At 43.3% G+C, this 72,089-nt stretch overlaps 1 protein-coding gene across 2 annotated transcripts; it reads right to left on the minus strand.

Moving 5' to 3' along the window:
- Positions 1-8,792: 8,792 nt before the first annotated feature.
- map3k14a (mitogen-activated protein kinase kinase kinase 14a) lies at positions 8,793-55,379 on the minus strand. Of its 2 annotated transcripts, none has more exons than XM_078529807.1 (16): positions 55,240-55,379; positions 24,277-24,507; positions 23,395-23,464; positions 22,313-22,535; positions 21,014-21,667; positions 19,855-19,992; positions 18,818-18,947; positions 17,759-17,890; positions 17,387-17,485; positions 16,629-16,792; positions 15,893-16,052; positions 13,871-14,353; positions 12,932-13,038; positions 11,820-11,970; positions 10,070-10,170; positions 8,793-9,467 (listed from the first exon to the last, which is right to left on the minus strand). In XM_078529807.1, exons 2-16 carry the CDS (start codon positions 24,491-24,493, stop codon positions 9,303-9,305), a joined length of 2,994 nt encoding a protein of 997 aa, XP_078385933.1. In that variant the 5' UTR covers positions 24,494-24,507; positions 55,240-55,379; the 3' UTR covers positions 8,793-9,302. The 2 variants fall into 2 exon arrangements, with proteins under 2 accessions (XP_078385933.1, XP_078385935.1); XM_078529809.1 differs by lacking the exon at positions 55,240-55,379 and adding an exon at positions 30,133-30,249.
- Between the last annotated feature and the right edge of the window lie 16,710 nt (positions 55,380-72,089).

The following is a 72,089-nucleotide window of genomic DNA, read 5'->3' on the forward strand; positions in this document are numbered from 1 at the left end:
CAGTTTTTGTAGAACCATTTAGTTGGGTATTAGTAGGTTGTGTAGGGCCATTACCCAAAACAAAACGGAGCATGTAAAGTAGCACGAGAGCAGGCTAATGGAAAAGAGTTGGAGAAACAAGTCAAGTAAAAATCCAGCACACGTGATCCAGAGCAGAGTAACGGTAAAGAGGTGAAATCCAGAAGTAGAGATCATAAACAGAGTAAAAGCAATGAGAGAGCAAAACGGGCCAAATCGAAATCTAAACGGCGAGAACAAATTAAAAACAGAGAGCGAGAAAAAAGGGCCAAGTCAAAATCTAGAAGCTGAGATAGAGAACAGAGTAAAGACAAAGATAGAGGAAAAAGGGACAAATCTAGAAGGAAAGATAGCGTAAAAGAAAAAGTAAAAAAAAAGGGAAAACATGCGAACTCAATACGCAGGGGCAGGGAACAAAAACACATGGAAAGCTGGGTTAAATCCAGTAGTAATGATGCGGAGCCAGGCAAGAGTAAATATCAAGAAAAAAAGGGCAACATCCAAAAGCAAGGAAAGGAAGAGAAGTCGGAGCAAAGAAGGTCAAAGGAACAGAAAAAGAGAACAGTAACAAGGAAACACTAATCAACACTCACCATAATCTGCTGGTGTTCATTGAGAAGTTTAAAACTCTAAATGTGAGACTGTTTAGATGGAGTCTATTGTTTCAACCATTCAATGTAAAGATTGTTCACATTGCCAGCAAAGATAATGTGATTGCAGATGCATTGTTCTGGGTGTAAATTACTGAAGTCAGTTAATACTTAAGATTGTATAAGGGGGAAGGATTGATGAATGAGTGTAAGCCTCATGTTTGTTGTCTATGTATCACATACCCTGTGATGAAATGCATTTTTTAAATGGCATTTCATATGTTTAAGGGTGGAGGCATGTAAAGAACATATTTTTATTTTTTCTTGGGCTGTGACTTTAAGATTGGACTGTGGCTTTAAAAACTACCATGGCTGCAGTTTAAAAGAGATGTTCACTAGAGCAGGAAGAATAAAATCTATAATGTTGCTATCTCCTGGAACATTGTGTAACAGCTTGGACAGAATGGTGCTGGAAAGGAGACCTGGTTTAAGAGAGAACTACCTCATGGCGGCATTTTGATTGGCTTCTGACCAAGTGGCCAGGTTCTGTGTGAGGCTAGTGCTATCAATCAGCTCCTAGCCTGAAAAGAGAAAAGACCTGAAACCTCTCTCTCCTGTGTTTTGTAAGACTCCAATAATCCTGCCATAGGAGCTAGCTGGCTATTCCTCACATCGCTGTCTCCTGCTTTTTTTGAGAAACCCCTGTCAGGAGGAAAAGGGGAAAAATTACCAGTAGAGATATTAAAAGCAAATTTCAACCAGAGAATCTTCATTGTGGAGTACTGAGCTGCAGGTTTGTACAGAATCCATGTTGATCAGAGTTCACAGTCAAAACAGAGATACAATTTGGGTAGCTGGTGGGATGATAGACGTTGGAAAATTAGGAGAATTTACTCCTGAATTTCTGCTGGTTTACCTTAATAGATTCTGTCAAATTGTTAACAGCAGGGTGATTAAAGCCAGTGTTGCCTATTTGGCTATATGTACTGAGATGCCCCAATTATTTCTATAGGAAGTGCTGGGAAACACAACAACCTGCAAAGAATTTGGAAGAAAGCAATCAACTCAACCCATCTAATCCCAAACTCCTGATTGGTGCGATTGAACTGTTATTTCTCACCCTTAAAATCCATGTTTTGTATGTCGTGTTTGTGTGTGTGTTTGCGTATAGGGGTTTTAGAAGGGGTAGAGTTTAAGTTATAGAGTTAAAAGCTAGCAGTTCATATTTCTTTCTTTTGCCACTGGTTACAGACAATTTGTTTAATAAACAATTATTTACTTGTTGGGCAAAATTTTCCCCCCGTCGACAGGGAAGTGCAGGTGCAGGCAGGCGGCCCTCCAATCGGCGCCCCCGATTGGGGAGGGGAGGGGGAGGGCGCCATTTTTAGTGGACGGGCCAATTAAGGCCCGCCCAGCGTGACGTCCGCAGAGAAGACCTATGAGCTTCCTATGCAGGGTGGTGGGGGGATTCCTAAAATCGGAAGTGCGTTCCGATCTCCCTAAGACTAAGTGCTGCCTCAGGGAGGTCAGTTCCTAAAGTCAAAAAGCTACTGCAGTGAAAATTTCATTCACCATCTATGTCCCTTCATGTGACAATGTCACAAGAGTTGGGACATGGACATAACGTTAATTAAAAGTGTCTCTTAATTTTTTGATTCAGCAATGAAACCTCATCCCGCCCGTGGATGAGGTTTCCTGCTTTTTCAGGTGGCCGCCAACGCTCCCGACCTGCCCGCCAACCTTAAGGTTGGACGGGCAGGTCCACTAATGAGCTTAATTGTTTTTTGAATAACCTCAATAGGCTGTTGACAGGTCGGCGGGCAGACAGCTGACTCGACTGCACCCCCGCCAACCTGAAAATGCAAACGATGCGGGATGACATCAGGAGTTCCGCCCAACGTCACTCCGCGTCATTTTACGTGTCGGCGAGTGGGCCCCGCCCCCGCTCGCCGACGGGAAATTTCTTACAGTTAAGTTTACAAACCTGGTGCTCGTTTCCTTTTAACCTAAATTAAACAGTTGGGTAGAGTTGGGGCAATTTGATGGTCTAATCAAACTTTTCACATTTGTCACGGCTCAGGGAGCAGTGGGGCTTGATATTACAGCGCACTATCCCCAGTGAGTCATGACACAGATGTTAGGCTAACCAGCCTATAGTTTCCTGCTTTTTGCCTCCCTCCCTTCCTAAATAAAGGAGTAATATTTGTTCTTCTCCAATCTAATGGAATCTGCCCTGAACCTAGGGAATTTTGGAAAATTAAAACCAGTGCATCAACTATCTCACTAGCCACTTCTTTCAAGACCTTAGGGTGAAGTCCATCCGGACCTGGGGATTTGTCAGCCCGCAGCCCCAACAATTTGCTCACTACCACCTCCCTGGTGATTGTAATTTTCCCTGAGCTCCTCCCTCCCTTCCATTTCCTGATTTACAGCTAATTCCATGATGTTACTGGTGTCCTCTATAGTGAAGATGAAGCAAAATACCTGTTTAATTCATCCACCGTCTCCCTACTTTCCATTATCAATTCTCCAGATGCAATCTCCACAGGACCAATACTCACTTTGTTAACTCTTCTCTCATTTTAATATCTAAAGAAACTCTTACTATCCATCTTTATATTACTCGCTAGCTTTCTCTCATACTCTAATTTTTCCTTCCTTATTAATCATTTTGGTCTGTTTGTCATCCTTTGTAAAATAAACTAGTTTTTTTGATTTATAATCAGACTTGTTTCACTAGGATGCTTGCTAGTCCTTGTTAGCCTTCTTAGGTGATGGCATGTGCACAATTGTGGAATCCAACAACGTATATTTATGTAGCACCTTTTGTATAATAAGGCATTCCAAAGGACTTCACGAGAACATTATAAAACAAAATATGATACCAAGCTACATAAGGAGATATTAAGTCAGATAAGGCTTGCTCAGTGAAACAGGGCATATTTTAACATAAAAACAAAAAGCTAAAAGCTACTGCGGATGCTGGAAATCCAAAACAAAAACAGAATTACCTGGAAAAACTCAGCAGGTCTGGCAGCATCGGTGGAGAAGATAGGTGACTGGGGTTGGAACCGTGGCAGGGAGGCTGTAGAACAGCACAAGAGGCCACGTATCAGAAGACTGATGTTGGGAATGGAGGACCAATTCACATGGGCTGTGGACAGGCAGTGAGGCGGTGATACCACATGCAAGCAGAGGGAAGGTAATTGAGATTGGTGAGAAGGTCGTTAACTCAAATTAACGGATCTCTGAATGGAATTAAATCCTACTCACTCAAGTTAACGAACAGGATCACGGGCCATGATATCCCTGACCAATAAAGCAGGACAGATTCCTGGTGAGCTCTCAGACACTGAGGGGGTAGGTCAGCCATTCTGGAGCTGCATTCATTCATTGGAGTGCAAACTTTCACCGAAGGAGAGAGGCGGCCAGCAAAGGCGTGGAGAGGAGCAACTCTGAGAAGCTTGGTGGGGGCAAGTGGGGGGTGGGGGGAGGTGGTGTTGGTGACAACAGCTGGACATTGCATCCAAGGGTAGCAGCCAGTGAAGAGGTGTCATCCAAAGATGGGACTCCAGTCTTCCTGGACACACAAACAGCGGAAGAGAGGCGCAGAAGAAAAGGTGCACTAGGCTCTTAGCCACAATTACTGGGCAACAGGTGCATCAAGAGGTGCAGGGCATGGCTGCACAGTTTACTGTTATTAGCCAATCTTCTATCCATGGTATTATATCACCCTCAACACCCTGAACTTTTATCCTGTGCAGCAACCTTTCTATGTGATACCTTATCGAATGCCTTTTGGAAACCTAAATACACTACACCTACTGGTTCCCCTTTATCCACACTGCTTGTTACATCCTCCAAGATCTACTCTTTAGTCTGCCTGGCAGTATCATGATTTTCTGAACATCTTTCTACTACTTCCTTAATAATGAATTAAAGCATTTTCCTAATGACATATGTTAAACTGTCTTATAGTTTCCTGCTTTCTCTCTCCCTCCTTGATTAGAGGTGCTATATTTGCAGTTTTCCCAATCTGCTGAGACCTTGCCAGAATCTGGGAATTTTGGAAGATTACAATCAATGTATCCACTATCTCTACAGCTCTTAAGAACCTAGGATGGAGGCCATCAGGTCCAGAGGACTTGTCAGCCTTTAGTCCCATTAGTTTTCCTAGTACTTTTTCAATCTCTTTCATTAACAGTCAGATGAGAAATGAGCCCAAAAACAAACAGAAATAGAGCTTCAGAATTGCTTTATTATTTTAGTTTGGGTATCATTTAAATGTATTGTGCAAATTGCTATTTCAGAAAAAAAGCATAACATTTCAGTGTAAACTTATTTCAAAAAGTATCATTTCTTCAGGTGAATGAAATAAGCTTTTCACAGATTTCCATTGGATAAAAGTACAAACCACTATGCTATTGTGGCCACAATCATCGAAGCAAAGGTTACATTCACCTGTCAGTAGCATAATCATTTTAAGGCATATTCAGTAAAACACAAGGAAGGGCAGAGGACTTGAAATGTAGCACCAAAACCAGTGTGCACAACCAGATTATAGAGTCTCCAATCATGATATCATTGTCACTAGCATTTTAGTAAAGGCTAATAAAGTGAGTGAGAGTCTCTCAAGCTATACATCTACTTCAAATGAAAAAGATCCAACAGTGCAAACTGTCCTCCAAATACACATTTCAAAGTCTTTTAAACTATGCCAACAGGCAAAAGTGCTGATGATTAAAGATTTGTGATCAACAGCGGGAGCAACATTAGGTGATGAACTCAGAACATTACACATTCAAATATTTTAGCTAAATACTATCTTTTTCTATAGCATATTTTAGAATCATCACACAGGAGAATGACATTCAGCCCATAGTGCCTATGCTGACTCTTTGCAAAAGCTATCTAATTAATCCCACTTTCCTGTCCTTCCTTCACAATCTTCAAGTTTTCTTCTCTTCAAGTATTTATTCAATTCCCTTTTGAAAGTTATTGAATCCAGTTCCAACACTCTTTCAGGCAATGTATGCCAGGTCATAAAACACGCTTCGTATAGATAGATACTAAAACCCTGAAAATGACTGGTAACGACATTATACAATATCCTCAACTCTCTTAAGCTGTGTATCAATTGTTGGTAACATGAGTAAAGTTTTATTATGAAGTCAAAAAGTTTCAATTCCCCTTAAATGTACATTACTTCTCATTCCACCCTATCAGGACGCAACAGACAATTTAAGTTTAAACCCAACAGCAATCCTTTGCCACATACCGAGCTAACCCCTATTAATCCAAACCAACCTGCACGGGGAAAATTGGATCTGTTGGAAATGGGGATGGGACTTTAACACCGGTGTTCTGCCCGCCATTTTTAAAGGTCTGCAGAGCCTTCATGGCTCCACTAAAATCTGACCCGCAGTGTAAATTTCCCAAGTTTCTTCAGTACAGCAAAGCCCATGCTTCAAATTAATAGCTATATTAATATTATAACATTAAAGTGATATTTCCATTCAAGAAATACAATTTCAAAAATATATTTATATATATCTATATTTAAAAATAAATGAAAAAATGTCCCATATATCCGACTGGCAGCTCAAACTCAATTGAGGGAAAGAGCATTATGTTTCCAGTGCTAATGGAATATATGGTAGTTTGTACTGATGAGACCACTGTCTGTCTGCCCTTTAATTGTGGGCCACCACCGTTTGGTTTGGGGCATATACACAAGCCATTAGCACTGATTCAAAGCTGCTGAAGCCGCTCTGAATAATGGCTCCACAAATTAAACATTCTAGTTTTAAACAGAAAGTACCAACACCTCAATTTCAGTCCAACCCAGAGACTTATACCAGACCCGTGATGTAACCCCAAAGCTTATAAACTGCCCTGTCTCAGGTATGACAGACTAAAGCACATAAGAACATTCAGCAGTCTTGCAGAATGAAGATGGCTTGCTGACTATTGAAACTGGAAATTTTCTTTCAAGTCCTCATGCTCGGCCCCATGTGCAGTTTCACAATTGCACTTGGTAAAATGAAGCAAGTGATAGAAAAGTTACATACAAATCTCAGGATTGACATAAATCCCAAGAAATAGAAAACACCCTGCACAGTCTCCACACAGGTCACTGTTCGTATTGCTATACAGAATTGTATTCTATATTAACATGCAGAAATATATCACAGCATTTATTTCTTATTAAATATATCTAGGTAGATCTGAGGATATCTTTTCATAGTAAAATGAATTTGGGCAAGTCACTTCAGAGCTTCCCAGCAACCAGAATCGCTTTAAAACATAGATAAAAGCAAAATACTGCAGATGCTGGAAATTGGAAATAAAAACGGGAAATGCTAGAAAAACTCAGCAGATCTGGCAGCATCTGTGAAGCGGGAAACAGAGTTAATGTTTCGAGTCCATATGACTCTTCTTCAGAGCTCTGAAATGTTAACTCTGTTCTCTCCCCCCCACAGATGCTGCTAGACCTGCTGAGCTTTTCCAGCATTCTCTCTTTTATTTCACTTTAAAGCTGATCAGTAACAAAGAGCAGATCATATTCATTATGCTGGACATGTATAGGAAGGATCCTTTGTGACCCTCCCACAATTTACCAAAGCTCCACCTCAGTAGTAATCCTCTGTGATCCACTGTCATTAGAATCTTGAATACATTAGTTCTTTCACAGAACACAAATAAACGCAAAATGGTTGCCTATTAGTTTATTCTCCCAAAAGGAGACACATTTTAGTTTCTCCTTCCCTCTTCCCATTCCATGGCAGCTTCTTGTTTCCTAAAGTTCTGCCTCTTGGAAGGGCAGGTGGTCAGGATGCAGATCCCTATGGCATCGTCACCACCTTGTACCACAGCTGACACAAAGTAATGTTTTTCATGGGGAAAGAGTGCATCACCATGACCCCACATGAGGTGGAATGTCTCACTCCTTGCAACATTCGACAGGATGACAGACTCCGCGTGGCAGCCAATAGTTTTGCTCTTCAGCCTCCACGGCCAGCACTATCTGGTACATCCCCACTGAACACTGCGTTGTGAACAGCTTAAGCAGCCTCAACTGGAGGGGGAGAAAAATGTCAACAGGCAACTGAACCATTACCCGTCAAGGTTGATGGTGGAATCAGTGGCAAAAAAAAAGTAGCCAAAAGGCCAATATTCTCGCTTATCTCAAATATCCAGTGTAATACTTCCTTCTGCCTGCTCATATTTTTGAATCAACCAAAGGTGATTCTGTTTCTCTGTGATACCAAAGGACACTAAATGAAAGAAGCATTGTTCAACACATTGTTACATTCAAAACCTATAATAATGAAACATAACTGTAAGTTATTGTAAAATATATCACTGGAGCAGCAACAGAGAAAAAAAAAGCATTGGCTCAAATCTCCTTTGAAAACCCATTTGCACAAACCGGTTATAGAGGTGATACCTCTTTCGAAAGAGCTTGTGTCTGGGCGCATTGGTGCAATGATTGGTCTTTAAGTAACCAAAGCGTGAAATCTAAACCAAAAGGTAACTGATGCCAAGCATCACACAGGTGCAACTGCAGAGTCTGGTTTCTGAAGGTTATTTCTCCAGTTGCTTGTTAAAGGATTTCACCATTATAACCAACCCTTATGTTATACATTACTCTTTGTTGTTTCATGTTTGTGTGTTTGTCATGCTCAGTTACGGACCCGCTTAATTTGAAGAGGCTGTAAAGTATCAATTTATCTGCCACTTATTTTCATTTAAATACACTGGGCTTGGATTTCTATGGGGACTCTCCTAAAACAATAGGAGAAGATTTGCAGGAATTCTGGAGAAATGAGATGAATGTTCATGAAGCTTTTCCAGTATTTCTGGAAATCCTCTGTTGTTACAGCAGACAAACAGGGAATCATACAGCACAGAAGGAGACCATTTGGACCATCCTGCTCTTTGAAAGAGTTTACCAATTAGTTCCACACTCCCACTATTTCCCATAGCCCTGCAATTCTTTTCCCTTCAAGTGTTCATCCAATACCTCTTTGAAAGTCACTAATGAATCTCCTTCCAATGCCCTTTTAGGCAGAAAAGGCATCCCAGATTATAATGGTTAAAATAATTCTCCTCATCTCCATTCTGGTTCCTAAGACAATTATCTTAAATCTTTGTCTCCTAGTTATCAGCCCTCCCTAGGCACTCTATCAAAACTTCTCATAAAAAGGAGAACTCTCCACAGAGATTCAACCCCAAGGTGCTAAGCGGAATATGGTTATTTGCCTGACAGTAGCAGGTTCTCAGCAATTTAATTTCCCTAATGATGTGGGAGAGATCCCATTCATTTCAATGAAGTTATCTATTTAGTTGTGTAACATTCACCAGTGCTGGCATAATGCAGTTATAAACAGGGAGGTACTGCACTTGCAAACAATTAGATGGTCTGAGTTGCTTAGTAATGTTATTGTTTTTGAAATTATATTCTTAATGCTAAAAAATTCTAATTAACTAACAATCCAAGTGAGGCAATGCAAGCGACGCAACCAATTGGGAATTTACCCGATAAGTCAACATAATGGCAACTTTGAATTAAGAACAGTGGACTCTACTTGTGGTTTGGACTATGTGATTTTGGTATCCAAATGAGTTGAGAGAATCTGAGCCAGGAATGAGAAATTGGGAGTTATAATCCCAAAATGCACAGAAAAAAAATTAATGTTTGAAATTAAGGTTTCCATCCTTAACCCTCCAGGTCCAGGAATTGCTGTAGTTGGAAGCTGGAGTGCACCTCAGGTCAATTCCAGATTCCGGGATTTCAAAGTCAGGAGAAATAGGATGTCCATTTTGCTTCACCAGCGAGAAACTGGGTATCTGGATCTGCCAATAATGAAAGAGTCAGACATTAGTGCTTTCAATCCACAATCAAATCTTATTAATTAAACTTCATCCTAAAAATCTGGATTATATTTTCCTGTATAAACATTTAAATAATTTGCTAACTGTCATTGTATGTCTTCGAGACATAGGAACATGAATAGGCTATTTTGTCTCTATAGCCTGTTCCACCATTCAGTGAGATCAAGGTTGATTTGCAATCTAATTCCATCTATCTGCCTTTTTCCTATATCCCTTAATAAATTTGGTTAACAAAAATCTTTCAATCTCAGTTTTAAAACTGACAATTGACTTAGCATCTACTGCCATTTTGAGAAGAGTCCGAAGCTTCTACCAGCCTTTGCATTTATAAGTATTTCTTAATTTCACTCCACAAAGATGTGGCTTTAGTTTTTAGGTTAGACCTAGACTCCCAACTAGCAGAAATAGTTCCTTGCTATCTACCTTATCAGCTCCCCTTCCTATCTTGAAAACTTTGATCCAATTAGCCCTTAATTTTCTAAATTCCAGAGAACACCAACGTGTCAGATATAGGCAGTGTAGGCTGTGTGAGCTCTCCCTCAAAAAAAATCATGATCACTTACCAGATTACTGATTCCTGTGGCCACCTGGCCAACTGTAGCCCTTCGCTTATCATGTACAATCAAACACTCTCCACTGAATGTGTGAATTCTGGCCTCAACCCCTGAAATAAAAATCGCTGCATTTAGTCACAAAGAACATTGGAACTCAGTTTCAGCTGCCTTAACAAATTGTAGTCAAGCCTCCAAAAAAATTTAAATGCTGCTTTGCCATGTCAATATATAAGAGGATTAAATTTTAACATTTTTGCACTTATGGCTCCTCCAGATCTCGTAGCCTGAGCTTCTGACAGGTGCAGAACAAGGGAGAAAGGGTTTCTGGCCCTCCCACTTTAGTTTCCTTTCAGACCCATGGAATGGAGTCACTCATCCTGAGGACTACTCTAAAAATACTCTAAAATGTCATCATTAAGCTGTGCCCCTGGGACCACCTAAGCTTTGAAGGGGCCAGACAGGAAGGCAATGGAGGCTTAGAAGATTAGTCCTACCTTCTTTTGCAGCCTCCCTCCCTATGAAACTTCAGCCATGTAGCCCATTTTCTAGTGGAAGCTGGAAGGCCCAGAGACCAGGGCCCGGTTCCACAGCTGTGCCGACATTCCTACCCCATTTCCCAGTACAGGCATACTTTGGGAATGTGACTAGGCCATGTAAATGAGAATGGTACCAATTATTAGCATAAGAATTCCTGTAATCTCTTCCGCCAGTACAATTAATACAACATAAGGACTCTAGAATTTAGGCCAGCATTTTCTGGTCCCACGAGGCAGCCAAAAGTCCATTGACTTTCCGATCCCTCCCCTCCTAGCCTTAGTCTTTTTTTAAGCACTGAACATCATTGGGTTAATCTTAACGTCTTGTGGGCATCTTTAGAGACACATCAAATTGTCTGGCTGTATGTTTTAAGACAATGCATCTCAAAATTAGTCTATGTTTATCAACCTGTTTCTGTTAAATTTACTTCTTACTAAATCTGACTTTATTTTCAAGATCACAGGCCCAGAATGGGTTACTGCCTTTGACTATCACACAGTGTGTGTGACTGTACATAGTCGAAAGTTACCTTGCAAGAAACAATTCAGCAAGCTTTCCAGAATCAAATAATGTAATTGTTATCAGAGTTTATTTTGCTGATGATATCAGGGAATATTCAATCCTTCTTTTTATTAATATCCAATATAAAAGAGTATATGAATTTTGAACATTCAACTCTACCATCCTACCTGTAAGGTTATTCCAAATGTTTATCACTGGACATTTTTCTAATAGTCTTAAATTATCTTCACTCATTTAAACCTCTGTTTTTTTATTCTATTGGCCTGGCTTATTATGAAGTGATATCCTGGGTTCATCTATCTGTGTTATTTAATACTTTATGAAGGTGAAATTAGTCTGGACAACAGTGTAAACTGTGATAGCGAACTAGCTACTATTTTACACTTTACCCAATTATTTTCTCAGTTGCAGCCAAGAGTAAAGAAAATCAAGCCAGATGTAAAACAGCTGGTTCGTGATTCACCATATTGCACTTCTGCCCAAGACCAATTTCACCTCCTGTGTATTTTGAGGAGGACTGTCCCACCCTCTTTTACATGGTTCCCTCAAGATTCAGATAAAACTGATCAGCCCACATCCACGATTTATGTCATCTAAACATCAATTCAAGTTACAGCTTGACAATACTGTGGTAGGCCTCCACTTGTTGTCAATACTGTTTTCAAATGGGACTTCTTACTAGGCCAAGTGTTTATTTTACCATTGAAGAGGCTTGGCATGTCCTGCTGGTGATCTAGTCGTTGACTGAGGCTAAAGCTGGCACTAAGTCCATCAGTCTGACTGTTCCATGACATTGAGTGAATTCCAGAACTGTAGTTACCACTTAGGCTGGGCATTCCTTTCTGAGAATCCTGAAAAAAGACAGTACATTCCAGGTTAAATGTCAGATGCAGCATTGCAATTTATTGGTGTGAAACAACACTGCAGTGAAAGAAGTTAAAAAAAAGTCTTTGTTGTGAGCTACTTAGCTCACTATAGTTCAGTCATGGTATATAGTTAAGAAAAAAATACACATTCTTTATTATCAACCCTTCAAAAGTCCTGCTTCTGTACCTAAATTAGCAAAAATAGGCAGGGATTGGTGACAGTAATGCTGAAGAATTGCTACGCAATGAAGTGTCAGGTACAGTCATGCAGACTGGTGGGATTTTGTAGGTAGCACCTTCCAATACTACATTCTTAGCCATCACAGATTATCACATTTATCCATCTATATTGCATAATGTATTAAAAAATGTTCACACTTTTCATTGTAATCTTTTGAGCTAACTTTTCTCATTATAAATTCCTATGCCCATATTTATAATAGCAACTGCCAATGTAAACTTGCTATGTTGTAATGAACCCCTCCCATCACTACTGGCACTGTCTTGTCTCAGTTTGGTGTCTTGTCTTCTCAACCTGTATTACAAGAGGAATTCCTGTGTTCTGACCAACTTCTCTACTTCCCAAGCTGCTACTCATTTCACTCTAAAGAACATAAAATCAAAATATATGTAAGAAAGGATGGATATTAAGATGCCTAATAAGGAACTAGTGGGCTTGGATTGGTTGTCTATTTCGCAACCCACCCATTTAATTTACATTGGGTGGCTAATCTGCTACAATCAATTTCCCACTCGGCAGATTGGGTTAAAATTTCTCCCCTGATCTTCACTTCCCCTTGTGCAACATCATGTGAGATTAACCATTTTTTTTTTAAAATTACACTGGAAAATGACATATTGTATTCTGGCTTGTTGCCCTTGACAAAAAAATTTAGTGAGTGATAATGTCTTAGCTTTGCGCAGCATAGCAATGGGCTAGTTATACCTTGTCATAGTCTTCCATTATACTGTATGCGTCACTGCTTAACACGTCTAATATGTGGTCCTCCAACTTTTCTGGGAACACTTGAGATAAGTTGTAAAGTAGAAATTCTGAAACATCAAGTCAAAAGATTGTGAGGAAAAATATATTCAAGATGCCAAATCAGAGTTTCAACTGCAAGCTACATTCAGGCTAAATAGATCACAGCGTTTGTGTGCAAGCAACAGTGACAACACTATGTTAGTGAACTGAATAATGATTACTACAAATAAGAAAATACTGATAGAAAACAGTGTGCTTGCAATTAAGCAGCAAAAGGCACCTCAATTCTACTGTCTTCTATATTCTTCATTCATTTTTTAAAAAAAAGACTTGCATTTATATAGCATTTTTCAGCAAAGCATTTTGTGGCCAATCGAATATTTTTGAAGTTTAGTCACTGTTGCTCTCAGACTCCTTTCCTCCACACTGGCAGGTGACCAATCCACAGGCTTCTGCCAGTGCCATGCTGTAACTTGGCACGAGACAGTGCACTGCAAGTTCTCCAATTCTGCCGCTCAAAGTTTCTACACTTTATTCTACATCTTTTCTTGTCACTGAGACGAGGAATTCAGCTTGGGGGGGGAATCGTAAGTGGAGACCCACTTCATAGGCTGCACCAGTGAAACACCAGTGACCTGTTCATCAAGGTGAGTATTCTTATGGTGGGTACTGTCCACTAGGAATGGACATTCTTGCAATGAAATTTGCCAGAAATATTCCAAAGGGGTTTTACTCTAACAGTACTGTACACTCAAAATGACAGACCCTGTACCATACAACGTAAAAAGTCAAAAGAATTTATCATTTTAGTTATTCCAAAAACAATTCAATATGTGGGATCTTGACGAAAGAAACATTTTCTCGTCATTATTTCAGAAGGCAGAAAGCAGTATGCGTTACCTTTCTGCAGTTTCCCATATTCCTCCAAGAGTTTCTTGTCTGCTTCAGTGTTCTGGAGGGAAGACAATGACAACAGTGGTGAAGGAGTGGACAGATCGTCCTCATCACTCAAAGACTCTGCCATTTCTTCAGGGAACTGAATCTCCTTATCTTGCAGAAGCAGCTGGCTAAAGTTACAAGCCAGTCTAATTAAGTTCTTTGGCCGTGGCCTTCTTCGACAGGCCTGTGATGAACTTTTCTTGGTCAGCGTTTCCACTGAGCCCATTTTGAGTGGGCCTCCCTTCAGGTAACGGGATCTGTGCTTGTTTGAGTCTAGGGCAGTTGGCACTGGCTCCGATCCTGGAGGAGGCCGGCCTTTCATCGGACAGTGCCCAACATTCTGATCCGTCGACACAGGGTTCACTGGACTATTACAGTTGCCATCATCTGACTTAGCAGCACAAGTCACTTTCTGAACATTAGTCTGACAACTAGTCATAGCTCCTGCAATACAAACAAAGGGAAAATTGAATATCAAAGTTTGCAAAACAAACTAATATTACACACTTACAGCCCCAGTGCCCCTGCCTTAACTGGGACACCACAAGCCCCACCCATTTTTAGATTAATCCTGTTTATCACACCATTGTCTGGACATCACAATGAAAAGGACATCTCTACATATAACCAGGAGATGTATGAAAGTTGCATTAGCTGAATCACCCTTAGATTTCCCTCTCTTTCTAGGAGAATGTGTTTACCTTCACTGAGTAATTACCCTCAATGGTTCGGGGGTCCAGATTAGGGAGCAAAAGCTCAAAGTCTGGTGATGGTTAGCTAATATTCAAAAATCCAAGCTTCTATTCTACATAGTTTCATTTAACAATATGACAAGTTTTTAATGGAAGTACTGAGCAGATGGGTGATGGGTTTACAAAAACTCCCTTATTTAAAATTCATACCTAATTGGAAATAGAGACACTGCAGGTGACATATTTGTACTGCAAAAATAACCTATGAGTTATCTGGCTGATGAACTTCATCTGGTCAATGGCCACGAGGGGACTGATCCCCAGTGATGTTTATGCCAACTGGTGACCCGCAGTGATGCAACGCTAGATGTATTGTATACAAATTGCACTGCAGGATGGAGATAAATTATTGTATTATTGAGGCAAAGTAAGAGTTTTTACAGTGCCCTCACTTTAAAGGGAAAAATATTTATCAATTTATCATGGAGGAGGGCGCAGTTCTAATATAAGGGGTATCCCAAGGCAGAGTTGAGGAGAAATGTCTCCTCTCAGAGGGTTGTTAGTCATGGGAATTCTCTTCTGCAGAGAGCAGTGGAGGCTGGGTCATTGAATATAATCAAGGCTGAGCTAGACAGATTTCCGATCTACAAGGGAGTCAGGGGTTATGGGTGGCAGGCAGGAAAGTAGAGTTAAGGCCACATTCAGATCAGCCACGATTTTCTTGAATGGCAGAACAGGATCGAAGGTCCAAATGGCCTATTCCTGCTCCTATTTCTTATGATTCATATGAAATGTCTGCAGATTTTTGAATGCTCATCACGATGACGGATATTAGTGCTCGAGTATGAGATAGGGGTAAAAATAACTCTACGTTTAACCAACAATGAACCTTAACCCCAGCCTCAGACTGACATTTCTTACTGTACTTGTGCAACAGTATCAGATTTCGCACCCATGTTTCTCATGGTCACTGGAAGTGAGATTGCCAATTCAGTGCTCACCAATAGGCAGCTCAGAGCTGCAGGCTTGAGCCAATGAGAAACTCAGCTGAGACTTTTCAAACTCACTCGCTTAGGAAGTTTACTGACAACAAGAGGAGGAGATTTTCATCCCATTAGCCAGGATCAGGCTCAAACCCAGACATTGACAACTGCTGGTAGAAAGTGCTGTGCATTTTTGGCAGCAATTAAGGATTTTACTGTTTCTTTTGCCTTCCCCAAGCACTATTTGGACACAAGCGTATTCAGCTACAATAAAGGAGGCAGTTCAATAGGCCTCAATCTCTACTTACGTTGTCGCAGTATAGCTAGTGCTCTGTTCACTTCTGCACGAAGTTCAGATACAGTAGCTCTGTGTTTTGGATCCTTCACCAAACCAGCCCTGATCACATTAGCTGTGTGTAGACAGCATGTGGGCGGGATTTCATCCACTGGGGGATCTTCTGTCACAATCTGTTGGGAGACACACCAGGAAATCAGTGGCAATGTGTTAGCGCACTATGACCTCAATAAAATTGTTTACTTACAATGAACAAAACAATTTAACAAAAGCTAGGTTCCTCAGAGGATGACCAACATTCACAAAGTCTATTGTGCCTCAAGGTCTTGTTGTTTAGAATATTATTTGATGTGATGGGAAATACCCACATGGCCTGAATCACTGTTTTCCATGGCTATATGGAATGAATCCAGTTTCAGTGCCAGAGAGTGGGAAAGGGGGGCGGGGGGGGGAGAAGCTTTGGGAGTTTGGTGGTCCTGACCTATTCCTCCAGCTTGCTGCTGTACTACAATGAACAATGGCTCAGTTTGATCTGGACTTTAATCTCTCTTGTGTTGAAAAAAAAATAGGTCTTCACTTAGCATTTCTTCGCCCAAGTCTGGGGTCTCAACCCAGTTCACAGTTCAAGCTTTCATAAGGGTCAGGACAGATGCTTCAATGAATGTAGCATAATGCATCCTCAATCCATTGTACTCATCAGTTACTGCAAAGGTATAACATTGCCACTGCACGATTTTAAACAAACTCACCTTAAGGAGCAGCTGATTCGTTGGTATATTTTTCCAGGGATGGTGGCCAGTTAACATGTGCAACATCATACAAGCAACACTCCAGCTATCTGTATTAACACCAAATTCACGGCCTGCAACTATCTCTGGAGCCATGTGTGTCACTGTACCTAGGCAGTCACTGCCTATAAGGAGAGGGGGGAAATAAAAAAACATCTTATTCGGTAACAATTCCATTGGAAACATGCTTGAAAAACATAAAAGTGGGCAGTGCCCAGTCAGTGCAGAAGGATTTATTGGTTGCATACCACACCTTGGGATAAAATGGACACAACTCTAACTGACTTAATCAAGCTGCTTGCTGATGAAGTATGTGGCTGCTCTCAACTAAGCCTTAGTAAGAGTCTGCGCTCAACTGAATCTACCTAATGGTGCAGTATGAGTTTCAGAAGGAGTGTCCCCCTAACAATAACCCTTGCACAAAATACAGCCACGTTACTCATAATTCAACATTGGTACCCTTTGCAGAGCCGCTGCCCCTGAAGCCTGGTGCTCCAAAGACATTCTGCTCCGGACTTTCCCATCATCGGGTCACCAGCTGGAATCAGTTAACAAGCAAGCACATGGTTACCAAGTTTGTGGCCCATGATAAAATGTTAGTGACTGTGTTTAACCCCAGCCCTGACCCTATCTCCCATGATGGGGATATCTTTTCCAAGCTAAGTTTTTGTAAAGAACTATCCTAACATGCTAAGCATGTCTGTATAATTAACTCTTACCCTGTGATGTGCTCTTTCCCGCTGATGTTAACTGTGTGGAATGTCCAAAGTCACAGAGATAAACCTCCAAGCCTCTCTGTGATATCAGCACATTGTCCGCTGAGAAAAGTATAATACAGAGTTGGTTAATATTGGGTAGAACCTTTTCAGGTCAGCATTTAACTTGCATTGTCTGGTCTAAAAGTAAAGCTTGCTTTCAGCTTTTAAAATGTACAATTACATCAAAGGGATTAGAGTAATAAAGATAGTTTTATGAAGAGACTGAATTTGCACACCAGCCAATGACACACAAAAGCATATCTCCTGATGGAAACCTGAATCAATACTAATGAAGGGAATTGAATATGAAGTACTGGTCAGGCACAGCCTTACCTTTAACATCTCCATGCACAATTCCAAGGGAGTGTAGATGCTCTAGTGCCTCCAGTACGTGGCTCGTGTAATGCAGAGTCAGAGCTTCAGGAAGAGGCCCTTTATTCACTATTAGTTGTGCAACTGATCCACCTAAAACGGGCAAAAAAAATCTCTTAAATGCTATTCCAGGATATGAAGAAAATATCTAAAATGCAATTTGCTACGTGTTGGTGACAGTGTGGGTCTGACACATCCAATGAGTTAATGCTACCAGCTGCTGCATTATCCAGGTATTGGACTGTGCCAACCTGCTGAGGTTTTCCCATTACCCTCAGTTCACCCCGGCCTTACCATGCTGAAATGTGAGCCCAAGAGCTGCTCACACACACTGGACTGTGGATATTATTCATTACAGAATGGATCCAGTCAGAATAAAATCTAGTTTTATAAAACTTAAGCTTGACAGCCTCTAACCACCAAGTGCCAGTTTCTAATAAAAGAAAAAATACCGTGAATGCTGGAGACCTGAGATAAAAACTAAAAGTGCTGAGTTTTTCCAGAATTTTTTGTTTTTCAGTGTTAATTTATCTTGTTTTCCCTCCAACTCTTTTTGACCTTGGTGGCATCCTGTATAAAGTCCTTCTACAAGAACTTGCATTTTTGTCGTGTCTTTAACATGCTAAACTGTCCAGAGGAGTTCCCTGAAGTGTATACAGCTAAATGGAAACAGACACCAAACCAAAGGTGACAAGATCAGGGCACAGGGTCAAAAGTTTGGTCAAAGAGGTAGGTTTTGAGGAGCTTCTAAATGAAGGAAAGAGATGTGAATAGTTTCACAATAAAAAAAAGATGTAATTTAAGAATAATGGTTGTTGCAATGTTGAAATTATGTCAGTTAGTAAAACCTTATTGTCTTATCAAATTTCAAAATATTGCCCCAGTCATTCAAGGTAGACATTTAATCTACTTTATGACTACTTGAATCCAATAATGAGCTTGTTAAAATTGGATGCTGGATGAAGCTGTATCTTCACAATGTGAGAGGGAGGTGCACTTATACCAAGGTTTGCATCTCACCTTGAATCAGCTGCATAAAGAGGGTGATCATCTCCCCTTCCCGTATTCCCCCATACAGTGGAACAATTCGTGGGGAGTTCAACCTGCTCCAGGTCAACAACTCCTGTGGTTGGAAATTACTCACATGAATCTGGAAAAGGAGACCAGTTTTAATGGACGATGCATTCTCAGACAGATTATTTGTATATGTTAAGTTTATACACCATTAGCCTGAAATCTAAGCCAGGATTCAGATCAAATAATGCTGCAAGTACTGTCCTGCAAATGAAGAGCTGCTGAGGGATTAACACTGTTTGGTTGCTAGTTTAATTATGATTTAAACAGGCAACACAAAAGTACATTAATGTTACAGACAGATGAAAAACTGTAAACAGGAAGAGTTGGAGGAGAATTACACTGGGCAAGAATGGTCTTGGTTTGCTAAATATCAGTTATTTTTCTAACTCCACAAGTTTCAGATTCTCAAAAGCTCCTGCATTTTGCCACAAACCTTTTTAAGGATTCAGCCACACAACCTTGTCAAAGGCTCCAATGGATATCGTGTGGCCTCCCCTTCCATTATAAATTTGATGACACCTTGTTGGGCTACAAATGCCTCATCCAATTAGCCACTTTTCATATGTAAGCTTTGACAGTGAGGGTTGGCAAGCTATTTAATTATGAAAGTCATCACAGCTGAACTTGCACATTTCTAAAAGGTATTGCAGCATCATGAGGAGGAGCAGGAACCCTGGCTAATTATCCTTTCCCTCACCTAGGGACATTTAGCAGAAGCACTCTGGCTAGGATTTACATAGCACAGACTGGAAATCGGATGGGGCTCTTTTGACCTACATGACTAAACTGCTCACCACATAAACTGATTGAGCTGGTCCCCATGTGAACTGATGAAGCTATGAGCATTGGATGAATGGTTACTTTCCATGCTGAATTCTAGTAAAATAGCATAGAAACCCAGGTAATACAGTTTGAGCTATTGAGTCAACTGCTGCCTAGATACTCTCCCAAACATAATACTTCCGGTTGTACAAACCTACCCTTTTAGCAGCACAGGTGAAATCAGTTGAGTGATCCTTTGCCATATACACTTCTCCAAAGGTTCCAACACCGAGATGAGTGGAGATGAGTGACCACTGCAGGTTTTCTTTGTACTCATAGTCCACAGGCTTTAATTTCTGGGTAATGAAAGAGAAATCCATTTCATTGCAGCTCTGATTTATCAAAACACAATGTCAGCCAGAGAAAGCTGACCATGTTTATTGCTAGTTCACCCCTTCCCTTACTCTCTTCTCAGAGGCTAAGAGCTTACCAGCTGAGTCAAGTGTTAGCTTGTGAGTTGAACAGTTTATGCCTTTGGTTCATAAGTTTGTAAATTGAATCCCCACTCCAGGACTTGGGCACATAACCCAACCTGACATTCCAACATAGTACTGAGAAATTGTCAGAGGTATCATCTTTAGGATGAGACACTAAACTGAAGCTCCATTTGTTCGGATGGGCATAAACACATCCCATGGATCTTTACTGAACCTGAGTAGGGATCTTGCAAGGTGTCCTGACTTATATTTATCCTCAACCAATGCCACCAAAATAAATTAACTGGTCATTCATTTGACAGCTGGTTGTCAAATCTAGTATGCAAATTGGCTACCACGTTTAACTACAATTCAAAAAAAAAACAAACTAGCTACAAAGCAGTTTGGGGCCTCCAGAGGATGTGAAAGGTGTCATAAAATCCAAGTCTATTTTGCTTCTTTTAGGTCTTCTGAACACCACAATCCAGCCAGAACCCAAGAGAAACAGCGAATAGCTTGCTCTTGCATCACAGCTAAAGCCACTTAATAACCAATGATTAGGAGGCAAGGAGATACTCAGGCTGACAAGTTCAGTTGGCTACTCCCTCAAATGGCTTAGTTGAGATACCACACCCTCCTAAACCAGAACGGAACAGGGATTTTCAAAGGGAGACTTTGATCTATTAAATTGCTCCAATCTCCCTCTCCTCAACCCAATTGAGACCTCAATAGATGTCTAACTGGAGCTGGTTAAGAACCGGAGCAAAACCTGCACAAAATCAGAGATTTGGTTTTCCCTATATGCCGATGCCTTAGTTGATGGCAATGAGTCAGACTAGAGTACCAGCATTATGGTAAACTACAGTGCAATTTAGCACCTTGTATGTATTGTATTACAAACCTCATGTTGAAGGATACCCTCATTGGTTTCTGGCAGCTTTTCCCTCTGTTTCCACCCTTCCGAGTATTTTTTCCACTGTAGTGCATGATCGCTCAAGAGCTTTAAATTGTCAGAGATAACATGGTCCTTCCTACAATCAGTGTGCAAGGCAGAGAACTGTGGTGGAGAAGTCTCTTCTGCACTTATCGAATCGGGAATACGTATCCCAGTGTCTCCTCCCTCATCATTGATGTACAGCATAGCTGCATTATTTTTCAAATAAAGTTCCTGTTTTTTGAGGCAGGTGAGTGTCTCAGCTGGGTCCTGGTTCAATTCAGGCTGTGGCACTTTGTCCGTGTTTAACTTCCACTCTAAATTCTTTGCCAATTTTGGATAGGCCATATCATGCACAAGGCCACCATTTTTCATGGACGGTGAGGGTATGGGCCTGACGTTGGACTTCTTCACCCTGTTCTCCAAGTGCTTGATATTGAAGTACATATTCTCAATCTTCTCATCTTCCCGGAAGCGATTCTGCAGTCCCAATCCACGGAAGGCATGGGAGTCTCTCCCGGCTGTGCTAAGGTGGGCCTGTTCGAGCTCACAACGGCTGCTGCTGCCGCTGTTGGTGGAGCTGCTGCAAAAATCGGACGTGCTGTTTTCAGCATCGTCTTCCTGCAAATGAAAATATTAAACTTCACTTATAGAAGGATCAAGATTCATTATAAACCTGCGGGAGAGTCACACAGCTCAGGGTGGAATTAGCAGAGGCCTCTCCTATGTCAAGCTCGTTTTACAAAACGGTAGGCCATAGTTGTAGCCTTGGAATAAATGAGACAAAAGAAGGGTGAAAGTCTATTTTAAAATAGGCCAGAAATTAGATGCTTTCAGAGGGTTGGTGTTGCCAACCTTCCAGGGCTGTCCTGGAGTCTCCAGGAATTAAAGATAAATTTCCCAGCATGGGTGCCTCACTGCTGCAAGCAACCCCTGATAGGGGTATTTCAAAAACTTTTTTTTTTCTATTTTCTTTGAACATTTTGGCTAATTATTCGTGCAACAAGAGTCTGTCCACTCTTCTGGACAGCACAAGAGCGACAAGTAAAGTAACATTTTCAACCCAAAACGTTAACTCTCTGTTTTTCTCTCTCCACAGATGCTGCCTGACCTGCTGAGTATTTCCAATATTTTCTGTTTGAATGAAACGACAAATTGGAACCCAAGCTCATTTTGTCAATCTGCAATCGCGGCTCAAAAAGGATAATTGAGGGTCTGTCTGAAACTGCAGCATAAAGTGAGGATTAGAGAAAGGGTGCCACATACTTGTACTGGTATTGGAGGGCAGCTCTCCTGCTCAGGGGTTTTTGATCGTTTTTGCAGAGCTTTGGTCCTGCCTTTGACCTTATGTTTGGATTTCCTCTTCCCATGCTTCCTCCTGGGGCGTTTATTGTGTTCTCGGCCCTGCTGCAGGCGAGGCAGTTGCCCTTCAACCACCTTTGCCACATTGTTTGGAACACTTTCCAAGTTCAGCCTTTCTGCGTGGTTGCTGAGGAAACAAAAATATCTGGGTCAAAGAAATAATTACAGGCATGATTATTATTGTGATTTTTCTCCCAGAATTCATTTTTAATTTGCTCTACAGTACAGCCCCACAAACTTAAAGCTGCAACTTTCCCAATCTAATACTGCTTATGTTTTCACACAAGTTTTTAAACATAATTTTGTTATTTGGACAAGTTTCATAAATTGGCTTGCATTCTCAAGTTTGAAAGATGAGCAGTGATCTAACTGAGGTATTTAAAATGACAAAATAACTTGATAAGTTAGTTACAGAGAAACTACTTCATTGGATGGGGAAATCCAGAACAAGGGGAATTAGAACTAAGCCATTCAGAAATGAAATCCAGAAGCACCATTTTATACAAAGTAGTGGAAATCTGGAATACTCTCTCCCAACTCTCCCCACACTCTCTCCCTGAGATGCTGGGGTCAACTGGAGCTTCCAAGACTGAGACTGATAGATTTTTGCGAGGCAAAGGTACAAATGGATACCATTCAAAAAGCGCGTGGATGCATTTGAAGCAATGATCTGATCGAATGGTGAAACAGGCTCGAGGAGCTGAAAGGCCCACTCTTGTACCTATGTTCCTTCCCAGCCTCCGTTACAAGGCTCTTTTCTCAACCTTCTACCCTCCAATAACTCACTGGTCTTATAACATGTGTTACTTTCTGAATTTCTCTTTCACTGTTACCAGACTAATCCCTCATTAGTCGTGTGTCCCTGAGCCAATGTGATATCCCATGACACTAGCTTTTATCCTGTTCCAGGCCAGCCCTCCTCCTTTAATTCAGGAACAATTGTATTGCTAATGCACTTAGTTGCAGAATATTTGAAAGTTCCTTACCTGTAACTGTTGGGTGTTGCTATAAACTGCGGCTTCTCACAACTGGGAATGAGCTTCTGGTTCCCCACACCTATAGAGACCAATAACTTGTTACACTTTGCACAAAAGGCACCCTGCAGCCAGTAGCAATATGGAGTGCCATACTAGTCCAAACAGAGGCAGGTGCCCAAACTAAGTTACGAAAATCATGCTGTGCAGGCATCAACTTCATTTTGATTTTTTTGGGAAGAGAAAGGGAAGCAATTCCTGAGCTGGTGACATTTAACTCACTGGCAATCTAGGGGATGATAAGTCCTCAATGACCAAAATACCTGGTGGTCAAAGGAGCGAGCAGTCTGTAATTTGTACGTGTCAGATAAATTTCTGGGCTTATATTTCCAATTCCCTTGTCAACTTTTTTTTTGGTTATTCAGGAAGTTTTTGTTCCTATATTCTTTTAAAAATGACTTTGGTTTTGCATTGAGATAATTCAACAACACAAAACCGGAATGAATCTGAATGCTTCCTCTATAACACAGTGTTTCTGTCATAAAGGGAAGCAGTGGGTGATGCCCTTTAACATCAACAGCCCACTCATCAGTTGGTGCTGTTGACATAATGACAATGATAGGTTTGGATTAGTTTCCATTTCTGTTTCAGAGTGGGTTCCTACTGTTAAACAGTTAACAATCTTTAACCTTTTGGAAAGAAGCAAAATCGTTCATGAACAAAGGCACATCTGTTGACATTTTTAGTATCTGGCATCAAAGGGCATCATTGCAGCAGAATGAAAGAATGCTGACCTGTCACACCAGTGACTTCAGTAGACTTCCAACAACCCTCTGCTCAGTGACTGTTGTAACTTAAGCCCAACACAATACTACAATAGGACTCTCTCTTTACCTGTCGCTTGTGCAATGTATGAATATTTGCTTCCATTTTCATCAGTTTCTTGTTTTGCCGTTCCCTCGGTTAAAACTTTCTCTGGGAGGCACAGCTTTGTACAGCGTTTGTATTCACTGATCTCGGACCTCTTGGTCTCCATCTGGCTAATCGGGAGTTCTTGTTGGTCCCTGATGTCTGACTCAGCTGTGTGTCGAGATGAGCGTTTGACTGCCATGTCTTTGATTTTACCTAGAATGCAGGCAAAAAAAAATGGACCTTACAAAGGGAAAATAAGACAAGTAGGAGTTCACTATGACCTCTTGGCCACTCAAAATAACCGTCCAGGTAATACCTTATAGTCTTAGGATATGGGGTGGAATCTTCTGCCCCTACAGGAGGCAAAAGAGGCAGCGGGAGGGCCTGAAAATTAGGCGGATTGACATCGGGACCAATAGCCAACACTTTCCCAACTCCACTGGTAGTAAGTTTTGGACAGGAAGACTCATGCTTGACCTTCCCTCCCTGCCTGCGCTGGGCACCCTTAAGTGGTCAGTTAACTGAAGGGCCCCTTCCTGCCTCCATTTGTAATGTTCGTAGCTCCAGGCAGGCCTACCACCATGCGGCCTGCATGACTGGTTAAACTGTGTGGGCTGCATGTCAGCTGAGATGGGGGGTGGGTGGTCCCTCGATCAACACTAATCTCTGCATGATCATGGGCATGGTGGTGGCCACTGACAGCCACCCTCACTGCCCTTGCTGCTGACCATAAGTGGCCCCCTCTCCCCACCCCACGAGACCTCCCAGCCCCACTTACCTTTTTCCTGGTCGCTCCTTAGTCCTGGGACTCTGGGGGCAGTGGGGGGGGGTGGGGGGGTTGCTGTTGTGTTGTTCTAACCACAGCCACGGCCTCCTCTGTGGCGCCGCTAAGCACAAGGGCTGCTGGTCTCTGATCAGCCAGCAGCTCTAGACAGGCGGGGCACTGTACCCCAGGTTCCTCAGCTGGGAGGAAGGCCCGGCGCTGTCCTCTTAAGTGCCTGATGGACTGAAGACACGACGGGTCTTTTTCCTAAGAGTCAGCATGGGTGCCTCACTGCTTTTTCAGGCAGCACGTGAGACACCCACCAGAAACAGAAGATTCCGCCAACAGAGTCATACAACACAGGAGTTCATTTGGCCCATCATGTCCATGCTAGTTCTTTGAAGGAGCTATCCAATAAATTCCACTCCCCCACTCTTACCCCATAGTCCTGAAATTTTTTCTCCATCAAACATACTTCAAATTCTCTTTTGAAAGTTATGACCATATCTATTCCCGCCATCCTTTCCACCAATGTATTCCAGATCATAACAACTGTTTCTCCTTACACACACCAATCTAACCCCCTCATAATTTTGAACACCTTAGTTATACCCCTCTTTAGCCTCTCTGCTTAAAGGAGAACAATCCCAGTTTCTCTAATTTCTCCAAATAACTGATGTTTTTGATTGTAAAATAATGATACAAAAATGTGAACAGATAGCGTGAGGAGTATGTATTTGAGAGATCTACTCTCTGCAGACAGTTATTTGACTTGGTTGTGACAGTTGCCATCATGGATCTACTGCAAAGCCAGGCCCCAGTACAGAGTGGACAAGTCTGGCTACAATTCTATACCATTCCGTTTGATAACACAAAAACAATACACTTAAAAAAAAATACAACTTTTTTTGTGACCTCCCTAAGTGCTCCACAGCAAATTAAGTATTTTTGAAGTGTAATCGCCATTATAATGTAGGAAACACATTTGCACACAAGATCCCACAAACAACAATGTACTAATGACTAGAGAATCTGCTTTTTAATGGCATCGATTGAAGGATAAATATTGGCCAAGGCACTGGGAAGAATGCCCATGCTCTTCTTCAAATAGTCACATGGGATCCCTTACATTTACCTGAGAAGGAAGACTGGGGCTTCAGTTTAACATCGCAAGTGAACGACAACACCTCCAACAGTGTGAAGCTCCCTTGGTGCTATACTGGAGTGTCAGGCTATATTAAGCACTCAAGTCTCTGCAGTGGAACTCAAACAGCCCCCTTAAAGTTGTGAACAGAATTTTGATGGCGCCAAGGTCTCATCCACCGGTGCCACGTGGGATACATGGTACCACACTGATTCATTTAAGGAAGTGCTAGATAAGTGAATGAGGGAGAAAGGAATGGAAGGTATGTTGAGATGAAATAAATAGAGTAAGAAGATGACTGTGTGGAGCATAAGCATCAGCATAGACTGGTTAGGCATAATGCCTCTTTCTATGCTATGAACTCTATGTACTGTAAAAGCAATACCTGCTTCCAATTTGTCTCTATAGCTGGGGTTACAACTATGGTTAACAGTGGAACTGGACAGGAACAATGGTCCCTCCCTCTACACCTGGCGGGTTCCATTGATGCGTATTTAGTGCTGAATTGAATGCAGCCCATCATGGCAGAAAACATGGCGCTGGGCCCATTTCATTCTGGGAGTGCCGGCATCTCAGCTTCCTGGCAGTGGAAAAGCCTCCCGCGCTTAAATTGGAGGCAGGAGCATCCCCCAGGAGAAATGCACTCGCTCATGGCAGGTTGTCAATGAGGCTTATTATTGATCCACTTGACACTAATTATCCCTGAGCCCACTGGAGTTTAGTGGTGGCTCAGGGATTACATGCGAGTGGCACAGCTTTCTCGTGTCTGCCAAAGACTACCTGGCAAACCAGGTCAGGTTTGCCTGTGGCCTTCTAATGAGGCAGGGGGAACAGCGGGGGTTCCGCTTTCAAAGACGCTTAGTGCCCGATGGAGGGAGTTGCAATTGGGCAGGAGGGCGGCTGCTGAAAGCCAACCACATGTCCTTGCCTCCAACCCTCCTGCCCCGCAAACCCCTCCCCACAACCCTTATCCCACCCTCGCTCACTTCAGCACCTGAGGCTTGGGCCCTAACTGATCCAAGGTCTCTCTCCCTAGGTGCATTGCTGGCAGCAACCACCACTCCCAGTGGCGCTGCCCACGATGGCAAGCTGCCAGCCTCCCACTGGCTAGCAGGATTTCCACCCCAGCGTCCTAATTCCTAGGGAAAGCCTGCCAGTTGAGCATTTAATCTGGTCAGGCCTCCCACTCAGAAGCAGCACGGATTTCCCTACCAGTTCTCCAACCAGTGAGCTAAATCTTCGTCAATTAAATTAAATTCTGCCCATAGTTCTTGAAGTGGTTTCAGTTGTCCATGGGGGAAGATGCAGGTTTTCTGCTTTTCAATCTCTTGGTGCTGAGCCATTTTAATCTGCACTGCAATGCCTATTCCGCAAACTAGCAGTTGTGGAATGTGATTGAATTTGAATGTGATTGTTTTGGTGAAGTTACAGGTTAAGCTTGGCAAATTCTCTCACCCTGTCAGTATTTATTATAAAGCAACCTTAAAGATAACAGTGTACAGAATGCTGACGTACGGCAACTTGTTGGAGGCAAATTGCCTAACAATATACATCATTCATGCGCTTCTTATTTTAGGTACTGTAGAAAGCAGGAAGACTCACATTCATTCCACACCTTTCACAATCTCAGGATGTCTGACAACATCTAAATAAGTACATCCAAAGTGTGGTCACTATTGTCATTTAGAAAACTTAGCAGCCAATTTGTGCACAGCCAATTCCCAGGACCAGCAATCAATTATCAAATCATCTGTTTTGTGTGCTGGTGGAAAGATAAATGTGGACCACAGGCTCACATCCAGCATTCAGAGGCAGCTCTACAACATGTGAGAGACAGTAGACTTGAGGTGCCACTGGAGGTTGTTTGCTACGGTTTGCCATTGGTGCAATTTTGGCATTTTTTGAAAGGGTGGATCTTCTTGTCCACAAAGAAGAGGAACTGTGTGTGTACCAATCCTGTCTATGCACAGGTCTTCTGGTGCAGCCAAATCGACCAGTAGTTTGGGCAGGTGTATTTGGCACACCGAGAATTGAATTTTATTCCAAAACGATTTCCACTGGGTAGTATGGTTTTTCCAATGACATGTTGAGTTTAACCCAGTCACACAGGCCAGGAACAGGGAAGTCTCAGGCTGGAATCTTAGCCTACACAGAATTTGCTATTCTCAGCCAGGGTTGGCCTCAGTGCTGTTTGTTATGGAAAGGAAAAAGTATTAGCTATGGTTCCTGTTCTGGACTGCTATCCAATGGCCCTGTTATATTCTGGGGGGGGTGGGGGGAAGTGGGTGGGTTTGGATTTGGTTGTGATGCCCCTGCCGTAATGCCCTGGTGGCACTCACCGTTCTGGCTCATACAAATAATGACCATTTGAACGACATACTGGGGAGTGGTGCATAGCCAAAAATCATGGAAATGTTTGATTATACTCTAGCAAAACAGCAGTTCCTTCGGGAGATGAGGGGAAAGGGTGGGGGAAGGGGGCGGGGGAATCAACAAATTAATGGGGTAGTATTTAGAGTCTTTACAGCACAGACACAGGTCCGATAGGTTCACACTGGTGTTTACAGTCCACACAAGTCACTACTGTCCAACAGCATCAGCCATGCAAAACATTTGCACAACTCAAACTGCTACTTTCATAAAGATGTCACAATATAATCGCATTCACTCCCCACAAGTTGCATCTGCTCAGAAAAAAAACTATTGTCTAAACTTCTATTTTTATTTTGGGTAAACCTAAGCAACATCCATTCTGGAAGCAGGATATTTTGACATCCACTGTTGGTGTCGGTTGCTCCCAGGATTGGCGAAGCGTAAACCAGATGGCGAGTGAAGAGCCATTTACCCAAAAACAATCTTTCAACTGATGCACGACAAGAGAAGTCTATACAGCCAGTGTGAATTGCTTCACTTCCCTCACCTTCAGCCAGCCCCTGTGGTTTCTCTAAATGAAACTGCATCTTAGTATTAATTTACTCCAGGTTGCTGTTGGTTGCTTGTGCCAACTTGGAAATGGGCTGAGACTACCTGCACACATTCTACTTAGGAGCCTTTGAGTGGCAGAGAGAGGAGTCTTTTATATCATGTCTGGGCTGGGTACAAAACCAGGTCCCAGAAATAAATAACTTTAACAGCAGTCTGCCTGCACCATCTGAACTTAAGACTGTTTTCACTGGATTCAACCCAAGTACCTAAAAGGCATACTGAAGAACTTTAAGACAACTAGCCACAGTGCAGAAACAGTCACCTCTGACAATAGTGGCACTGGAATATTAACCATCAGGGCAAAGTGATACTGCAGCAAATCTACCATGGTACAGCTTTTCCTCAGGAAAACCCATTCTAATTTAAAATTGAGTAGCAGCCAACTCGATGATACTGCTGTCTGTCATTGTGTGCATGTGTGTGTGTGTGTGTGTGCGTGTGCCTCTCTCTATCTAAACTAGAATCAGTATATTCTAAGACAACACCTGGCTTTTTCCGGAAAGCAGAATGGAGAAGGTTACGAGATCTGAGTGTTTATCCGAAACAAACTCACTGCTAACCAACATTGCACTTCACCAAAATGCCCACAAAGACGGAAAGTATGCAGTGTTTCAGCCCCACAGATACAACAATACCAAACTGTATCTATAGTGAGGTGCAGCCCATGAGGTTCAAACACCTTGAACAACCAATTTGCCTCCAAATAATTTCCAGTCTATTTTTTTTTAAGAGGAGGAACAGAAAGAAATGTGTGTTCCTGATCTGAAAACAATGATACAGTTAACTTATTATTTCAATGACTGCTTCAATGATTTACCCTTTTTCTTCAGAGCAGTTTCCTGGTTTCATTTCTAGCTCTGTATCTGCTGCTTTTCCTCGAACCAGTCAAAACACACTCTCAGGTGGAGTTTTTAACAAAACCAATGTAAACCTATAGCATACGTACCCAAAGGCTGGAACAGAGGGGATGGGGCTACATGAGTCTCCACTGGTGTTGAGGAGCGACTTCAGCAGATTCTAAGAAAAAACAGCCTCAAAACTGTTCAGTCTCAATCTCCTCCTCTCTCTTGCTGGAAAGCAGCCAGAATCTGAGCCAATAACACAGAAACGGAATGACCTCATCTTCAAAACCTCTTGTCAACCATTGGCTGCTGCTGCTCCTGATTTACAGGAATAGTAATATCTCATTCCAGGAAGTTTCCTTAACTGAAAACAGGCCTGGCTGGTATGAGCATGTCCCAGTTTGTGCAGCAGATCCGGTTTGGAAAAGTGTATAACAGTGTGAGTACGTTTCCAGGCTCATTTGCTAGTCCATTGTTTTCAGCTGAGCACAGTTCTAAGGAGTGCAAGACTTGGCAGAAAGGTTTTGATGTAAACAGATTACTACAGTCGCAATGGGATGTTAAACTGAAGCCCCCTTTACTCTCTCAGATGGATGTTAATGCCCCAGGACCAACTTTTAAAAAGGGCAAGGGAGTTCTTGCCCACTGTTCTGCTGAACATTTATTCCTCAACCACTATCACTAAAACAGATTATCAAATTGATGCTTGTGGAAGCTGTCTGTGTGTGTGTGTGTGTGCAAATTTGTTTCCGTGTTTTTTCATCATAAGTGACTATACTTCAAAAGCATTTTAATAGCTGTGAAGTGCTCCTGGATTTCCTGAGGCTGTGAAAACTATTATATAAATGCAAGCTCTTTCTTTCAATGTACAGAGTCTGAATCCCTTCCCCAGCCCCTGAAAGGATTAGTTATATGGCACTTCATTATCACATCTTTCAGCACTTCACATATGATTTTTCTTTTGACAGCAAGGCCCCACAACAATTTGACAATGAGCAGATATTCTGTTTTAGTGATGGTGGTTGAAGCAATCCAAAACGAATCTCACAGCCTCATCAAATTGACTGGTGAATTTACACTGTACAGACTCTGTGGCTTCAATCTCCTTGCCCAAAACTGCATACACAACTCCAATTATGGCCTAACCAATGGTTCTTACAAATTTACCATCGCTTCATTCCTCTGTGCTCAATTTCCAAGATTGCCTACTTTCAACTCCATAATATCGCCCATCTCCCTCCCTGCCTCAGCCCATCAGCTTCAGAAAGCCACAGGCCAAACATGGTCACCTATATATTCGACTATCCCCGGCTAGCCTTCCATCTTTTCCACCCTCCATAAACTTCAGCTCACCAGACCAGTCACACTGCCTTCTTTGTCTGATTATCTAATCTTCATTTTCACTGAGCAAGGCTCCACGCTAACCGATAAGATAGGCCTCATACCTGCGTAAGAATAATCTGAATCAGTCTTCGTCAGACATGGTTTAAGTAAGTTCAAGCTCCACCCCCTCAATCGACCCAAGTTTGAATACTGCCTTTAATTTGACTTTTTAATGCTAATATGGAAATTTCAATGTCATTTGCCAACAACATAGAAATTGTTTCACCAACAAAGCATTATTTAAACCAACAGAGAAAAAAAAAATCACACTTTGTTAACTGTCACATCTGACTAATTGTAAATAAATGAGTTGTGCTTTCCCCTCCAGTTAAGTAACAGTAACAGCACAACAATTTACAGTTTATTCCTGCATACAGTTTTGGTCTCTCTACCTAAGGAAGGATATACTTGCCATAGAGGGAGTGCAGCGAAGATTCACTAGGCTGATACCGGGGATGGCAGGACTGTCATTTGAGGAGAGATTGGTTCGGCTGGGCCTGTATTCACTAGAGTTTAGAAGAATGAGAGGGATATGATTGAAACGTATAAAATTCTAACAGGGCTAGACAGGCTGGATGTAGGGAGGATGTTTCCTCTGGCTGGGGAGTCTAGAACCAGGGACCACAGTCCCAGGGTACACAGTCCTAGGACTGAGATAAGGAAAAATTTCTTCACTCAGAGGGTGGTCAACCTGTGTGATTCTCTACCACAGAGGCTGTGGAGGCCGGGTCACTGAGTATATTCAAGAAAGAAATTGATCATTTTTTGGATATTAGGGGCATCAAGGGGTATGGAGAGAAAGCGGGAATATGGCATTGAGATAGAGGATCAGCCATGATCATATTGAATGGCGGAGTAGGCTTGAAGGGCTGAATAGCCTACCCCTGCTTACTAGTTTCTATGTTGCTATATTCTATGTAAAGCTGTTTTTTTAATTACCAATGACTTAAATTGCACTTAAAAGGCGGCTGTGTCCTGTTAATGCAATTGATTCATTCGCATTTTTTAGGGACAAAGAATAGGTTTGAATTGTGGAGACTAGTGTACACACACGTGCAATATCAAGTTCAGGTTGTACGGTAGATTGTTTGTAGTGGACTGCAGTGAAGCAGAAACCAGAATGCAGAGAACTCAGTACAGAACGCAGCTCAGACAATAATGTCTTGCATTCATATCAGGAAACAAAGAACCAGAGTCAACAAAGTACTTCAGAAGCGTTGCCACTGTCGTGGTGTAGGGAAACATGGTGAGCAGTATTGCATACAGCAAGATACCACAAACAACAATGAGGTAAATTAACACATAATCTGTTTTTAGTGGTATTGGTTGAGAGATGAATATTAGCTAGGACGCCGAGAGAACTGCCTCCTTCGTCATCAAATAGTGTCATGTGTGAGTGTCATGGCACCTTTTACACGCACCAGACAAGGTAGACAACATCTCAGTTTAACCTCATTCAGAAGACAACACCTCCAACAGTACAACACCCCACTGAACAGTCAGTCCAAATAACGTTATCAGTTCACTGGTCTTCGGATTTATGTGTATGCAGTTGGGGACATTGTGAGGGAGAGGGGACAGTGTGAAAGGGTGGGGGAGGGGACAGTGTGAGAGGGTGGGGAAGGGTCAGTGTGAGGGGGTGGGGGAGGGGTCAGTGTGAGAGGGTGGGGAAGGGTCAGTGTGAGGGGGTGGGGGAGGGGTCAGTGTGAGAGGGTGGGGAAGGGTCAGTGTGAGGGGGTGGGGAAGGGGTCAGTGTGAGGGGGTGGGGGAGGGGTCAGTGTGAGTGGGTGGGGAAGGGGTCAGTGTGAGTGTGTGGGGGAGGAGACAGTGTGAGGGGGTGGGGGAGGGGTCAGTGTGAGGGGGTGGGGGAGGGGTCAGTGTGAGGGGGTGGGGGAAGGGTCATGTGAGAGGGTGGGGAAGGGGTCAGTGTGAGTGGGTGGGGGAGGGGTCAGTGTGAGGGTGGGGGAGGGGTCAGTGTGAGTGGGTGGGGGAGGGGTCAGTATGAGAGGGTGGGGGAGGGGTCAGTGTGAGTGGGTGGGGGAGAGGTCAGTGTGAGTGGGTGGGGAAGGGGTCAGTGTGAGTGTGTGGGGGAGGAGACAGTGTGAGGGGGTGGGGGAGGGGTCAGTGTGAGTGGGTGGGGGAGGGGTCAGTGTGAGTGGGTGGGGGAGGAGACAGTGTGAGGGGGTGGGGGAGGGGTCAGTGTGAGTGGGTGGGGAAGAGGTCAGTGTGAGTGGGTGGGGGAGGGGTCAGTGTGAGTGGGTGGGGAGGAGACAGTGTGAGTGGGTGGGGGAGGGGTCAGTGTGAGTGGGTGGGGGAGGGGTCAGTGTGAGTGGGTGGGGAGGAGACAGTGTGAGTGGGTGGGGGAGGGGTCAGTGTGAGTGGGTGGGGGAGGGGTCAGTGTGAGTGGGTGGGGGAGGGGTCAGTGTGAGTGGGTGTGGAAGAGGTCAGAGTGAGTGGGTGGGGGAGAAGACAGTGTTTTTTCAGGTATTGAGGGAAAATCTCATTTGTACATAAGGTTGCCAACTGTGATTAAATGTACCCCTGGAAGTTTTATCACATGACTTGCCCCCATGCTGCACCCATCACTTTGGCCAATAGATCCATCTTTGTGACCTACTGCCTTCCCACACCAGTTGGAAAGCAAAAAGACTCATTACCCAATCAGATGATGTTTGACTGTCAGCCAAACAGCCTTCCCCATTCAGCCCTCCTAATTTTCAATATTTTCAATATTTTCATATCTGGTGAAGAGATATGTTCAAAGAAGATTACAAAAAAAAATCTTTTTTTTCTATCCTGATGATTTTTCTCCAGGGTTGCACACAGCAATGTCCTAGACATTGATCTTCAATTCCTGGAGACCCCAGGCCAATCCTGGAGGGTTTCAGCTCTACATTGTATGTGATGGATGAGAACTGAATCAAGTATGTCACAAAGTTGAAAGTTTGATCTATAATTTGGATGGCAATCATGCAGGGTGGGGGATGGGTGAAGTTTCACGTCAAAAAAGAATAAGGGTAATATTATATTTTTGGCAAAAATATACTGTAATTATATTGCACATGGTAACTTTTATCAGTTACACAACCTAGAATAAACAGGGTCATGGTTAAGTCAATCCAACAGTGGCTAAATTAAAAACAGATATTTCAGACAGGAGATTGCATCACGCAAAGTGCTAAAAAGCCTCTAAACGTCCTGTGTTCAGCAGTGTGATTGTGTAATCCATGTCACTCTGCTGGTGATTGAATACTCATGATTCTTAAGAGGCCAAAGTAGGGGGAGCAACACCGAGTACTCAGAGACAGGAACTCAGAGGCATTTGAAATTTGGATGAGGGGCAATATGTTTGTATGTTACTGTCTGAAACTGGGTTTACCTAAACAGAACGGAACTCACCAGGAATGTTTGCTAGTCTAGTCTGCTAGTTGCTGAAAATGTAGTTTCTCTTTGGCAAAGAAAATAAAAACTGGAGGTTTGAGAAGCACTTAGACGGCCTAGCTATGCCAGGCAAACATTATGAACCACATTCCAAGAAAAGCAGATTTAGTGGCAATACAACTTGACATATCATAGAAGGGAAATTTTCACCAAGAGTCTAAACTACAGGGAGTTTGGCAGGTTTGTTATCATTACCCATGTCTGGCTTAGTAAAACTGAACTTTATTTCAGGGCAGAAAAAAAGTACTTGCATTTATATAGCACCTTCACAACCTCAGGACATCCCAAAGAACTTCTCACCCAATTAAGTACTTTTGAAGTGTAGTCACCTTTGCAATGTACAAAAAATAGTCACCAATTTACACACATAAAGCTCTCACAGATAGCAATGTGACAATGACTAGATAGTCTGTTATATTGATGTTGTCTGAACTCTCTTTATCTTCTCCCAAATAGTGCCGGGGATCTTCTACATCCACCTAAGAGGGCAGACAGGGCCTCAGGTTTAATGTCTCATCTGTGAGACACTCCCTCAGTACTGCGATGGAGCATCTTCCTTCAACCCATTGCCCTCGGATTTCCACATGGGTGATTTTGTTGATAGCCTATTCCCATTCCATGTAGAGCAGAAACGGAATGCTTTACTTTAATTAAAGGGGGCAGTGACATTGATATAGTATGTATCACTCCAAGATTAGCAAAGCACATTGCTTCCCTGGGTCTACAATAGCATTTTACATCATACAGTACCTCCCTAACATTGTGTAAACATCCATTCAGAAAGCAGCAATGTATAAATCATGCTGAGGTGATGACTGGCATCAAGACATAGGAACTTAGGGACAGGAGTAGGCCATTCAACCACACAAGCCTGTTCTGTCTTTCAGTTAAATCATGGCTGTTCTGTAGCTTAACTCTGTTTATCTACCTTGGTTCTATATCCTTTACCTAACTAAAATCTCAGTTTTGATATTTTCAATTGCCCCCCCCATCCTCAATAGATTTTTTGAGGAAGAGAGTTTCAGATCTCCACCAGCCTTTGTGTGAAGAATTCCTGACATTCCCCTGAATAGCCTAGCTCTAATTTTAACTTCTTGGCCCTTTGTTCTCAACTGTCCCACAAGAGGAAATAGTTTCTTTCCATCATCCTTTAATTCTCTGCCCCAGGGCAGGTCCGACCCACAGACCTCCACCACAGGTAGAGCAAGGAGACAGGTCCCAAAATCCCACCCTGAATGCAGATCGAACGCCATGCTGTTGGCACCAATCTGTGATCCACACCACCTGTCCAGTCAATCAGCCCCTCAAGGAGTCCAAATTGTTGTGGCAACATAAGCTTTTACATGCATGTTGTAGTTCGGACTATGAATAGTGATGGTGGAGGCTCCAATTTTCTTTCCATCACATTATTGACCAGAAACCTCTCCCACTCTTAACACCTGCCACTGGCATGTGTTTAGACAGATTTGCAAGTTGGTACTCAACCTGTTTAGCCACATTATGGACTCATCTTCCTTGGCCATCAAGTCCTGGAGTGGGACTTGACCCCAGAGCTTCTAGCTCAGAGGCAATGATGCTAGTATGCCATAAAACCTTCCCCATCTATCCTATTAACCATAATAGTCATTTTAAACACTTCAGTTAGATCACCTCTTCACATTCTATACTCAGCAAATATGAGCCAAGTTTGTGTAACCCATCCTCATAATTTAACCATTTTAGCTCTTGTAAACATTCTGGTAAATCTGTGCTGCGCTCCTTTCAAGGCCAATATATCCTTCCTAAGACGCGACGCGCAGATCAAACTCTGTACTCTAGTAAGGTCTATCAAGGACTTTATATAGCTGTAGCATAACTTCAGCCCTTCTGTATTCCGACATTCTTGACGAGCATTCCTTCCAGAAAATGCAAAAAGACAATTTAAACGATACCTCTGAGCTGATAGAGCTATCACTTTTTCGGGATGACATTATTCCTAACCCGAGCTGGCAGAATCAGCATCTTTCCTTTTTGCCGGTAACCAAACATTAGAAGCGTGGGCCAGGATGTTACCAGCACCCCGCTGGGAAGCAGGCTGGGAGGTCGAGTGCTGCATTGGGTCGGGCAGGCGATTACCACAACTAAAGACCCAATTAGGGACCATTTCATAGTGCCATTGGCATCTTGCTAACAGCAGCTGTGGGTTCAGGGCCTGCTGTTCACCCCAACGTCAGGGCCATGACACCCCTCGCAAAATTGAGGCCATGAGTTCAAATCCAACTACAGGAGCTGCAGGATTTAAATTCAGTTAATTAAATAATCTGGAATCAAAAGCCAGCTTCAGCAATAGTGATCATATAACTACTGGATTGTCATAAGATGATCCCCTGCCGCCTGGGGAGGTTGTCAGCTAAATGGCAGTGGCCTCCCTGCGGCAGCCAGTGACCTCCCTGGCGAAGCATCCTGTTCGACCCTCAGCCCCATGATATTTTAAATATACTTTTTTACTTTCCTGTTCAAGCTCCTGAGGTCTCCTGCCTGCCTCAGCAGCACCTGCCTCTCCTGCTGACACCACTGAGGATTCAGACCTGCCAGCCCTCTGACTGTATATGGCCTGCCCGCCATCATTAAATGGACAGCAGGTCCACAGGCAGCCAATTGGGAGTCCACCTGTTCATCAAGTTGCCAAGGTGGTCCTGCTGTCAGCAAGTGCGGTCTCGGGACCTGCTTTTCACCCCGACAGCCCTCGCAAAATTAAGACCATGGGTGGAATTTCACTGCCGGCTGGATTTTCTGGTCCCTTTGAATTCAATGGACTTTTGAACGGCTCGCCGCATTTTAAAGCCCCGCCCTCACCTTGACGGGGCGGCAAAATTCTGCCCCATGAATCCAAATCCCGCCACAGTATCTATGGACACTCACTGCATTGAGGATGACAGGGCAACCTGCAGGGAGAATGTACTCCACTGCTCTAGAGGCCCTAGGCCCTGCCTGTCTCAAGTAATCCGGAAATTACTGGAGGAGAGACATTGCATGTACATGTCAATACTGTGCACAGAAAAAACCCAAATTCTTGAAAGATGGGCAGGGCACTTTGACCACATCCTCAATTGGCCTTCATCCACGAAAGAAGAAGCAATCAACAGACTGCCACAGTTACCCACCAACTGCTTTCTTGATGTCCCTCCTATGCTGCTATAAATGACAAAAGCAATCAAACCCCTGTCTAGAGGCAAAGCTCCAGGAGCTGATGCTATTCCAGGTGAGGTCTATAAGGCTGAAGGTCAATGCCTGGTCATGGAGCTTAATGAACTCTTCAGTCTATGTGAGACCAACGGACCACCCTGCAAGAATACAAAGATGCCTCCATGGTCCATCTGTACAAGTAGAAAGGAACTAGCCAATCTTACGACAATCATGGAGGAATGGCACTCCTCTCCATTGCTGCCAAAATCTCCATCAGAATCTTTCTGAACTGCTTAGTGCAACATCTCAACCAGAATCTTCTGTCAGGGAGTCAGTGTGGTTTCAGAAAAGGTGGAGGAATCACTGATTTGGTATTTGCAGTTAGAAAATCCCAGGAGAAATGCCAAGGACAGAACCTTAACATCTACACCACGTTTGTTGACCTGACCAAGGCCTTGGACACAGTCAGCCATCAGAACCTCTGGAAGGTAATGGAGAAATTCAGCTGTCCTGAGAAATTCATCACAATGGTTCACCAGTTCCTTACAGCATGCAAGCACATCCTGGATGATGGCAAGTCTTTTGACCCATTCCCAGTCACTAATGGAGTTAACCAGGGCTGTGTGCTAGTGCCGCCAACAGCCTTCAACATATTTTTCTCTGCATGCTTTCCAGTGCCTTCCATGATGGTGATCCTGGCATCAAAATCAGATATTGCCTGGACGGGAAGCTGCTCAGCCTGAGTTGACTCCAGGCAAAGCAAAGTCTCCAGGGATATACTTCACCACATCCTGCTTGCTGATGACTGTGCACTAGAGCTGGTTATGCAACATAACATGGAGCACTGCCCTCCAAAGCATGTGACAAGTTTGGCCTTACAATCAGCATGAATGAAACCGAAGTAATGTACCAGCTAGCTCCAGGAAAGCCTTATCTCGAGCCCAAGGTTTCAGTCTATGACCAGAACCTGTCAGCAGTGGTTAAGTTCACTTATCTCAGCAGCACACTCTCTCAATGTGTCGTTATTGACGATGAGACATATGTAAGAATTTCCAAAGCAAGTATAGCCTTTGACAGACTTCAGACATTAGTCTGGGAGCAAAGAAGAATACGTCTGCCTGTCAAAGTGAAAGGGTACAGGGGTAGGCAGGAAAGTGGCGTTGAGGCTATATCAGATGAGCCAAGATCTTATTAAATGGCGGAGCAGGCTCAAGGGGCCAAATGGCTTACTCCTGCTCCCAATTCATATGTCATATAATAGTCCTGCCCTCTCTGCTCTACACATTCAAGGCTTGGACTGTGTACTAGCATCATGCCAAGAAGCTCAACCACTTGAGCTGCCTTTAGAAGCTTCTGAAGGTCAGACGGCCGGACAAAATACCAGACACTGAGGTGCTCACCCGAGCTCGTATGCCAAGCACCCACACCATATTCAGACTGTCGCAACTGAGTTAGGTTGGTCATGCAGCCAGAACGCCTACCACTCGCTTACCAAAGCAAATCATCTATAGAGATCTTGAGACTGGGGTGCGCTCTCATGGCTGTCAAAGAAAGCGCTATAAGGACACTCTGAAGGCTTCGCTTAGAAATTTTGACATCAGCTTCGAGTCCTGAGCAAAGTTCACCCTTGGCCGCTGCACTTGACGCAACCAAATAAAAAAGGATGCCGCTTCCTTCAAAAGCAAGTGCGTATCAGGAGCAAAGAGAAAATGCAAGGCAAGGAAATCCCAAGTCAGCAGATCATCCAAAAAATCTGAGGTGTCCTGTCCTATTTGCAGCAGAACCTTCAGGGTTCAGATCCGCCTTAGCAGTCAACTACATACCCACCCTACCCTATCAAGCAGCCTCAGGTGATGGACGTGGTCATTGCCGCCTCAAAATATGAACAGCAAAATGGGCGATAGAAATTCGGCAGTCACTTTATATCTCTCCTGATTTTATTTTCTATTGAAGTCAACGGATGCTCAAGGGCCCAGATAGAGGAGCTTAGTACAGGCAACAAGTTCAGAAGGTGGGTGGGAAATTTTGCTTTGGAGACTAGGGGCTTTCTGGTTGATATTCCCCAGTACCAATCTGAAGGCCCAAAGACCAATGATCAGGTCTGTATCTGTCCTCCAGGCCCATTTTGCCATACATGGCCTTCCTTGGGGTAGGCCTGGGTGAGCCATTTTAATAGAATGTTCCCACCAAACTGGGTGCAACTCAGCTTGGGCAGGTGCCACATGCTGTAGTCCCACTGTGCAGGGCCTGACTATTGCCCTCCAGGGAGGGAAGCAAGTTGGCCCTTTTATTTATTCATGTGCAATGACATGGTTACCAGGTCTATTTTAAACTCTTATTCCTGAACTCCATTCTGTTAGTTCAATTTATGCAAGGCCTTTATATCAGGTAGTATTAGCATCTAGAATGGTCCTGCCTTTACTGACCAGCTACCTTGGAACACTAACCGAGATAGAGCTCTGAGGTGCAGAGGGATCTGGGTGTCCTAGTGCATGAATCACAAAAGGCTAGTATGCAAGTAAGCAAGTAATTAGGAAAGCTAATAGAATATTATCATTTATTGCAAGGGGAATTGAATATAAAAGTACAGAGGTTATGCTTCAGTTGTATAGGGCACTAGTAAGACCACATTTGGAGTACTGTGTACAATATTGGTCACCTTATTTAAGGAAGGATGTAAATGCATTGGAAGCAGTTCAGAGAAGGTTAACGAGTCTAATACCTGGAATGGGTGGGTTGTCTTATGAGGAAAGGTTGGACAGACTACGCTTGTATCCACTGGAGTTCAGAAGAGTAAGAGGCAACCTGATTTAAACATCTAAGATCTTGAGGGGTCTTTACAGGGTGGATGTGGAGAGGATGTTTCCTCTTGTGGAAGAATCTAGAACTAGGGGTTGCTGTTTAAAAATAAGGGGTTGCCCATTTAAAACCAAGATGAGCCCAAAATTTTTTCACTGAGAGGGTCGTGAGCCTTTGGAACTCTCTTCCTGAATAGGTGGTGGAAACAGAGTCTTTGAATATTTTTAAGGCAGAGGTGGATAGATTCTTGGTAAGCAAGGGGGTGATAGGTTATCGGCAGTAGGTAGGATGCAGATTTCAGATCAGGGGTTACTATCAGATCAGTCATGAACTTGTTAATGGCAGAGCAGGCTCAAAGGGCTGAATGGCCAACTCCTGCTCTTTGTTCATAGGTTCGAGACAAATGGCTGCTCTGTATGCGTTTCCTTTACTTACTACATGACAATAGTGGCTACGCTTCAAAAGTAGTTAATTGACCATGAAGCGTTTGGGGATGTCCTGAGGTTCAGCAAGGCGCTCTTCACATGCAAATGTTTTCCTTAATTATTTATCTCCAAACTCCATTGCAACGATGTTACAAATACAGAGGATAGAAGGCGAAAGAAACATGCAGCGCAGCATACGGAGGGCCACGGGTGAAGGGGAGGTAGACTACAAGAGGCCCTTCTCCCCAACTACGTTAATGAATTACTAATCCCACTGCAACAATGGCAAATGGTCTGGGCAAGCTGCCATTATAGATGCCCTTCTACTGGCATTGCAGTTCCATTTCCCATGTAGCACATTGACAGATATGACAGACTGACCTGGAGACAGAATGGAGGAAGGGATTTAGCGCAGTGCAAATCATGCAGTACCTGCTGGCTAGGGTACTGACAAAAATTACAATGGGTATTGTCCGCTTACCAGCATTTTGAATCAGTTCAAACATCTTGCCCCTCTCTCCCTTGCTCTCTCTCGCCCTACCCGTGCGCCCCAACCAACTGCCCGGCAAAGGATGTTGCCAGCTCATTGTGACAGCTGCTGTTACAGTCAACACACAGATCGCTTTCGGGGTCTACTTTTGGGTGGTGCTGGAGTTGGGTACGTGCCAACTACAAGAGCAGCGGTTATAGTAAGCAGCTGCAAACTTCTAGCCCCCTGTTGTAACCATTTACATTGTGCCTGGACCTATCTTTTGTTTCTCTACCACCATCTTCCCATTTGTCATTTAATCACTCCTACCCTCAACAAATCACAGCCTTTTCTTTGTTCCTTGCCAACATCCCCCATTGCCCCCCCACCACCACCTTTTCCATGTTCCGTACTTGTTTATAAACTCTAATATTTCTAACATCTTCTAGTTCTGATAAAAAGTCACCAACCTGAAAAACTGGGTGGAATTTAATCCAGCGAAGGGGTGGTGCCCGCCACCGGGAGAGCTGGCGAGAGCCCCTCATCACCTTCTCTGGGGAAGGTCTGCCATGTTAAGTGCCAGTCAGGCATTTAAGTGGCCAGCGGTTGGTATTCCCCAGGATAAAGGACCCCAGTTCCCCCTCCCCCACCCTTCCCTTCCATTGCAGGCAGCGCCCACCAGATGCCAGCTGCCGGCAATGCACCCACCAGAAGCCCGTGATCGCCAAGGAACCCGGGTCACCAGTGTGTGAGGGCAGGATGTGGTCGCAGGGAGGGAGTTGCTGGCTAGAGGAGGACAGTGGAGGCTTCAGAAGAAAGGGCAGGGAGGGTGACTCTCAGCAGGCTCCCCCTTCCCGATGCTGGGACTCTTGATCAGGTATATAGTGCCTTACAACGAGGACGCCTCTCCACCCGGGAGCCTTTAAGCAAAACCAACAAGGGTTTGCTTTTCAGGCTCCCTACATGGCAAGCCCCCTGCTGCCCCCACCCCACCCCACCCCTCCCCCTCCAACCCCCCTCCTCCCCCTCCCCACCCAACCCCCCTCCCCCCTCCCCCCAAGTGAATACTGCGGTGCGGGATAAAGCCTTTAAGTGGGCATTAATTGCCCACTTAAGGGCTTCAATTGCCAGTGGAGCAGGAAGACTGTCCATGAGCCTTCCAACCTGAGACTTTTAAGGTGCGAAAGCAGGAAGGTGGCGAGGTCCCCACCCCCCCACACCAGCTAACCTGAGTAAGTGCCCCCCCGACTTTCCAACTCGTCTCTGGGGAGGGCATTAAATTCCACCCATTAACACTGTTTCTCTTTCCACTATTGCTGCCTTATCTGCTTGAGTTTTTCCAGTGTTTTTTTTTGTTTTTATTTTGGAAACTTCTGCTCATTGTTAGGCAGGCAGAGAGAGGCAGCACATCAGTACTGGAGGAGAATCACCTCACTGCTAAAAAGCTTATATTTAAAAATAAAGTTTACATTTCCTTTAGTAACCACTGCTGTGAAAGATCAGCTTCTAGTTCAATTTGCAAACCATCATTGCATTTGCCTGCCCCACCCAAATAGCTAGAATCTCAATGTACAGTACTGAAATGAATGTTATTGCTCTGAGTAAGTACAGTCACAATTTTCTCCTGTTTCCCTGGCCTACTATACCTCTGTTCGTGTAATCCTAAGAATTCTCATTGTCAAATATCTTCGGCAGTCCTGTTGGTGATGTTGGGCCGATCATAACATGATGTGTTTCCACCTCTTTGTAGCATGTGTGGTTTTTTTTACTGTGTCACAATACAGCAGAACCAGTAGTTTGACTACCTTGTGTTTAAACAATGCAAATTGCACTAGTATCAAACACACACAAAACAAGTCAGGCTGAGAGATGAGATGATCTGCTGTAATATATTCGATATAGAATATATTATACTGAAACATGAATAAAGATTTCCCTTCTTAATAGACACTGGGCTTCCTAAAAACTTTTCAGAAATCCCTGAACTAAGGTTAAGGCTAACTAAGCGTTTAAGATGCTTTTTGAGACATTCTGGGGTCGTGAATGGCGTTAACTTAAAGACCAGTTCTTTCTTCTAACTGAGCCAACATCATCGCTGCAAGGACAGGGAGCATTCTCATCCCTGCTGTTGATGAACGGGTTAATGACCTGACTTGGAAATGAAATACACTGGTGACTCTCATTCCAAGCAACCTTAACCTGTAATGTAACTATGCATGTAAGACAAGAAGGAAGTTGGGTTTGCTCCAACTATTCTGGGAGGGTTCCAAATACATCCTGGAAATGAAGAAAACAGATATAAACATACCACACAACAGAAAGACTTGCATTTTCTTAGCGCCTGTCATGACCTCGGGATATTTCAAATGCTTTCTCGTCTACTAAGCACTATGTGAAGCTGTTTTACTGTAGGCAACATTGGGGCCAAATTATGCACAACAAGCTTCCCCAAACAGCAGGGTGATAGATAATGGCCAGGTAATCTGTTTCTTATACAATTCAGCTAGGACACCAGAGATAACTCTTGTGACCTTCTTCAGTCCCTGCAGAGGGGACTTGAGCCCACAGCCTGCTGGCCGGAGGTGTGGGTGGGAGCTGCAGTCGGTGCAGCTGAGCCCGGAAAGCAGGGGAGGCGGGGGGGGAAGGTAGCCACAGGGGCTGTTTCAAAAGGCCTGCCTCGGCGCTGTGGGGCTTTCTCCCGGTTAAAATAAGGGCACCGTGGCCCCTCCAGGCCCAGGAGCCAGCCCACGCTGTTTCAAGGCGCTGCTGAAAAGCAGACGGGCCTGGGAATGGGGGGGTTGGGAATCCCGGAAGCGGAACTCGCCATTTTTAAAGGGCTCCTGAGTCTTCCTGAGTTGGTGAAAGTTCAGCCCGATGTCACAGCTGACACCATGGAGGCCTGAGGTGCAGTCTGCACATTGGACAACTGTAAAAGTTAGACTAGAGATTAAAATATAATGATACAGAAATTGAAAATGTTCTGCTGAAAAGTAAAGTTGCTTATATGAAATGTATTCTCTCAATGTATTTAGCAGCTGCTGTATTACTGAGCACACCGCCCCTATTATTCACACTTCAAATCCCATTCCAGGTTGGCTATGAACGAACCCAGCTCAAAAACAGAATTACCTGGAAAAACTCAGCAGGTCCGGCAGCATCGGCGGAGAAGAAAAGAGTTGACGTTTCGAATCCTCATGACCCTTCAGCAGAACTGAGTATAGTGAGGAGAGGGGTGAAACTCTTTCGAGTAATCAACAGTCAAAGATTGCAACTCTTTCGAGTACAATCACAGTTCTTGGTTTCCGGGAGTGGGACATGAACCCACAACCCTCTGATTCAAAGGCGAGGGTGCTATGAACTGAGCCACAGCTGACACCTCTAGGAGAGGGGTGAAATAGAAGCTGGTCCCCAGCCTGGATAAATAGGGAGGGTTTAGCAGCGCGAACCAGCTGTAAACCCCCACCCCCCAAATTCAAAAATGATGGTTGATACGAAGGTGATTGACCAGCATTGTGGCAACCCATTGTAACACGGGAAAAGCCAAAAGTAGAACCAACCAACCAACCTCTCACAGTATTCACACGGCCCTCAATTCTAAAGAGATATAAAAAAAATCCCAGCCAGTGCATAAAATAGACAAACCATTGTTTCTCACTGTTTTACTCACTGTCCCCTTGAGCTATTAACTTTCCTGGCGGTTATCTTATCTAAACGGCGATCAAATTGAAACTGATAAAACAATAAGCTCAGAAATAATGAGCGCAGTAAATGGAACTATAAAGTGCTGAGCTGATGTGTCCCTACATGACCTCGCTCTCCCAGGTCGCCACTGTGTTTGGAGGCGCTCAGGCTGTCCAAGTGGATCCTGATCTGCGTGTTTTGGGGTCAGTGCTTGGCTTTGCAAGGAAGTCCCGAAAGTTGCAGCTTCCACCTGTATCGCCAGGGTCCTTAAATTAGGACAGGAGCCTGGTTACCTGGATAATCAAAGCAGCAGCAATGTTGTGTTGTGAGTGTGGATGGAGTGCGCTGGCTGCCCAGTCATTCTGGTACTTTATTTCAGGGCTACTGGGAAATCGTCACTCCCAAAATGTGGTTCAATGCGGTTTTCAGTGGCAGTTGTTGGAATACAAAATAAATGGGGTCACCCGCAAGTTGTGTCATCAGCACCATTGACACTATACTAACTTTGCTATTCATGTCACAAACTTCTTATTTGGGCTTCACCATTCAGTGCATGTCACTGCCCGTGGCTGATAAATCCCCAGATCTACACTGAGAGCAGCACGGATGCCCTTTGGGGGGGTGGGGGATTCACTTTGGGGCAGATTTTAATGCAGAATCACTTTGCAACGAACGGATCCAGCGAGTCAATGGCTCAGCCGGTGGAGGCAGCAGGAGGCCACACCAATTTTTAGCTGCCAGGCTTCAATTTAAGTGCCACCAGTCCACTGGATGCCCAAGTGAGTATGAAGACGGTGCAGAGCAGCTGCTTGCAGTTGAAGATTGGGGTGGGTGGGTGAGGGGAGCGGCCTCTCAGCCCACCAGCTCCTAGGTAAGTGGCAGGTTGGGATTGTAGGAGAGGTTCAGGGGAGGGAAGAGGTTGAATGGAAGTCTAGGGTAGGTAAGGCGGTGACTTCCCCCTTTTGAGGCTTGTAGGAGCACTCCTGCTTCTCCTGACCCCATAAAGGTAACACATTAGACTTTTAACAACAGCCGAAGATTACTTTTGCCCAGTTGCAAAGCGAACTCCCTCGATTCGAGTGCATTCATCCACTGAGCTAGTCGGGAAGGCCCATTTTCTGATCTCTTTTGAAACTGCGTTTCTATTTTCATGGTTTTTTTTTCCCCAATTGGCCTGGGCTTTTACTTGGTTTCAACAATGCCATCTTTCAATGAGAAGATAAACTGAGGCTCCAACTACCCTCTCGAGTGGATGTGAGAGACTCAAACTGGCAAATATCTATCCCTCAGTCAACATCACTAAAACATATTTTCTGGGTTTTTTTAAATTATATTGTTGTTTGAGGGATCTCGCTTTACCCAATTTGACTCCATATTCTCTGCATTACAATGGTGACTACACTTCAAAAGTACTTCATTAAAGTACAGTGGGATATGCTAAGTTCATGAATGATGTCTTTCTTTCATTTTGGTTTCTAAATTTAGTCAATGCCAGGGAAGCATTAAGAACCTCCATGAAAAGCAATGTAACAGGTTGGTGTGGATTAGGGATAACCATGTGCTTTGTAGTTAAACCAACTTACTGCAGGGCAATACAGTCAAAGAGAAAACAGGGCCAAGGCTTTTTGCATCTATAACCATGTACAAGTACAAAAATAATGAGCTGCTTCAAAACAGTATGATGCACCTCAAGGACGATTAGCTTTACAGTAATGTAAGAGGGATGTGGCTGATCACAGAAAATGGTCAATTTCCAACAGTCTCTGAATGAGGTGAGGCACAGAAAAGAAAATGCATTTTTCAAAACGTTATTGCAAAGGTGGGATGTTTTCAAGAGGTGAAATCAAATATGTGTGAAAAAAATGACCAGCCATGGAAAATCCAGACATGTGCACAGTCAAGTACCAGGGCTTGTACTGTAAAAGGCAATAATGATAGAGCCACAAGTGCAATATATACAATGCCCTGGGTTGACCCACTGTTTCTTCTGGCTCACCACCCCCTTCCACTCACACACACATCTATAGTGAGTTGCTGGACTATGTGATACTATGTAAAGTATATCAATTTTCCCTCTTTTTTTTAAGAAGTCTGTCTCAGTTCACCTGCTGATGGAACCTTTGTTACCTCTAGACTCAACCATTCCACTACACTCCTGGCTGGACTCCAACTTTCCACCTTCCGTAAACCTAAAGTCATCCAAAACACTGCTTCCCACGCCTTAGCTCACAGCAAATCCCATTCCCTTATACCCACTGTGTTCGCTGACATACATTGACTCCCAGTCAACCAACTTCATAACATTAAAATTCCCATACTTCAGGTTTTCAAATACTACCATGGCCCATCTCCTCCAGCCCCACAATCCTCCAAGATATCTGCAATCGTCTAATTCTGGCCTCTTGTGCGTCCTCAGTTTTAATTGCTCTACCATTGGTGGCCGTGCCTTCAGTTGCCTAGGCCCCATGCTCTGGAATTCCCTCCCTATGCTTCTCTGCCTCCTTAACTCAAATTCCTCCTTTAAGGCACTGCTTAAAAGCTAGCCCATTGATCAAGCTTTTGGCCACCTGACCTGATATCTCCTTGCATAGCTTGGTTTCATAGTTTGTTTTCTAATGCTCCTGTGGAGCATCTTGGGACATTTCGTAATGTTAAAGGTGCTATATAAATATAAGTTGTTGTTGAAGTGTTTCTTTTTTACCTTTTTGTGTAAGATGGCCATTATTACATTAGTGTGAGTTGAATGCACAGCTGAGGAAGCAACTCATAACACACAGGCAGTGGGCGTGCGACACCACAGAATTAGAAAACAGCATTGGGTGAGCATTAGTGCAGGTGCAAATTTACAGGAATATAGCTATGACATGCTCTGAAGCGGAGACGTGCAGATTACTGGAAAAGTTTTAAAGGACACCACGTTATCCTGGTATTTCATAATTTCATTTAAAGGGGCAGTATTTTTACAAAGGACAGAAGGACAGTGTTCCTTTTAAAGGAATAGTATTCTTTAGAGGGGCGGTAAATCCAATTCCCTTTTGAAAGTTACTATTGAATCTGTTCCACCACCACTTCAGGCGGTGCCCTTGAGATGATGACAACTGGCTGTACAGAAGATTATCCTTATCTCCCACTGGCTATTTTGCTAATTATCTTAAAGCCATGTCCCTAGTTGCTTATCAGATTTCCTGCCAATGGAAATAGTCTCTCCCTTTAAAGCCTTGAACAAGGTTATTTTCCTAGTATTGATCTAACTATGCTAAAATGACAAAGAAGATGCTTTTACTCAAAATAATTCATTTTGTATATTGTCCAGGTTGGTAGGAAGCCATCTTTCCCTAGTGCTGCCTCATCCAGTTATCAAGAAATGTCCTGTTCCTGGTTCAGAAAATCAAACAGATAAAAAACATTCTAACCCACTGGTGCTGGGGCTCATTAGTCCTAAACTAATCCTTTTCTTCTTTCTTGTTGCTCTGGTCTCCTCCTCCTCCTTATACTCCAGTACAATCCATTGTAAAAGTAAAACAATTTTTTAAAAAAACCCTGCGCATGCCATAAATCTGAAACAAATATGGAAAATAAAACTGATCTTAAAATCTGAAACTGATTAGAAAAGTCAGTCTTTAATTCTGATTATAGAATGATAGGACAGAAGGATATAAAAGCATAGTTCAGGACTGTTCTAGTCACTATGCTACTTTCTGGACATAACGGGATGAGGGATGTTTGTGATGTGGAACACACTGAGGAGTTCAGTGTGCATCAAGCGTGGTCAGTTCAGAGAGGGAGCAAGTAGATGGAGAATGAAGCTCCCTCTACACCAATTTGCTTCAGCCACACCTTAGAAAATACCCTCCTATTCCATCAAGGTGATATTTCTCCTCACAAACTAAGTATGATATTGTCAATTATTGCTGAATTAGGGCCTATTTTGTGTTGTAGCTTCTTGCCTAAAGGAGGGTTGAACCTTCCTCAAACTGATTTCACTTAGGTACCCCATCAGTCTGGCCTGGATTGGAACACATGGAAATGAGTTGAAAGGCCAGTGTCAGACCTAATTTATCATGCAGTTCACCATGTGTTCTATCCGAGCACATTCATGATGTAATGCCCATGCAATAGCTTTTCCATTGCTATTTTTAGGAATAAACTCAGGAAATCCAATCTAGCTATTAAAAATGCTGAGCCAGTCCTTAAAAGTTAAACTGGGGCAGCTAATGTGTGATTCTATGAAATAACCAAATTACGTTACAGTTAAACATGCTCCGAGACACCAGCAATTGTCACAAGTTCCAGATACAGAGCAGAAAGTAATATAATGATATCAAACAGTCATTTATAGATTGCTGTTTCTTTTCATTGTCCTACATATTGTTTGCAAGCATATACAAAATGAGAAATCTGCCCAATATAACTGTCACTCTAACGGCTCAATCTTCTCATAATGTTGGAGGGGTAGAATGTTTGCCTACTGTAAATTTACAGTAAGCAGTTTCATTACGTTTGTGAGATCTAGGGAAGTGGACCTTGGTCAACATAGCCAAGAATCTGCTTATTTTTCAGTTTATCTACACGCACAGCCTTTAATGGAGCCACCATTTTGGTAACTGCCTTCTTGACTGTCAGTAGCCTATGACATTGATATAAAGCTTCCATTGTGCTCCAGCCAGTGCAACATATTAAGAGACAATAATTCCACTGCTAAGAGAGAAGCAAACTTTCAATGCAAAGCTTTTCCTTCAATAAAAACAGAAAAAGTGTAGCTTTTGAGGTCTCAAACTCAAACTTCTTACAGTGAGAATATGGCATACTGGAGGGACTATATAACGTTTCTTGGTTGAAAAGGTTTTCTTGGGTTGGCTTGAATCCCTCTTCAGCCTAGTTGCCGATGATAGCATCCCATCACACTTGGAGTTCAGCAGAGAAAACTTGCAATTTAGATAATAAACTGCTCAAGCTTTATTCTTGTGGTCTCATCTGAGCCCCACGTGATTATTGGAATTACTCTCTTCCTATTCAGCATTCTCTTTCCATTGCATTTCAAAAATTACTCATCTTAGCATGGTTACACAGCGTACTATAACTCCTTCCGCCCTACAGGAATGTACAGGACACCCACATACATGACCAGTTGCACATAGGGCCCAAAAAATTAGCACAACAAAACACTAGTCATCCATTTTTCTTGTTATTTTCAGAGCACCGGGCTTTGAGCAGATGTGACAGAACTATGGGGCAAGGCACTATTAAGCCATCACTATTCCAAGGACAGGAGGACTGCTGCCTTAATGTCACCCGTGAATTAATGCTGCATGTCAGATCTCTCAGCTACACATCTGACAAAGGCCAGTGTGTTCTGCTTTGCCAAAACTGTAATATATCATAGGCAAAAGGTGTTTCATTGAGAACAAAACATCCTCCAATAGAAGATAGGATTTTTTTTCTCCTGCCTTTTAGATTTTAGATTTTAGAACTTGACTGTGTGCACACAACTCACCAAACTCAAAAGCACAGCACCCTTAAGCAGGTCACTTTGCCATTTTTTTCTGAGCTTGGTAAAGGAAGGCTGAATTCAACAAATCTCTCTTCTAGAAATTTAAACCTGTCATCACAGTTGTGCTGCTTTTAAAAACTCCCTTGTGTGATTCAAATTTGAACTTTTACAGCAACATTTAAGCAACAGCTGCTTTTGAAATGAGCATAGATCCCTATGAACTGCAGATTGACATGAGTTGGACATTCTGTAAATCTACGTGTGTGCTGCATGAGATGTGCATACTCTCAAGTTACACTGTAAACCCGGATTCTGAGACTGCCCTAGATATTCTTATTCCATATTCACACTGCAAGTTCTTAGCTTTGCACTGGGCATTGCTGTTGTAGTGTCAATGCAGCTTCAAAGTTCTTACAACTACATACTCTGTATAAAAACACAGCTGTGATACTTTAATGCAAATAAAGGGTGCCAACCTACACTAGTACAGTCATCAATCAATGATTACCTCATTAACAGTCAATCAGTATTAAATAATTTTTTTAAAATTAACTGCAAAAAATAGTCTTCAAACCCTACCAGAGGCCCTATTTTGAAAGCTGAGGGCCTGAGAAGGCTCAGACTTGAGGGTGTGCCAAACCTCCAGAATTATGTTGGGGTCTCCAGGAATTAAAGATTAATCTCCAGTATACTGTTGCGAGCAACATAGAGGAGAAACATCATAGGGGAGCTTTGAAAAGTAATTTTTTTCTCATTCTTTTTGAACACATTTTTGTTTAAAAGCATTGCAGATGGGTAAGAAACGATGTTTCACTGGGTGGTGCAGCTGCAGGCAAAAAGTCCTGTGATAAAACCTCCAGGTAAATGTCCAGAGTTGGCAAACATTCTAAGGCAGCAAACTCTGTCAGTGCGCCTCCCCCACCCCAGAGACTCATGAATTCCCTGGCCTGAGTAAGATGTCAATCACATGTCACGCCAGCTGATCCAGAGTCTGGTCAGAAGGAAGTATGGTCAGCTGATTCCTTAATAATTATTCAGCCTAAAAAATAAAGCAAAACTTAAATATATTCAGAAAAAAATTTTCCTATGAATGCAACTTAAATTAAAATTTTATCAATAAAATAATGTTGCCTTGACCAATCAGAGTCGACCTGCCTAGTTTGAATTTGAACAAAAGCTTGGCAGTTAACTGCTCCCTGGTGCATTCTGCATGGCATTCTGCATCTCTACCAATCAGGGTCCACTTGCCAATCAGTGCTCTTTTCTCAAGCCGTATAAACTGTTGTTCCCTTTACTATTGGTAATCATGTGAATTGTCCTGATGAGTGCAAGACAAAAAGCTTCAACAATGTGTCTCTTTTTTCAGTAGCACCCAACGTTGGACTTCTTTACCGTGTAAAAGTATTTACAACTGTAAATTTATATTGTGAAGTATCACCAGCCAAAAATATGTCAAATGGTATACAGAATATGTATATTCACCATCAAAATAATTCTGAACTCCACGCCATATAGTAAATAAATATGTAAGCAGAGCTACGTGCTTTAAGTTGGCTCAAACACTGGAACTAGAATGGTTCAGTCATTTAAATGTAACTTAGGCCTGAATTTTTGCAGGGAAGGAAGGGGTCTCTGATTCACCAAAATAGCACTGGAGCCCCGATTGCAGAAGTCCTGCCCCCAAACCCAGCAGCCACCATTTTTGCCGGGGATGGGATGGACGAGGGCAGGCTGTAGTTTTCACGGATGCAGCTACAGATTGAAAAGTGCAGCTGCCTTCAAACAGATACAATTTTGGTTAGTGGGGTGTCCAAAACACCACTCGTGGGCTTTAGGCCTCTGAGAAAAATCAGAATATTTTCTAAATGGCAAGAGGCTAGAAATTATGGAGGAGCAAAGAGATTTGGGCGTTCAGGAACACAATCACAAAAGCTAGTTTGCAGATGCAAAAAGCATTCAAAAGGCTAATGGTGAGTTGGCCTTTACCTCAAGAAGATTGGAATAAAAAGGAGAGAAAGTTATGCTTCAATTATACAGAGCCTTGGTCAGGCCTCATCTAGGTTACTAGATTCAGTTCTGGGCACCAACTTCAGGAACGATACACAGTATTAGCCTTGGAGGAGAATAGAGCAGACTTACTAAAATTATACCAGAAATTTCGGTTTGAATTATGAGCACAGGTTGCACGAATTTGGTTTGTAGCCCCTTGAGTTTGAAAGATTGAGCAGTGATCTAATTGAGTTGCTTAAAGTTATAAAATAATTTGATAGAGTAGATACAGAGAAATTATTGCTTCAGGTGGGGAACCGCAGAACGACAGGGTACAGTCTTGAAACTAGTGCTTTGCCATTCAGATTGAATTCAGGAAACCCTTTTTTACACAAAGTGGGGTGGAAATGTGAAATTCTCTCCCTCTAAAGACTAGTTTCTGGGTCAATTGGAATTTTCAAGACTGAAATCGATAGATTTTTATTAGGTGAGGGTATCAAGGTATATGGGTAAATGGATTTGAGATACAGATTAGCGATGTTCTAATTAAATGGTGGAATGGGTTCAAGCGGCTGAATGACAGCTCAAACATTCAATAAGAATCTTGCAACAATTTCTGAACCATGAGCGGCTGCTCAGGAAATCTTACAGTCACAGATTGAGCAGCTTTTGACCATTCAATAAGACAACATTCAACCATCAGTCAAAGAGCCTTAAGTAACTTCAAGTTGTTGACCCACAAAGTAAATTGAGGTAAGTACAGTGTAATATATCCGCAGAGTTTTAAGCCTTCCTGCGGAAAGCTTGAACAGTTGATTGGGGGAAACTTAATTGGGGAAAGTGTCTTGCCAATCTCAACTTCTCAAGGAATCAGGGTGTAAGGCCTTAAGTGGCCAAACAATTATCCAGTGAGAAGTTGGAGGAGGCTTGAGTGTTCACTTAGTATTTTGGGGCCAGGGGACTTTTTCATCTGTTCAGTTTATTTATCGAACACTACCCAAACTGTAACAAGGAATATTCTTTTCAATTCCAAAAGCAAAATACTGCAGGCGCTGGAAACCTGAGACCAAAACAGAAAATGCTGAAATGCTCAGCAGATCAGGCAGCGCCCTTGAAGAGAAACGGAGTTCAGGTTTCAGGTCAATGTTGCCCCTTCATCTGATGAAGGGTTATCGTCGACCTGAAACATTAACTCGGTTTCTCTCCACAGACGCTGCCTGACCTGCTGCATTTTCTGTTTTTATGTCTTTTTTAATTCCACTACCCCATATGGCTGGATTTTTACTGCCAGCAAACCGGGAAATTAAACTGGCTTAAGATGGTCACCAGTAGGGGCCTCTACTACAAGGTGCTAACACGGCCAGGAATTTTCTAAGTTACTCTATGCACCACTTTTGCAACAATGTGCACTCAAAACTACTTTGCATCAATGCAAGAGTGGTTGCATAAATATATCTTATATGAACAATTATGGTAGTACTGTACACCTAATACAAGGTATACCAGTAAAACTGCACACCACACCACATTTATCCATGGTTTCTACTTTATGCTGCTGTTTAAAGTTATATATCTTTAATACACTTCATATTATTTGAACTAAATTAACTTTATTGCACACATTTTGACTATGTTTTATTCTTGAACACTATAAAATGGCAGTTGAAAATACAATTACAGGTGCAGAACAGCTCCACATCCGAATCCACTGTCTATTCGCCTCCTCCCCTCACCCAACCCCCTTCAAGCCCATGCGCTAGACTCTGGGGTAGGTGCCAACAGCTGCTGACCATGCCCCAGGTGGCATCCAAACTGAGAAATCTACACCAAGACCAGAACACAACTACAACCATTCAAAGCATACATACGAATTCTGTTCGCAAAATAATTCATCAACTTCCACTACAACTAAATCAAATGATCTAATTAAACAGATGTAAAGGTTCACAGCCCTGCAAACTCTGCATATCCTCCCAGCTAAAACACTGCAATTTAAAGCTATAGTGTACAATGCACATTTAGTAAGATTCAATTGAGGAACTTAAAGCGTTCTTCAAATATCTGGCAAAACAGGAATGTATTGATGTTACTGTGCCAACTGGTGAAAATAAGAAATGTTGGTGACAAAATTTACCGTAAAACCAAATTAAATACTGCACCAAAACCAAATGAAGAGACCTGTACAGTTAAAAAATATATCATAAAATGTCCTCGGCGTTGTTTAACAAGCTTCCTCTTTTTTAAAAGTAAAGCAGCCATTTTATACTTCATATATTTTCAAACTCACCAAGGACGGCACAAAACCCCTTTCCCAAATCAACAATAATACAACCATTCCCACCGAAGCCTCCACATCCTGACAACCCACCTGGGATCTCGGGGCAGGTGAGACCCAGCCGAGTAGATGGTCTCTGTCTCTCTCTCTCTCTCTCTGTATTTTCCTCTCTTTTGACCCAAATGAGATGGTGAGAATCGGTGACACTTCTAATCCGCGGCAGCAGCTTCGAGCTGATTAAATGCAAAACTGAAACTGAGCCTTTTATTGGGGCTAAAAATACACCTTACAGCATCAGCCCTCAAAAACCCAAGGGTGACACACACACACACTAGTAGCAAGTGACGGGTGCTTAAAGGTGTCACTGGCTTCTGAGAAGATGTCTCTGATTATTTTTTTCCCTGCAGACAAATGCCAATTTATTACAATATCATTGTGTTTGGGTCCCCGGTGCTTGCAGTTTAATAATAATTAATTGTGACAGTGGGTGTCCTATCTGATCGCTCCCTCTGCTGGGCGGCAACAGCTTTTGCGGAGACCCGTTATCTGTACTCGGAGCCCTTTAAAAAAAAAAGACCTTACGAAGAAAGAACTTGCATTTTATATAGCATCTTTCAGGAGGTCCCAAAAGTAAAGCACTTTACAGCCAATGAATTACTTTTGAAATGTAGTTATCTTTGTAAGGTAGGGTGCAATTTTCCTATCAGCCAGATCCAGCAAACCTCAGCAAGATAAAAACAAAAAGCTAAAAGCTACTGCGGATGCTGGAAATCCAAAACAAAAACAGAATTACCTGGAAAAACTCAGCAGGTCTGGCAGCATCGGTGGAGAAGAAATCAGTTAACGTTTCGAGTCTTCACGACCGTTAGGGTCGTGAAGACTCGAAACGTTAACTGATTTCTTCTCCACCGATGCTGCCAGACCTGCTGAGTTTTTCCAGGTAATTCTGTTTTTGATCAGCAAGATAATGATGGGATCATTTGTTTTTGATGTTAGTTGATAAATAAATATTGGCCAGGACACCTAGAAAATTCCTGAGCTAGTGCCCTTGGAATGATTTAAGTCCCGCCAGAGGAGATAGACAGGGTCTCCAAAGAAAAGGCACCTCTGACAGTGCAGCACTCCCTCAGTACAGCAGTGGAGAGTCAGCCCAGATTTTGCATTTAAGTATCTGACACCATAGCAACAAAATCATCCATGGCATATTACAGAATGCAGCTCCTGTCATTTAACAGGCTGTTTGGGTTTAATGCTGAACTACGAAATTCTGGGATTCTGTAGGATGGTCAGAATAATTCATTAACTCAACCATCGTCTCAAAATACAGAAGCTTGTTAACATCTCGTAAAATCTAGCTGTTAAAGTTAGCAATTAAATTAGTTTAAATCAAATAAACATCCCTGCATATATGATGCAACTTTATGATGACAAAATTATTAGTTCAATGTCAGGAAGGCCGAAGCCACTGTCTTCAGGCCCTGCCACAAATTCCATTCCCTTGTAAATGGTTTCTTCCTCCTCAGCCACTGTCTCAAACAGCTCATTGGAAATCTTCATTCAACTTTGAGCTAAGATTGAGAGCCCATAAACCCATTCCACCACAAGGATTGTTTACTTTCACCACTACAGCATTTCTTACCTCCGCCTCTACTCCAATCCCATCACCGGTGAAACCCTCATGCACAGCTTCTTCATCTCCAGACTCGGTAACTCCAATGATCTTCTTTCCAGCCTCCGTTTCTCCACCGTCCATGAACACCAACATAAACAAACCTCAGCTGCCTCTACTCCAATGTTCTTTGCCTGCTTCATATCTAGCAGATTGTGTTCTGGGTTGTTTCTGTAATGAAGCCTCTGTTTACGTAGTCAGGAGTCAAGTTATTAGCCTGACTCACAGTTCCTTCACTGTTGCCCGGTCAAAACCCTGGATCTCCCTCACTAATACCACACAGACCGCAGCAGTTCAAGAAGGCAGCTCACCACCACCAAGGGCAATCAGGGATGGGCAATAAATGCTGGCCGAGACAATGAAGCCCGCATCCCGTGAATGAATTTTTTAAAAATTCCCCATCAGGAGAGCCGGCTAGCTGTCATGTAGGTTGTCACCCACCCCCATCAGGTACAAGTACCCCAGTATCCCGAGGCTCCTGCTTGCTGAGGTGACCCCATCCCTTATCCTAGCTGAGCAATATTTGTTCCCTATCACCTGGCACATTAAATTGAACATTTTCATAGTCATTTGGTGGTACAGAACTTGAGTATTGTTGAAAAAAGTGACATGTTTAAGCTTTTTGTCTTGCACTCATCAGGACACTCACAAGAATACCAATATAAAGGGAAAACAACAAATGCAATTCTAGAGAGTGTCCTGATGAGTGCAAGGTGAAAAGCTTAGACATGTCTCTTTTTTTCAGCAATGCTCAAATTCTCATACTCATTGATATATCTGACAAGACTGCATGCCTCAACCAACGTCCCAGAAACAGTAATCAGGGAGCGTCTATATGCAGAGGACTGTGTCCTTGCTCCTCCACAACAAGGAAATCATCCAGATAATGGCAAACAAATTTGGAGTACCTCCAACAACTTTGGTTTCCAGATCAGTGCCTCCAGGACCGAGATTATGTTGCAGCCAAGCACCAGATGTAACCATTGATGACACCAGTCTCAAGGCTGTAGAAAAATCCTCATACCTTGGTAGTGTGCTCTCTAGGAATGGCACTGTTGATGAAGATATCCATGCAGATATCCAGAAAACAACTTCTGCCTACAGTCGATGCAATGACCATGTTTGGAAGCAGCATGGCATTAAACTGAAAGGCTAACATCAAACTCTACCACACCCTTGTCCGTACCATTCTGCTGTATAGTGCATAATCCTGGGTCTACTATAAGCTTCCACCAAAGACACATCATAAGAATTGATGGAAGGACAAAGTCACAGACAACACCATGGACCTCCATCATGCTGGGCTCAATAGCATAGAGACCACTTGTTTTTCAAGTATGTCCAAGTTATGTATGAAAATGATTTAATCATCTTCTGTGTGTCCTATCATAACTGAAGAGTCTGATGTGGAATCAGCATGGACGTCTAAAGAACTCGCAGCTCATATTGTCACTGTTGGAGTTTGGGGAAACTCAATTAAAATTCAACTTAGGCAGGCAGGCCACGTCTCCCACAGGGATGATCACAGAATCCCCAGGCAGGTCTTCTCAGGGCAACAGACATCAATGTGGTCAGTAATGTAAGGACACCCTAAAAAAGAGCCTCACAAACTACTGCATTGAAGACCACTTGTGCTGGGAAAACACTGCAGTTACCAGCCCGTGCGGAGGCAGGTAACGAGATTTGGTTCAGTACTTTTCGAGGACCATCAATGCCAAAATCATAACATCTGACATGCCCAGGGGAAGGCCAGAAGTTCCCCAAAACTCCAACAATGCGAGTGAGAGACCCAACAAAGACCGAAAGAAGCTATAGGGGTGGCAAGAAAAGAGAACCTCAAAGGAAGAATAAAAAGAAAAAAATCCCAAGACTTACCAAGACATCGGAGCAGCAGAGGCAAGCTGTGATACAGACCCAGACAGCAGACAAGCAGTGAGCACAGGCCCGCAACAGCAAGTAACAGCCAAGAAGCAGGATCAAATACAGGAACAATTCCAGGGCTCAGCAGAAGTTTGGAATCTACCCAACCACTCCCAGAACCATTTCAGAATCCGAAAGGCCTACAGTAGGCCCAGAAGTGGGACAACTGGAGATAAAGGTTCACAAGGTGCAGAGCTGCTTCAGGATTATATAAAAAGGACCAGATCAGTACCCTACTTTATGCTATAGGAACAATCACTGATGACATGATAGCAAGGCGGAGGTTGTGAGACTTCAGCTTCTTATGAAGAAGTCATGCAAGCTTTCAGCTTTTATTTCAGTACCCATCAGAACTTAATAATTGAGAGGGCTAAATTTAATAGAAGAAAAACAAAGATTTTAATCTAGCTCTTCTGAGTTATCAAGCTTCACCACTACAGAATGGTTTCTCACCATCAGCGTTACTAATGGATCAGAGATTGAGAACACAGCTTCCATCTCTGGCACAAAAAATTAAAACCCAACATCATCATGAACAATCACGAGAGGGTAAAACAACTTGAAGAAAGCAGAGAAACAGCCAGGCTCGAAACCTTAATCCAAGGCTGAGACAGGCCAGGGTATCGTGAAGAGAAACCAGCACCTTAATATCCTTGAAAAGAAAGACAATGGAAACTTGGGCTTACTACTCAGATCCTGAAGAAGAGGAAAGACCTACTACAAGCTCTACAGTTATCCAGGAGAAGAACACACACCGACAGAAGGGAGTACTGAATATCCTCGACCTCAAAAGGAGTTCAAAACAAGATCAGAGAGATTGGTGAAAACACCTTAGAGACTAACCCTGTGAAATCTGAGACTTTGGTTGGAGATGTAGGAGGATATAAATATGACTAGATATGATATAAATATACAAAGACTTGGGGGAAGATGTAGAGTAAAGGGTTAACATCGGAAGCATGCATGATGCTGATGTAATAATGGTGTCAGATCACATGACTGAGAAGTAAGAGAGATATGGAAGAGAACAGAAACTCTTAAACTCATGTGGAAGTCCAAACGTGGAGGTCCAGATGTATAAATACTTGCTGCAAATAAATAGTTCTGGTTAAGAAGACTATGGACTTTTGAGAGACTATACCCAAAGCCCATCTATACCCCTACCCACATTAAAACATCCACTTCTAACCTTATATGGAGGGAAAGTCATTGATGGAGCATTTGAAGATGATTGAGTTATTACCCTGAGTAACTCCTGCAGTGATGTCCTAGGGCTGAGAATAATTGGCTTCCAACAACCATAACCATCTCTGCATTTGAGCTATTTATGATTCCAATCAATGAAGAGTTTTCCCCTGATTGCCATTGAACCTCACTTTTCTAGGGCTCTTTGATGTCCATTCAGTCAAATGCTGTCTTAATGTCGAGGGTAGTCCCTCTTACTTCACCCCTGGAGTTCAGCTCTTTTGATGTTTGGGTGAGGTTGTATTGACGTCTGGAGCTAAGTGGCCCCGGCAGAACCCAAACTGAGCATTGTTGAGCAGCTTGGTGCTGAGCAAGTGCCACTTGATAGTACCGTCAATGACACCTTCCATCACTTTGCTAAGTGATAGTAGACTGATGGCGGAGTAATTGGCCAGATTGGATTTGCCCTACTTTTGGTGAATTGGACATACCTGGACAATTTTCCACATTGTCTGGTAGATGCTAGTGCTGTAGCTGTATTGGAACAATTTGGTGAGGGGCACAGCTACTTCTAGAACATAAGTCTTCAGTACTACAGTCAGGATGTTGTTGGGGCCCATAATCATTGGCATAGTCCAGTGCATTCAGCTGTTTCTTGATATCAAGTGGAATGAATTTATTTAGCTGACATCTGGCATCTGTAATGGTGGAGACATCAGGAGGAGCCCAAGATGAATCATCCACCCATATTCCTATGAGATCCTTCCATTCCTCTGCCTCTAGGCTTTTTTGTCACCCCTCTCCCTTCCTTGCATTAATTGTGGTAGAAACTTCAGTGCCTGGCTCTTACTCTGGGGAATTCTCTCCACCTCCGTCTCCTCCTCTGTTAATCTTCTCAAAACCCATTTCCTGAGAGAAGGCTTTGGCGACCTCCCTAACCTCCCGCATTCTGGCTCAACAACCATTCTTCTTGAAGTGATTTTTACATTAATGGTGTTATAAAAGTGCAAGTTTCTGTTCTTATTCTAATGACTATTTGCTTTCTGACAAGTTGCTTGTCATGGTACCTGCCACAATATTTGCGTTAGAGGAGGATATTTGCTTTTTAATGCAGCAGAGGGGGAAATGTACTTTGTGAAAACACAGAGCAAACAGTGGAAGGTGTTCGCCTCACCTGAATAAGCCCGGGCATGACTGAGAAGTGTGGCACACACTACCAAGCAAATATTCCACAAAGTCCAAGATAACTTCCGGCAAAGAGAAATCCATCAGCAACAGCAACTTGCATTGACATAGCGCCTTCGATGTCGTGAAATGCCTTAAGGCTCTTTATACAAACGTCATCAACCAAAATTTGACACAAAACCAAAGAAGGGGATATTAGGACAGATGACTAAAAGCTTGGTCAAAGAGGTAGGTCTAAAGGAGCTTTTTAACAGAGTAGAGAAAGATGAAGAAATGGACAGGTTTACGAAGGGAATTCCATAGCTAGGACCCAGGTGGCAACAGATACGGTCTTCAGTGTTGGAGGGAGGAAAGTGGGAGAGGCACATCTCATCTTATCACAGCACAGAGCGTGTCCAGAGGGAAGAATCGTATAGCTCAATAAGGGATTGGAGTAAAATGAAAATGAAAGCCATAGTTGAGAGAACCTTACCTTCTCTTGCTTTTTGTTCCATATGCTGGTAACCGGGATAAACCATTATATCTGGCCATAATGCGGAGACAGTTACAGGTTCAGTTTAGCATCATAGGAGCAAGTTCAAACAGTAGTGTAAAAATATCCATCCCATTTATGTATACCTTTCCAAGTTGTTTCGTCAATTTGCCTGGTGAATTAATCTAAACAGTTCCTTAGTATCTTGGAGTAACAGCAGTTTAACTTCATGATTAATGGTGATGTAAACATTAGTTTAATTAAATGGGAACCAAAGAAGGAAGTTAGGTGTCAGTGCCATCATGTTCTGGAGAATATGGAATGCGTATTCAAGCTTCCTGCTGAATGAGCTTATACAAACATGAAATTCAGATTCCTCAAGCCAAACTTCAGATTAAGGAAGGTTTTGTTGCAAAGAAGCATGACTATCTAAAATAGATTCCAGCTGAAACAATTAATCTTATTTAGGAGCTCCCTGAATATCTGGTTAAGAATAGAATTTATAGTTACAGAGATAAATGTAGATAGAGACAGTTGAATGTTTGTGGCACACTGGTCTCTGAACTGACAATTAAATACTTTGGTCTACTGGTTACTTTGATTTCTGTTATTGTGGGTTTGTCTCAGAATTCCTTTTCAATCAGGTCCGTGCTGCCATTTTACGCAGACGAGCCAATTAAGGCTCGCCCAGCGTGAATCGCGGCTCCCGAGGACAGCGGGAGTGGGCGGTGGGTCTGCAATGACCACCGGGTCCAATGGCAACCCTGCGGCCTGCTTTAAAAAGTTGCTGCAGCCTTTCAAAGGCTGTGAATCACGGCCAGTGGAAGGGCTTCCCAGGGTGCTGCTGGTGAGCAGGCCAGGCAGGAGGGCAGGGCAGGGGGGCACTGTGTCCCTCGTTTATCCAATGATTGTCTTGCTGCCCTCCTCGAGGAGATGGCAACACGGCGGGAGGCCCTTGTACCCCAGGATGGGAGGAGGAGGCTCCTCCACATGACCAAACGTGCCTGAGAGGAGGTTGCGGAGGTGGTGAGCTCCCGCGATGTGGTGCGGAGCATCTGGATCCAGTGTCACAAGCGTTTCAATGACCTGTTGCGCTCAGGAAGGGTGAGGACCATGTTGGCATTGGTCACTTAACCCAGTGGGTAGTCTTTCCCCCCGGCGCCTCCCCCTTCCCAAGTCTGAGTGTAGTGACTGCATTGCATCATTGACGGAATGTGTCCTTCACTGGGTGGGCCAGCAGATATTGCCCATGCTGAGGTCACCCTGAGAGGGTGGTGAAGAGATGGGTTCTGCCCCCGCAGCATGTGGTACACTGAGACCCACATGACTGTTTTGGGGGCAACCGGGAGGAGCTGCTCCCAGGCGAAGTGCTGGAACTCCAGGACATGTCAAAGTCAGGGTGATGACACAACAGGAGGGGAGCTTCAAGGTGACGTGGCACCGATTGATCTGCTGTCCTCTGTGCTCCACGTGCTTGTGCCTCCTTGCTATGGAAGGTTAGACTGTGTGTTGCCTAATGTGATGTAGGCAGCATTTGGCCAAGGGGAGGAGGGGTGGGGACAGGCCTAGCATCTTTGTGTGAGTGTTCAGCAGCAGCGGTGTGATGTCCCACTCTGGTTGGGGTGGGCGGTCCGTGAAGAGAGTCCAGGTACAAGTAGCACTAATCAATGCTCTTCTCTCCTTTTCAGGAGAAGAATACACGTAATGCCGCCGAGTGGGTGAGGACTGGCGGAGGGCCGGCCCAGGTGGCGATTCTCAGCCGCTTCCAGCAGGAGGCCCTAGATTTGGAGAGGCGCCATGCGCCCAGGTCCATCGGTGAGGCTGGGGTACCACGGGCAGGTATGTTTGCCCAGCAGTGAGGTCACCATTGTTCTCCCAACAGCCATGGCAGTGCTGAATGTTCAGTGATTGAAGTTTGCAACATGGCTTAACCATTGCTTATGGAAGGATGAGCGCATAATGATCCGGGGGACAGGGATGCACATTGACATTGTCTCCACGTTAACTGATCCAATGTCCTTGTTCTTCCTTTCAGCATCAGTGGAGCAGGGCCGGGAGGAGCAGCAGCGAGGGCTTCCTCTCACACCTGAGGGCCCTGAAGTCATGGACTCACCAGCGTCAACCATCTCTGCCAGGCAGGCACCAGCACAGATACTAGCACCTCGATTAAAGCCTCCCGGGTGTCCCTGCCTCCCTAGAGTATGCCGGGTCAGCGTCTACCCCATCAGCATTTCGCTGTGCGTACTCATCCTCGGACTCACTACTGGACTCATCGCGTGCAGCCGCAGCTACTGCATAGACATCTTCATCGTCCACTGCGCCCCCCCTTTCCAGCGCAAGATTGTGGCGAGCGCAGCATGCAACCATTATCACCGAGACACATGGGGCAGAATTTCCTGCCTGTCGGGCGGGCGGGCCCAACCCAATCTCCGGCGGGCGGGGAGCCGATCCCCGCCGGAGAAGCAGGCCCCGCCGCCATTTTACGTGGGCGGGCCAATTAAGGCCCGCCCAGCGTGACACCCAGTGCGCTTCCTGTGCGGGTGGGGGGGTGGGGATTCCCCAAAAGCGAGAGTGCGCTATTTCACGCATGCGCACGAAAGAGCGCACATCTCCCTGGGGCTAAGTGCTGCCTCAGGGAGATCGCTTACACTCCGAAAAATGTTAAAAATAGAAAAGAAGATGTCACATGAGATGGGACATGTTCATAATTTACATACTAACTTTATTACAATTTTTGAAACCCTGCATGAAACCTCATCCCGCCACTAAATGAGGTTTCATGTTTTCTCTATTTGCTGCTGGGGCTCCTGGCCTGCCCGCCAACCTTAAGGTTGGATGGGCAGGTCCTTTAATTGTTTTAATGATCCTTTCAATGGCCTCAATTGCTCGCCGACAGCAAAATTCTGCCCATGATCTGGGGGGTACTGGAGTGCGCCCCCTGAGCAGTCCAGGCATCGGAAGCTCATCATGAGAAGACCGATGGCTCTCTCCACCACAGCCCTTGTGGAGGCGTGGCTCCTATTGTGCTGCTGCACAACTTCTGATATTAGATGGCGGAGAGGCGTCATGAGCCACCTTCTGAGGGGATAGCCCTCGTCACCCAGCAGCCATCCATCAAGCCGGGCAGGAGCACTGAAGAGCCCTGGCACCTGGGAGTGTCTGAGGATGTTGGCATCATGGGAGCTGCCTGGGTACCTTGGAGACTGAATGTACACTCCTGGCCTCCTCCCCCTTCTAACCCTCCCTTCTTCCCCAGAGGTGCCTCCAGTGGAGAGTTCAGCTCCAATTCCCAGGCTAAGGGAAGGCTTCCTGAAACCAGCAGGCCGAAAAAAGATTCCTCACTGCAGAGTGCTGACTCAATGGTTGTGAGTCCAGACCAAGCAGCTGGTCAGTGTTTTGAAGTATTGAAGATGACACAGGCAAGTGTCAGTAACTTTGAAAAAATAATATTTGACAGGGCACACTCGCAACCCCACTGAGCCCTCTTATCCCACCCGTGGATGAGGATTATACAAATGTGTCCTACCCGCATGCCCATTGTGCCCGTACGCTGACCCGAAGATCACACGGGTGCCGAAAAATTGCCATCGATTGGCATCTCAAAGGCCTTAAGTGGCCCGTTAATTAATGGCAGGCGTGCATCGGATATCATCGCACGCCCACCCAATGAAATATCGCCATGGCGCAGGGTGACGTTGGGATGCTGGCCCGACGTCACCATGTGTCATTTTACGCATGGGCGTGCGGGGCGGCCAACGGGAAAATTCTGACCTTAATCTCTTACTCTACAAGAGATCTTGCTGGAGGCAATGCCTTTCATTCAAAGTACCTTTATATACATGACTAACTATTTACAAGGCTACAGAACATCAGGACATAGCTACAGCTATGATATGGCACAGTGGATGGTAAATGCTGAGCTGCTCAAATCCTGGGGGAAACTCGAAACAACTGCCACAATTCTTTTGCAATTTGTATAACTCTTGAGATGCATGCCTTGAATTCAGCAGTAATAAGATCACCAAGTCTTATAGACTTCTTACTAAACTAAACTAAACCTTTATTAATAGAAGAAATAATTTTAAATACATACATAGATCTACAAATTACTACAATGATAACTTCTAAATCCTCTAACTAATCTAACTCCCAGTTGCACTTTCATTAAGGCAACAGTATAAATCTATACATAGATTTTAAAAGATCCAGGCAAAGAAACATGATATCCTGAAGAATCCAATTTAATTTGAGTTTTCTTAACTTCAGTTCTTTGTAGACAAAAGCTTGTGGCTTAGACGCTGGAGAGTTTCACACTTGTTAGATCTTAGCATGCCTGCCCTTACACATAGCCTTCGCTCCTTAATACGTAGTTTCCCCTTTGAATGCAAATTCCCATTGTTTCACTATGTCTTTGGATTTTATCTCTCTGATACTAAAAACCTCTGTTAGTACCAATTTTACCAGTAATCTTTGAGAAAAATAAACACACTGTTTCTAAACTTCACCTGGCTAGGTGACACATTTCACCCCTCCTTTGAAATCAATCTACTCTGGCTTATTTAAAAATGCAAATGTTCCCTTTACCCCAATGTTTACCTATTTAATATTTCAAACCTAGTTTATCTTCAAATACATCAAAGCCTTCAGACCAGTTGCCTTTAATTCAGTTAAGTCTCACACACCCACACGCAGGCATAGACCCATAGACATAGACCCCACCATTACTCCACTCTACAATAAATTCCAATAATATTATGGGAATTATTATATCTTCCTAACATCCCCCTCCTTATTAGAAAATTAACCATTATAATTAAAAAAGACAGCTTCATTTTCTGAAGTCATCATTACCAGATGCATGCATTAACATAGTTAATATGTACACAAATCATTGATACCCACAGAAAATGTTCTAGTCTAGTGTCCAGGTTTTAAATGCCTAACTTTCCCATTAAGATTCAAACTCTTGACAATGCATCTGCAATCATATTTTCTCATCCTGCTGCATGTATAATCTGTAGATTAAATGGTTAAAGTAATAAACTCCATCTGAATAGCCTTGCACTTCTGTCATGAAGTTTTTCCAGAAACTTTAAAGGATTGTGGTCTGTATGAACAATTGTTTCTGATGAATTGTTTGCAACATAAACCTCAAAATGCTGCAATGCTAACACCAAACCCAAAGTCTCCTTTTCGATAATTGAATATCTTCTCTGTTGCACATTCAACTTCCACGAAAAATACCCTATTGGGTTTTCAATTCCAGTGTCATCTTCTTGTAACAGTACAGCCCCAATGCCTATATCACTTGCAACAATGGCCAATTTAAATTGCTTGGCATATTTGAGTACGGCCAAAACTGGTGTTGTAGTTAATACAGTTTTCAAACTGTCAGATGCCTTCTGACGCTCCTGTGTCCATTGAAACTTTTTGTTCTTTTTCAATAGTTCAGTCGGTGGAGCAACCACTTGGCTAAAATTTGGTACAAATTTCCGATAAAACCCACTCATGCCCAGAAATCTCAAAACTTCTCATTTTGTTGTAGGCACGGGGAAATCCACGATAGCCTTGACTTTCACATCTCTCGGAGCCACCTTACCATGTTCAATGGTGTGGCCTAGATACGTAACTTGTACTTTTGCAAAGTCACTTTTAGCCAAGTTCACCACCAAATTAGCTTTTTGTAATCAAGTAAATAACTCTTCCAGATGTTGTAAATGCTCCTCCCATGTCTGACTGAAAACTATCATTTCGTCAATATAAACAGCACAATTGCTCGGACGTGCAATTACTTTGTTTGTCAGTCTTTGAAATGTTGCAAGTGTATTTTTCATACCAAACAGCATGATTTAAAACTGATATAGTCTATCTAGCATCTCAAAAGCTGATATCTCCTTTGCTCTCTCTGATAACGGTACTTGCCAATATCCTTTTAGCAAGTCAATCTTTGTGATAAATTTTGATTGTCCCACTTTCTCAATACAATCTTCCAACCATGGTATAGGATATGAATCCACTTTTGTCACCGCATTCACTTTTTGATAGCCCATACGCAGTTTTTGTGTTCCATCAGTGTTTCCATATTGTGTACCAGCAGAATAGCCAAGCTCCATTTACTGCAACTAGACTCAATGATATCAGTTTGAAGCATGAATTCCATTTCTTTCTGTACTTGTGATAATTTTGCCGGATTTAATCTATAAGGATATTGCCTTAGCGAGGGTGAAACTTCTACAGACACATCATGTATAGCTAAATTTTTCCTTCCCAACTTATTTCCACAAATATGTTTGTAGGACCGCAATAGCTTTTCCAAATCACTTTGACTCTTGTCTGGAAGGTAATTCAATATTACTGAACGGCTTCCTTCTATGATATTAGCTTCCCTGTTTGCCTGGTTGATGTTGGGGTGAGTGAAGTAAGAGATCAAAATTTTGCAAAATCTTTCTCAGGAAACTTTGCGGGCTGGTTTGAATATGTGATAGAACAGATTGTATCACAAAACATGAAAGGAACAGGCTAAACAAGATGAGCAGCATTTTCCTGAATGCTTTTTATGCTCTTACTCAGCCAAAGACAAAGAAACAATTGTTCATATAGACCACAAACCTTTAAAGTTTCTGGAAAAACTTCAAGACGTTCACCATATCAAAACAGAATATGCATACTAAGTTAACTTCACTCTAAGTTATTTTATTTGTTCCAGGTAAAAATTGGGTTTACACGTCTGGCTTAAAGAAATGTTGTCAGTTCTAATGATAAATTAGCAACCCATAGCTCTGAGTCATGTCCTCTGCCTGCAACATTTGCAAATGGTAATTAAAACAGGTGTTGGGCCTTCAGTTACCTTAACTTGTGTGTCATGAAGTTTGCCAACAGTAGTCCTCGTTGCTAGGCACTTACTTTCCAAGAGAGATCATCATGCTATCTTTGGCGCAACACTGTGTTTAGATGGTTACTCTATCATGTGTTGCAAGTTAAATTTCTTTCTCCCACGTTCAGGGTCATAGCATCTGACAGCTGATGCAGTTCCTCTCTCCTTAAGAGAACAGCTGTGTTTGTGCAATGGCAACCTAACTTATATAGTATCCAGCATGTAAAATAATATTACTTTAAAAGCAGGAGAGGTTCTCACCAAGTAGGAGTGAATTAATGCACAGGTGGTGGTGAGGTGTTGTGAGTGTTGTGGGATGGATATGGGGGTGGAGCAAGGAAGGATTCCAAAAAAATCAGTAGAAGAGAAAGGATACTGATGCCAGATTGGAAAAACTGCATTGGAAAGCTGCACTGTTTAGTTCCCTTGTCTGAAAGCAATCTTGCAGTCTAAGTAGGCTGATAACTAAGTCACTTGTTGACGAGTAATCTAGATTCCCAGTCACAACACTGATTAAGAAATTAAACATTATTTGTGACTGTCTGTGATAAATTATCCCTTGTTGTCCTTTTCGATCTATCTGCAGCTTTCAACATAGTTGACCACACCATCCTGCTCCAATTCTCTCCTCTGTCAGCCAGCTGGGTAGAATCGCCCTTGCTTACTTCCATTCTTATCTATTGAATTAGAGAATCAAATTTAAGGCCTTCTCTCTGGATTCAAAGATCTATCTTTGGCCCCCATCTATTTCTCTTGCACACTGGCCCTCACAGACATCACCTGAAAGCAAAGCATCAGCTTCCACACTTATGCTGATGACACCCAGCTCCACATCATCACCACATCTCTCAACACCTCCACAATCTCTAAATTTTCAGACTTCTTGTCTGACATTCACAACAGGATGAGTAGAAAGTTCCTCCAGCAAAATAATTATGGAAAGTCTGAAGCCATTGTCTTCAGTCTCTGCCACAAACTCTGCTCCCTAGCCACCGGCTCCCCCCTCTCCCTGGCAATTGTCGGAGGCTGAACCAGACTGTTCAGGACAGTCTGATTCAGAATATTTGACTGAGAGGAGCTCCCAACTCCTCTGCAACATATTCCAACTCCACCCTTGCCTCAGCTGCTGCTGAACCCAGGATCCATACCTTTGTTACCTCTCAATTTGACTGTTCTGACATATGACTGACCATCCTCCCAGTTTCTACCCTCTGTAAACTTGAGGTTATCCAATTTTCTGCTGCCTATGACTTTAACTCACACCAAGTCTTGTTCACCGGTTACTCGTGCTCACTGACCCTACATTGGCTCCTGGTTAAGCAATGTCTCAATTGTAATATGTTCACCCTTGTTTTCAAATGCCTTTTATCTATGTAAACTGCTCCAGCTCTAAAATCCTCTGAGATATCTGCACTCCTCTTCATTTTAATTATTCTGACATTGGCAGCCATGTCTTCAGCTGCCAAGGGCCTAAACATTAGAATTCCCTCCCTAAACATCTCCAGATCTCTGTCTCCCTTGCTCCTTTAGGATTCTTCTTAAACTTTGGCTTTAAAAATGCTTTTTGTCATACTCCCTATTATCTCTTTATGTGGCTTGATTTCAAATTTTGTTTGATCACACTCCCATGAGGTACCTTAGAACATTTAACTACATTAAAGGCGCTATATAAATGCAAGTTGTTGTTATTGATGCTTGCCTCAAATTAAAACCTTGGCCAAGGTGAACTTTTTTCTTATTCTTTCATGGGATGTGGGCATCGCTGGCAAGACTAACATTTGTTGCCCATATCTAATTGTCCTTGAGAAGGTGGTAGTGAGCCACCTTCTTGAACCATTGCAGTCCATGTGGTATAGGTACACCTACAGTGCTGTTAGGAAGGGAGTTCCAGGATTTTGACCCAGCGACAGTGAAGGAACGGTGATATATTTCCAAGTCAGGATGGTGAGTGACTTGAAGGTGGTGGTGATCCCATGCATTTACTACCTCTGCCCTTCTAAGTGGTAGGGGTCACAGGTTTGGAAGGTGCTGTTGATGGAGCCTTGATGAGTTGCTGCAGTGCATCTTGTAGATGGAACACACTGAGCCACTGTGTGTCAGTGGTGGGCAGAGTGAATGTTTAAGTTTGTGGATAGGGTGCCAATCAAGCAGGCTGCTTTGTCCTGGATGATGTTGATCTTCTTGAGTGTTGTTGAAGCTGCACTCATCCAGGCAAATAGAGAGTATTTCATCACATTCCTGACTTGTACCTGGTGGATGGACAGACTTTGGGGAGTCAGGAGCTGTGTTACTTCCCGCAAAATTACTAGTGTCTGACCTGTCCTTGTAGCCAGAGTATTTATATCGCTAGTCCAGCTCAGTTTCTGGTCAATGGTAACCCCTAGGCTGTTGATAGTAGGGGATTCAGTGATGGTAATGCCATTGAATGTCAAGGGGAGATGGTTAGATTCCCTCTTATTGAAGATGGCCATTGCCTGGCACATGTGTGGCACGAATGTTACTCTGCTGCAAAACACCTATCCATGGTGTTTTCCTGCTCAGTCAGGTGGTCATGTCATGAATTGATGCAGGTTTAAGGCTCTGTCAAAGACAATCTGTGAACTCTATTGTTTTCTTTTACTGACAAATCAAAGTTTGCATTGTTGGTTTCTTATGTAAAAGTGTTCCTAGTGATTGGGCCACTTGAATCTCTTTCACTCCTGTGCATTAATGTGTATCTTCGACAGAAAACAAAAAACAAGAGCAGGGAAGCAAAGTTAACTTAAAGGAGGGAAATCCCAGAAGGATTGTATGCTCATTCATGTAAGGATTAAATGTGGACATTAGAAGGCCCTACAGTTAGACAAGGATTAAAGGGGAAATGGCAGCATGGATACAAAATTGGTTAAGGGACAGAAAGCAGGGAGCAGTAATGAATGCTTCTTCCTCGAAGAGAGGTCTGAGCAATCTCCACCACCACTCTCCTCTGCCCGGTTGAACTTGTTCTCTCACTGAACGATTTCTCCTTTAACTTGTCTCACTTCCTCCAAATAAAAGGTGTGGCTATGGGTACCTGCATGGGCCCCAGTTATGCCTATCTTTTTGTGGGATATGTGGAACATTCCTTGTTCCAGTCTGATTCAGGCTCCCTCCCACAAGTCTTTTTCCAGTGTGTCAACGACTGTATCGCTGCCACTTCACGCTCTCATCTGGACCTGGAAAAACTTATCGATTTTGCTTCCAATTTCCACCCCTCCCTCAGCTTCACATTGTCCATCTCTCACACTTCCCTTCCCTTCCTTGATCTCTCTGTCTCCATTTCTGATGATAGACTGTCTACCAATATTCATTACAAGCGCACTGACTCCCACAGCTATCTCGACTGCAGCTCCTTACACCCTGCTTCCTGCAAGGAGTCCATCCCATTCTCCCAATTCCTCTGCCTCCATAGCATCTGTTCCAATGATGCTACCTTCCGAAACGACGCTTCTGACACGTCTTCCTTTTTGCTTAACAGAGGGTTCATCCCTCAACTGTGTTCGACCCGTCTCCTGCACCTCTGCCCTCACCCCTTCACCTCCCTCCCAGAACCATGATAGGGTTCCCCAGATCCTCACTTTTCATCCCACCAGCCTCCGCATTCGAAGGATCATCCTCCG

Source organism: Cetorhinus maximus, chromosome 25, assembly GCF_964194155.1.
Source record: "Cetorhinus maximus chromosome 25, sCetMax3.hap1.1, whole genome shotgun sequence".
NCBI lineage: Eukaryota > Metazoa > Chordata > Chondrichthyes > Lamniformes > Cetorhinidae > Cetorhinus > Cetorhinus maximus.

Excerpts from the sequence above, each read along its gene's own strand:
- map3k14a (XM_078529807.1), bottom strand. The coding sequence starts at position 24,493 with ATGGCAGTCAAACGCTCATCTCGACACACAGCTGAGTCAGACATCAGG. Across the intron at positions 21,668-22,312 it reads GCCCTCCAATACCAGTACAA|GAAGACGATGCTGAAAACAG; the intron begins GTATGTGGCACC and ends TTTCATTTGCAG. Across the intron at positions 16,053-16,628 it reads CGAATCAGCTGCTCCTTAAG|ATTGTGACAGAAGATCCCCC; the intron begins GTGAGTTTGTTT and ends GTCTCCCAACAG.